We start from the raw sequence: 72,089 nt of genomic DNA, 5'->3' as shown, positions 1-72,089 counted from the left end.
AGACAGAAAAAACAAGGGGATGGGCACCACTGCATCCCACACTGGAGTGCCGGGGCTTGAGTCCCACCTCTTCTTCCCATCCAGCTTCCCGCTCATGCACACCCTGGAAACAGCAAATGATGGCTCAAGTACTTGAGTCTTTGCCACCTACACACACTGGAAATACAGATGGAGTTTCTGTCTCTGTGATTTGGCCTAGCCCAGACCTGATTATTATTGCCATAAGTGGAGTAAACCAGCAGATAAAAGATCTCTCTCTCTCTCTCCCCCTCCTTGACTTTGCCTTTCATATAAATAAATAAACTCTAAAAAGGGGTAAAGATCGAAAGATCTCAAATAAACAACTTAAATTTGCAACAAAAGGAACTAGGAAAAGAATAAACTAATCCCAAAGTTAGTAATAGGAAGGAAATAACTAAAACAAGAACAGAAAGAAACAAAATATTGAAAGACATTTAAAAATCAAGAAATTTAGTCAGTTTTTTTTGAAAAAGATAAACACAACTGCCACTTAACTAGAATAATTAAGAAGAAAGAGAAAATATTTAAATAAATAAAATTGGAAATGAAAAAGGAGACATTACAACTGATGTTACAGAAATTAAAGGATCATAACATAACTATTATAAATAATTAGTCAAAAAACTGAATGACCCCAAAAAAGGATAAATTCCCAGAAACATACAGGTTAACAAGAATAAAATACAGAGAAATAGAAAGTATGACCAGAAATATAACTGATGTGCGGGTTAGATTAATAATCAAAATCTTCCAGCAAAAAAAAAAAAAAGTCTAGGACAAAACAGCTTTACTGGTGAATTCTACCATTTGAAAAAGAATGAATGCAAATATTTCTCAAATTCTTCAGACAAACTGAAGAGACAAAAACACTTAGAAACTCATTTAAATGGCATTACTCTGGTACCAAATCCAGAAAAGGATATCACCAGGAAAAAAACCACATGCCAATTTTGATGATGAATATAGATCCAGGAATTCTCATCAAAATACAGCAAACCAAATTCAACAAGTCAAATAGATCATATACCTTGATAAGTAGGATTTATCCCTGAGAATCAAAGATGATTCAACATAGGAAAATCAATTGATATGATATGTCACATTAACATAATAAAGTACAGAAATCATGATTATCTCAATATATTCAGTATAAATGTTTGACAAAGTGTATCCCCCTTTCACAATAAAAAAAAAACTTAATGAAATAGGAATAGAAGAAAATTATCAACAAAAGAAACAACAATATGTAAAACTCAAGATGCCATCATATTCAAGGATTAAAGAGCAGGAAAACCCAACATTGATCCCTCTCACTGTTTCTATTTAACATAGAACTTGAAATTATAGTCAGAGAAATTAGGCTTTATATATATTTGAACCAAGAAGAAAAAAGCAACACTACTCCTGTTTGCTGATGATGTGATTGTGTATATGGAAAACTCTTAAGGATATCAATGAAAATGTTAAAATTAATAAATTCATAAATTTACAAGATGCAAAATCAACATATAAAAATTGGCTATTTTTCTATACACTATTCACAGAATAAAAGAATAAAATGGTAGATGCTGGGTACCGAGGGAGAGAGGAAATGGAGAGTTAGTAACAAATGAGGATTATGGCTTAAACACGACTTGGCTCCCTGATTCATGCAGATGTTTAAAACCCAAACCCTTACATCAGAGGTTAATGGATTAATGTTAATAGTTGATGGATTAAGAGAGGAACCTTGATTCAATATAGTATCTTGGCCATAGGCCTAAAGATCTTTAGGTCCTTGGGGACTTGCCCTTGGAAGGTAGTTCTTGGGAGAGCACTGGTCATATAAGCTGAGTCCAGGCCAGCTGTTCTCTCTGATTTCTAGTTTACCATGTGATTCTCTCTCTCCACACGTTCCGCCATTCACTTCTTTCATCAGATTCCAGGAAATGTGGCTCCCCAGTCTTGGACTGTGAACTTCCAAAATCATAAGCTGAAATAAGCCTTCTTCTTGAGTAGCTCCTCTCAGGTGTTTTAGTTATGGAGACAAAAAGCTGGCTCATACAGAAAATTGGAACCAAGAGTGTGTTCATTACTACAACTACACCTAAAGATGTGGAGGAGCCTTTAGTATTTGGTTCTGGACGTTGAAAGAATTGGGGGAGTAAGTATAGAAAACAGAGTAGTTCAATTCTGCCCAGGATATAGAAGACCAGAATGTTGGTAGAAATGTGGACAGTACAACTCATGCTGGTGAGGATTCAGATGGAAATGTGGATCCTATTGAGAAGTGGAATTAGAGGCCACCCTTGCTACATGGTGGCAAGCAACCTGACTGTATGGTGTCCTCCCTGCCCTGATACTTTGTGGGGGGTTGAACTCAAAGATGGAGAATTAATTTGTTTGGTTGAAGAGATTTTAAGACAGCAAACTGTTCACAGCAAACTGTTCAGGTTGCACACTGGCTGTTATATTCTGCTATTAGTATTGCAGTGAGAATCAGAAGAAAAAAAAAAAGTGGAGGAGGGAGATTTAGAAAATTCATAGCCTGGCCGGGGAAAGGAAGAAAAAGCTTGAGGACAGGAATGTGTGGTCAGGAGACTACTTGCTACAGAGGTAAGTTCAGGTAAGAGGGAACAACATATGAGAGGGAACTAGTAAACAAAACAATAGGAGGAAGATTCTGGAGGCATTTTGGAGGTCTTTGAGGCCTTCCCTCCACAATAGTCCCACAGAAGTTTAGGAGTAAAAAATTGTCTCAAAGATCTTCCAGAGCAGGATCCTTTTGGGAAGAACCACAGGACATCCTCTTCACCCAGGAGCAACTCCATATTCTGGCCAGCAAAGTGCTATGAGGCTTCTGCAGAGAATAGTCAAGTGGGGCCAGGTGCAGCTCATGCTGGCTGCAGAAATTGGTTTCGGGATTCATGTGCTGCTGGGTGTGCAGATGTGCAGAATGTAAGAGTTATGAGGTCATCATGGCTTCCACCAAGGTTCCCAAGAGAAACCTTGGAGGCAGGCAATTGCTACACAATTGGAGTCCCTGCATGGAGCATCTGATGAGGTGATATGTAGTGAATCTATGAGAGTAGAGTTAACAGGAGATCCCAGAATGGTAGAGGTGCCAGCAAGATGAACTTCCTGCTAGGGAAGGCTGCAATCAGTGTGGCAGGCTAGCTTGGAAAGATGCATCCATTCGTGTGCCCTCATAGAGTATCCACCTTAGCAAAGACAAAGAGATTTGTGGACTCATGTAGGCCTCCATCTAGATCTCAAAAGGTGTTTCAGATGAACTGGGGGTCCAGGCAGAGAACAGTCACAATGGGCAGAGTCACTGCAAACAGACTCTACCAGGGCAACGCTAAGTAGAATAGTGGGGTCAGAGTTTCGATAGTCCCCACCAGGCAATGCCTTTGTGGAGGTGTAAAAATGTAGGAACTGAAGTATGAGACATGAGCAGCAAAGCAATATGAGTGGGACTCAAGCCATTGGCCTAGACCCCAACATAGTGTGTTCAGGATGCTGGACATGGATCTTCAGGATTTAATGTTTGCCCTGCCAGCTTTTTGCTTACTTTGGTTCAGTTAATCCTTTCTGTTTCACTGGCTGACCCTTTTAGAATGGAAATATACCCTATGTCTGTGCTAGCATTTTATCTTGGAAGTATGTAATTTGTTTTTTATTGTCCAGGAGTTTACATTTGCAGGAGTTTGCCTTAAGGTTCAGATGAGACTAGAGACACAGGATTTTTTAATTAATGTTGGGTTGAGTTAAGACCTTGGGACTTTTGGGGAAGGAATAATTGTATGTTGACATTGGAAGCCAGGGGCAGAATAGTATGATTTGAATAGGATTTGGCTCTCAAAACTCAGTCTTAAATTAATGGATTAACATTAATGGTTGATGGATTAAGGGTAGATTCTTGATCTAAGTATGGTATCTGGAAGGTGGACCTAGTGAGAAATATTTTTAAAGGTTTATTAATTAATTTGTAAGTCAGAATTACACACAGAGAGGAGAGGCAGATAAAGAAAGAGAGGTCTTCCATCCATTGATTCACACCCGAATTGGCTACAACGACCGGCCAATCCAAAGCCAGGAGCCAGGAGCTTCTTCCTGGTCTCCCACATGGGTGCTGGGGCCCAAGAACTTGGGGGATCTTCTACTGCTTTCCTAGTCCATAACAGAGAGTTGGATGGGAAATGGAGCAGTCAGGACTCCAACCAGCGCCCATACGGGATGCTGGCACTGCAGGCAGTGGCTTTACCCACTACGATACATAGCCAGCCCTGGGGAAGGTTTTAGGTCACTTGGGGCTTGCCCTTGGAAGGTAGTTCTCACTAGAGAATTGATTATTTAACTGAGTTCAGCCAGCTGTTCTGTGTTGGCTCATGATATAATCCTTCCTCCCCATGTGTTCTGCTGTCCGCTGCCCTCATCAGATGCCAGACTGATGGGGCTGCCTGATTGTGGACTGAATTTTCAAAATTATAGACTAAAATAGATCTTCTTGCTTTCTAAGTAGCTCAGTTATTTTAGGTATAGTGACAAAAAGTTGGCTCATAAGATGAGTATAATATTTCAGTAGAGAAAGATAAAATTAGTTCTAGATCTGTAAAATAGTAGGCCAATAGTAAACAACAATGGACTATACGTTTTTAAAAAAGAGTTATTTATTTGAGAGGCAGAGTTAGAGAGAGAGAGAGAGAGAGAGAGAGAGAGAGAGAGAGAAATCTTCTTCCATCTGTTGTTGACTTTCCAAATGGCTGCAGCAGCCAGGGATGGACCAGACTGAAGCCAGGATCCAGGAGCTTCATCCGAGACTCCCATGTAGGTGCAGGTGCCCAAATGCTCTGGCTGTCTTTGATTGCTTTCCCAGATGCAGTATCAGGGAGCTGGATCAAAACTGGAGCAGCCAGGACTCAAACTGGCACCCATATGGGATGCCGGTATCGCATGTGGCAGGCAGCTTTACCCACTATGCCACAGTTCCAGCCCCTGGACTATACATTTATAAATGAGTTCAGAGGAAATGTCATGTTAAGTATTCTTATCACAATCAAAAAAATAGGATAAGTGAAGATAAAATCTAAACTAAAATAAAATAAATAGAAGATATAAAGACAAAACAATATAAAGGATTTTTTTATTTAAGATTTATTCATTTATTTGGAAGGTGGAGTTACACACAGAAAAGGAGAGACAGAGAAAGAGATCTTCCATTGGTTCACTTCTCAAATGACTGCCACAGCCAGGGCTGTCGAGGTCAAAGCTAGGAGCCAAAGTTTCTTCCAGGTCTCCCATGTGGGTGGCAAGGGAAAATTTTCTTTCAGGAATGAACGGAAAATCAAGACATTGTCAAATAAAGAAAAACAAGGGGCTGGTGCTGTGGTGCAGCGGGTTAAAGCCCTGGCCTAAAGCGCCTGCATCCCTTTTGGGAGCCAGTTGTAGTCCAGGTAACTCCTCTTCCGATCCAGCTCTCTGCTATGGCCTGGGATAGCAGCAGAAGATGGCCCAGGTCCTTGAACCCCTGCACCCAAGTGGGAGATCCAGAAGAAGCTCCTAGCTCCTGCCTTCGGATTGGCATAGCTCCAGCCATTGGGACCATCTGGGGAGTGAACCAGCAGATGGAAGACCCCTCTCTCTGTCTCTACCTCTCTCTGTAACTCTGTCTTTCAAATAAATAAAATAAATCTTAAAAAAAAAAAGAAAAACAAAAGGAATCTGTTACCAAGCACAACTACCTGAAAACAGTGTCAACGGATATTCTCCAGACAGAAAATGATTGAAGAAGAAATCTTATGACAATAAAAAAGAAGAGGAAAAGCAGAAAGAGTATAAATCTGAATAATACCATGAAATTCCTTCTTTTATTTGAGCTTTCTAGATTATGTTTGGCAGTGGAAGCAAAAGTCATAACATATTACACGAGTCTAAATATAGGGAGATCAATTTCAGTTCACAATTGATCATAATGAAAGGACTAAGAGTCAAAGGGAGCACATAAACAAGTCTAGTATCTGCTAACACCAACCGATAGAATAAATAAAGGGGAGAGTGATCCAACATGGGAAGTGAGATACTCAGCAGACTCATAGAATGGCGGATGTCCTAAATAGCACTCTGGCCTCAGAATCAGCCCTAAAGGCACTCGGATCTGGCTGAAAAGCCCATGAGAGTATTTCAGGCATGGAAAGCCAAGACACTCTGGCAAAAAGATCTCTGTGAGTGAGATCCCAGTGGAAAGAACAGGTCTTCAAAGAGGGAGGTGCCTTTCTCTGAAGGGAGGAGAGAACCTCCACTTTGACTATGACCGTGTCTAAACAAGATAAGAGTCGGAGAACTCAAGGGGCTTCCATAGCCTTGGAAACTCATAACTGGTGCATAGGGAGATTACTGATGCCATAAACAGGAGTGTCAATTGGTAAAGTCAACAACAGGAGTCACTGTGCACTTACTCCTCATGTAGGATCTCTGTCCTTAACGTGCTGTACACTGAGGCTTAATGCTATAACGAGTACTCAAACAGTATATTTCACTTTGTGTTTCTATGGGGGTGCAAACGACTGAAATCTTTACTTAATGTACACTAAACTGATCTTCTGTAAAAAAAAAAAAAAAAAAAAAGAAAGAAAGAAATTATCAATTCCCAACTTGACTCTCACTGGGATTAAACATGACAATAGGTCTGATCTGATTTCATCATCATTTAAAAAAAATCATCTATTATTTTTCACTTTATGTTTTTGTGTGGGAGCAAACTGTTGAAATACTTAAGGTATACTAAGCTGATCTTCTGTATATTAAGATAATCGAAAATGAATCTTGATGTGAATGGAAGGGGAGAGGGAGTGGGAAAGGGGAGGGTTGTGGGTGGGTGGGTGGGAGGGACGGTATGGGGGGGGAAGCCATTGTAACACATGAGTCGTACTTTGGAAATTTATATTCATTAAATAAAAGATAAAAAAAAAACAAAACAAAAAAAAAACAAAAACAAAAACAAAAACAAAAAAAAAATAAATAAATATAGGGAGAAGAAAATGTTAAGGTAATTATAAATGGTGGAAGTTACAAGGATCAAAAGGGAGGTAAGATTTTTTTTTCTTTTTTTACATTTCACTCAAGGTAATAAAAATCTCACACAAGGAGACTGATAAGTTATGTATGTATAATGTAACATAAAATTATATAAAATTATCTATCTCTATCATGTGTATGAGACAGAAAGGAAGACTGAAAAATCTAAAGATGAAAACAAAACAGAATTTTAAAAAGTGTTTAAGCAAACCACAGGAAAGAAAGTGATATGGATTGAAGGTTTCTGCCAAAGCTGAAGTTGAAATTTAATTATTGGAGCCAGTGTTGTGATGCAGCCATTTAAGCCACTGCATGCAATCCTGGCATTTTATATGGGCACTGTTTCAAGCCCCAGCTGCTCCACTTCTGATTCAGCTTGCTGCTAATGGGACTGGGAAAACAATGGAAGATGGCCTAAGTACTTGGGCTCCTGCCACCCACAGGGGAGATTTAGATTAAGAAATGAGCAAAGGACATGAACAGGCATTTTTTCTTTCTTTTTTTTTTTTTTAGTTTTTATTTAATGAATGCATTTTTTCATAGTTACAACTTTAGGAATATAGTGGTTCTTTCTCTCATACCCGCCCCCCCCAGCTCCCATCCCACCACCTCTCTCTCCCTCTCCCATCTCCTTCTTCATTATGGTTCATTTTTAGTATGATTTTATATACAGAGGACCAACTCCATGCATGCTTAGCATAGACTTCAACAATTTGCACCCATACGCACACACAACATATAGAGTACAATTTGGGGAGAAAATTTGCAGTTGATTCTCATATTACAACTCATTAGGGACAGAAGTCCTACATGGAGAGCAAGTGCACAGTGACAATTGTTCTTTTAACAATTAACAGTCTTTTATGACATCAGTGATCATCCGAGGCTCCTGCCATGGGCTGCCAAGGCTATGGAAGCCTTTTGTGACCATAGACTCCATCGGTATTTGGACACAGCCACAAGCAAAGTGGATGCTCTCTCCTCCCTTCAGAGAATACTGTCTCCTTCTTTGATGATCCTTTCTTTCCTCTGAGGTCTCACAGAGATCCTCTGTGTAGAATTTTTTTTTTTGTCACAGAGTGTTTGCTTTCCATAAACAGGTATTTTTCAAAGGATGCAATATGAATGGTCAGCAGACACAAGAAAAAAATCACTTGCTAATAGGTAAATGCAAATAAAAACCACAATGAAACTTAATCTGATCCAAATTAGAATGTCCATCATTTGAATATCAAAAAGCAATAAATGCTGGTAATGATGTGGAGGAAAAGGTACCCTAGTACATTGTTGGTGGAAATGTAAACTAATATGGCAATTATAGAAGACAATATGGAGATTCTAAAAATAGATCTACCATATAATCCAGCAATCCCACACCTCGAAAACACACAAAGGACATGAAGTCAACATATAAAAGAGTTATCTGTATTCCCATATTCATCACAGCTCAATTCACAATAGCTAAGATATGGAATCAAACCAGATGTCCATCAACTGATGACTGGATAAAGAAAATGTGGCATAGATACACTATGGAATAATACTCAGCCATAAAAAGAATGAAATGCTGTCTTTTGCAACAAAATAGATGCAACTGGAAATCATTAGGTCTAGTGAAATAAGCCAGTGCCAAAAGACAGATATCATATATTTTCTATATTTTCTCTGATATATGGCAGTTAATATAGAATATAGAAAAATATATAGGAATAAAATGGACATTTTGTGATATTCTTGTTGCTTTCAGCCCCTGTTTATATTGCTGTGGAACTGTGATCTTCCTATTTTTCACTTGCTGAATATTATGGTTAGTGATGAGTTAAGAGTCTATGAATATAGAGTGAATTGAAACTATGTCTTTGAAAAGCTGATGAAAAGAAGAGAGAGGAGGAAGATGGGAAGAGTGGAGTAAGGGAAGTATGGTTGTTTTCTTGGAATTACACCTGTGGAATGCATGAAATCTATTCTTAATAAAAATATTTAAGAAAAAGGAACAGAAATACCTATTATATAGTAGTAATAGAATATGATAACAACTGATGTTGAATTGATATCCTAGATTTCATTTATTGCATATTACCCATCACTTCCAAATTGTTAATAGTTTTTTTTTCTTCTTTTTTTTTTTTTTTGTTTAAGAAAATTAGGTGGGCTTTTGAGTGTGCATGTGTTTTAGTCAAATGAATTAATTGTATTGCCAATTTAATTGGATTTACTTTTACTTTCTGGTTTTATATATTCTATTTATCATATTATAATATTTATAAAAAGAAAATGACATTTTAATTTGGGCACTTTGTATATCTCATGTAAGTGCTCTACATGCTATCAACTTATGACCAGAAGAGCTATTTATAAATACTAAGGGTCTGAATAAAAAAAACTGAGAACAGATCTGAGAAACATTTGGAAGGTGAAATTAAAGTCAGTTCCCAGTTCTTTGAATGAAGAGTATAGCAGTTTAGATGCTAATCCCCTGAGGCTGGAACAACTAATAAATGCTGACAGCATACAATAGACACAGAACAGTTATACCAAATATTTCATTTGTCTGATAGATTCTGGCTGTTCAAGGCCCTTTCTGTGGGAGAGTCTTACTTTCCAACCTGTTGATGTCAGCTTTGGCTGTGGACTTGCTTTGGTGACTGAACTCTGAGCAGAAATGTGGTGTCTCAGTTCAGAGCAGAAGCTTTGTAGCCCAGGCCGGATCTGTCATTTTCTCCTTTTCCTTTGACCCGAGACAGCTGGTCCCAGGCAGGAGCGCTTCTTTCAGCCTGGACCTCAAAACGTCACAAAGTATAATCTCAGTCAATTCCATGTAATACGGAACTAAAACTTAGCTTCCCAATGTGGGGATGATTGGGGGGTCATTTTTTGTTCTGTAGCGTAATTTAGACTCAGCTGAGTGCTAAATACCAATAAGTCCTCTTATTAGGCTCTCAGGGAACATTAATTTTTATTAGCTTTAGATCCCACTTCTTCTAAACTGAAGCCTTGCATGGCTATTGTGACACATATGTACTAAGGGAATAGGATTTTAAATATTTGAAATTGAGAAAACCCAGGAAATTGTGGCTAATTGCTGAATTCACTTAAAGGGTATGGGTATGTGTGTGGGTGGGAGGATGAATATATAATTTTTTCAATGTATTAATATATTTGTTATATGAAAACATTTCACTGTGTCTGCAAAGAACAGTAATATTTGTAAAAAAAATACTAGGCACAATTTATGCCAACTTGTCTTAACAATTATTTTTAAACTACAATTATTTCTTCCCACTGATCACAAGGTTCCCATTCCTCCTCCAAAATAGACTAAATTCATATTTCAAAATAAAAACACAGCTATTTGGAGGGAGAATAAAGAATAAAAATCCTCTGAATACTGATCTGATCTTTTAAAATTTATTATTTATTAAGATTCATCTCTTTATTTGAAAAGCAGAGTGACAGAAAGAGGGCACACAGACACATAGAGAGAGGAGATCTTTGATCTGCTTGTTCAGTTCCAAATAGCCACAATAGCTAGTACTGGACTAGGACAAAGTCAGTAGCCAAGTGTCAGGGATTCTTGTACTTGGGCTATGATCTGCTGCTTCCTAGGCACATTAACAGGGAGCTGGATTGGAAGCAGAGTAGCTGGTACTGGAACCAGCTCACTCATATGGGATGCAGCTCCCAGAGCTGCAGTTTAACCCATTGCAAAACAATGCTTATCCAAAAGACTGATTTAATGTTTTTTTAAAAAATTTTGGAAGTCAGGGTTACAGAGATAGAGCAGGAGAGAGAGAGAGAGAGAGAGAGAGAGAGAGAGAGAAACGCTCTTCCATCTACTGATTCATTCCCCAGTTGGCCACAACAGGCAGGGCTGGCTGGGCCAGGCTGAAGCCAGGAGCCAGGAGCCAGGAGCTTCTTCTGGGTCCCCTATGTGGGTGGCAGGTGATCAAACCCTTGGGCCATCTTTTGGTGCTTTCCCCAGCCCCTTAGCAAGGAGCTGGATGGGAAATGGAGCAACTGGGACATGAACTGGCACCTATAAGGGATGCAGGTGTCACATGTGGTTTACCCTCCTGCCACAGAGCCTACTCTAACTGATCCAATCTTAATTAGGTCAAACATTGTGGAGATTTTCAAAAATTAACATTCTATTTATTAAAATAAAAATAAGCCCATGACACTGATTATTAAAGAATAATATTTTAAAGTAGGCATGCATGTTAAACTTCCCTTCTCCCTTCCTCCTTCTCTCCTTTATATACATATATTTATATTCAAACATGTGTGATTCTACTTATAGCAGGCAGTGTGCTAGGAGCCAGGGATTAATCAGAGAATCGGAAAGAATCTGTCCCTGTTACTAGTGAATTACAATGTGCTTAGTAAGTAGGACACATTCCTTTCTCACCTAAACAAGTCACAAAATTTTCAGTAAATGTCAATCTTCACTAATTGGAGAAAAACAAAGCAGGTTACTAAATAATGTCTACCCTCAAGTGTTGCTAGTCTGTGAGATACCACTAAGAAAGGGAAGGTTGTTTGTGTTATTCTCCAATGTATGTGTACCTCTGGTAAAAGGAAAGATCTCCTTGATGTGCAGTAGTGTAAGAGGCCTGTTAACAATAATTATAATAATAACAATAAGCCATTATTCAGCTGAGAGGCAGAGTGGTATGTTCGAGAAAACACTGGGCTTGTGGAAATACAGTATGAGGGTCTCAGTGGAAGTCAAATAGCCTTGGGCAAGAAATTTGTTCTATCTCAGCTTAAGGCTCTGATTGTGCAAAGTGGATACAAAGATACTGGCTTCATCTTCTCATAGCATTAATAGGAGAATCAAATAAATTCAAGCATCCTTACTGCAAATACCTCTTACCCTACTTGAAACCCTGTTATTTCCTTTTATTTTTATTTCTTGCAAGTGTTGCTCTATGAAAAGAAGCATAAATCCAGTCTGCCTCCTCCCAGAGCACTCAATCACACCACAGCATTAGGTCAGTTATATAAATAGATATTAAGTGATATCATTATATTAACAAATGTAAGATTCCACTAAGTTATATAAATAGATATTAAGTGACACCAATCACTAAGTTACTCATTAATTTATCCATTCTGCAAGTATTTATTAAATATCCCTTGCAGTCCATCCTCTGTATCCATGAGCTCCATGTCAGCAGATTTAATCAACCATGGGTCAAAAATAGTTGACAAAAGAATTGTACTGGTCATTATTCTTTAAACAACACAGTATAACAACTATTTACATAGTACTTAGATTGTATTGGGTCCTGTAAATAATACAGAGATGACTTAAAGTATATGGGATGTTGTGCATAGATTATATGTTAATACTGTGTAGTTATATACAAGGGATTTGAGCATTTGCAGACTTTGGTATCCACAGGAGGTCTTGAACCAATCCCCTAGATAACTGGGGACAATTGTATTTTTGAGGCTTTGTATCTGGTGATCTAAGAGTTACAAAAGTGAATGGCACAATTCACCTTGACATTAGAGAAAGTCTAGTTTTAATAATTCATCCAAAGGTGATAATTTTACATTACTGAGGAGATTTAAGGGAAACTCATGGTAGTTTTATAACAAGTAACAAGCAGAAAAATAAACTATCAATCAAGAGAGATTGGCTAAGTAAATTCTAACATACTTCTAGCTAAAAACAATATGCACTCATAAAAAAGTGCTATATAGTAGTACACAAGGTAGTTAAATGAAGAAAAAAATACAAAGATAACGTGCTCTGTTAAATTTGTATGCATCAATTTATGTGTCTATATGAAAAAATTGGAAACTTTTTTAATTTTTACTTTGTTTTTATGTTCATTTATGGTATCACTCATTTACAATAAATAAGCATGGTCTCCACAAAAAAGAATAGGGCAACTCTCAAAGAATTGAATTGAAATGAATGGAACAGGCTCAGTCTTCAAAGATTTCATAATAAAAACTAGAAGAAATGGCATGTATCAAATATAGTTACAATGAAATGGGAGAAGGAGTAGAAGGTGGGATGGGAGTGGGGGTGGGAGGGCGGGTATGAGGGGAAGAACCACTATATTCCAAAAAGCTGTACCTATGAAATTCATATCTACTAAATAAAAGCTTTCAAAAACAAATTAATTACAAAAGTTACTAAAGGGTGAGTATAATGTATAAAGCAGGTAGGCATGGAGTACATTGGAGCTAAGGGAGAAAGAGATGAGTAAGAACACTGGGGTAGGCAGAGATGGAGAAAGGACATTTTTGGGAGAAAGATCAAATAGAATGGGGATCTATGAAGGAAAGGTGCTCTAACTTGTTTAGTGTGCCATAAACTGGAAAGACTGCAACCAAATGTGACAGTTCAAGGCCTGATCAGATTAAGAAGTTGGGCATTTTCTGAACTGACAGTGGGAAATGGTGTGATTTTTGGAAAGGGAGAATGACACACTGACAGCACAGTGGAATGATTTTGCCTTACATAGGTGCCCTCATGTGTTGTGTGGCTGTGCCTCTCTTAGGCTCAGGCCTGAAGACCCCAGACTGAGCACATTTCCAGGACCAGCATGAGTTTCTAACCCAGGTCTGAAGGGAAGGGATCAAAAAAAAAAGGGGCATGATACCTGACGGTGAGAACAGTGTGCGAGCTTCAGTGAGCAAGCCTGGGTATTCAGTACAACTGTGCAAGGCTCCTCACATTATGGGATGCAGCCAAGGGCAGGGGAGACGAGAAGGAAGGGTTGAGGACCACAGGAAAGAGACTGATACCAGGGGATGACAGCTGGTAGGATGTTTTCTTTGCACTGATGTTCTGGTGAACAATGGTGAGGAGTTTGAGAGATTCTAAATTTGAAGCTGGTCTTGTGAGTTTTCTTCAAGGTAGGAAGCACTGGTTTTACCAATACAAAGGGCGACACTTGTGAGATGGCTAAACTGCTGCTTGGGACATCTGTGTCCCTTATCAGATTGCTAGTTTGAGTCCTGGTCTCTCTGTGCTTCTGATCCAGTTTCCTGACGGTGCACCTAGAAGTCAGTGGATGATGGCCCAAATATTTGGAGGAAGAGTCACATAGAGATCCTGGCTCCTGGCTTTTGCCAGACCCAGCCCTGGCTTTTATGGGCATTTGGGGAGTGAGCCAGTGGATGGAAGATTCTTTCTCTCTCTGTCCGTCTCTCTGTGTGTCACTTGGCTTTTCAAATAATAAATAATTAAGTCTTTAAAATGCTTTGTAACTTGACTTATAAAAGTAGTATTTCGATATATAGCATGAGAGCTACTCTTGTGGTGTGGAGCCCTGCAAATATTAATGGCAAGACTTGTGCCTGACCCCTGTAGATGTTCAATAAGCTTTTGTGAATTAACATGTGGCAACAGAAAACATGACGGCTCAAAATGAGGTAAGGTTACAGAAAGTAGACCAAACTGGGCAGAATTTCCAGGAGGTAAAATCTTCTGCTATGATTCCAATTTAACAACAGCATAAACTCAGTTATTTGAAAGAGAGTTTGGAAACAACATTTGAGTTATACTTATAAATACCTTTCAGTGTATTTAGAAATTTAAATTGAATAAAGGCCTCCATAGTAACAGAAGTATCCTTTTTCTTTGCTCTAAAAGCAGAGGTGTAAAGATTTATTTTCAGTTAACCACCATTTATTCTTGGACAGTCTTAGAAACTTGCCAGAAGCCCTGACACCAAAAACCTTGAACCAAGCTGGCCCGAATCACTGACTCATTGTTTGTGACCTGGGCAAGACATTTGACTTTTCTGCCCTTCGGCTCACTCAGCTGGAAACAGGGTAAAGTAGGAGTGTGCTGAAAACCCGCTTAATCTAAGTAAGCTTCCATGGAGAATACATTACAGAAGAGAAAAAAGCACTCGATGCACTGTCAGTGCACTTTCTGCAGCTATCACAGAATACCACACACTGGGCAGTATGTAATAATAGGCGTTTGTGTGGATCACAGGCCCAGGAGGTGAGAGGCTCAGGAGCATGAGACCAGAGTTCTGGGATGGTCCTTATCCCATGGTGGAAAGGCAGACCAGCATGCATGAGACAGAGAAAAATGGAGCAAAATCCATCTTTTTTATTAGGTAGCCACTTCCTTGGAAACTCATTCATCCCCATGACAACTGCTGTAATCCATTCAGGAGCCCTCATGACCAAATCATCTCTTACAGGTCCTACCTCTTGGGGCAGACATTTGGCACAGCTGTTAAGACACTGCCTAGGATGTCCGCATCCCATATTGCAATGCCTGGGTTTCAGTCTTGGCTCTGCTTCTGCTTCCAGCTTTCTGCTAATGTGTTTTCCAGAAGGATGCAGGGTAATAGCTTAACTAACTCAGTCCCTGCCACACATGTGGGAGGCGCTGGTTGAGCTCCCAGCTCCTGACTTCATCTCGGCCTACCCTTGGCTGTTGCATGTATTTGGGGAGTGAAGCAGTGGATGGGAAATTTCTGTCTCTCTCTAAAATAAATAAACAAAAAAAATTTTAAACAGATAAATTTGCATATGTTAATACTGTTAACAATGGTAATTAACTTTTAACATTAGTTGTGTAGAAGACATTCAAAACTTAGTAAAATCTTTCAAGTAGTATTTGCTATTTGAGGGGAGTGTGTGTGTGTGTGCTTGTAAGAGAGAGACAGAGGCAGAGAGAGAGAGACAAAGAGATATCACTTCCAACTGATTCACTCCCCAAAAAGTCCAAATGGCCAGGACTAAGCCAGGCTGACAGAGAGCCAGGAACTCAGCTCAGATCTCTCACATGGGTGCCAGGACTATTTAAGCCATAGCCACTGCCTCCCACAGTCTGCATTAGCAGGAAGCCAGTCAGTTAACTGGAGCTGGGAATCAGGTTAGGCACTCTGAGGTGGATGCAGGTGTCTTGACCAGTGTCTTCATTGTAAGGCCAAACTCCCACCTCAGGAGTATTTCAAATGCAGATTTTAAGCTTTTTCAAACACGGAGCTTCTATTTACTCACCACAGGAACTTCCAAAGGAAGATTTTACTACCACATCCAATTTCCATAGAGAGAAACAAGGCTTAGGGAGATAAGGCAATTTCCCCAAGAACCTGCAGTGTGTGAGTGTGTGTGGGGAATGAGGGAGAAAGAAGGAAGGTGCCCAAATAGAAAGTTCCAGTTGAGACCTTTCATTTTTATACTTAGTATTTCTTTACCTGTGACAGAAATCACTCAATTAATGTCCCAGTAGATTATATAAGCCTCATGTCATACGGTCATTAAAGAAAGACATTCTTTGGAACTCATAATCATATTTTGTAAAAAAAAAAAGTATTGCTATTCTTTTGTTATCAAAGTAAGACAAGAATGCAATTTTTAAACAGGCAGTATAAAAAGTTCAAAAACATTTTTTTCAGCTACAAAGTCTCCAGTAGAAGTTAATCAGTCAACATAAGAACCACATCCAGGTAGGCATATTCCTGGGACCCACAACTACAACTTCTCATGTAATAGGTCTGGGGTTGGACATGGAATCTATTTTCTTTTTCTTCTTTATTTGAGGAAGTAAAGAGAGAGAGCCCCTATCTACTAGTTCACGTCCCAAAGGCCCACAGTGAAGCCAGGGTGCAGGAACTCAATCCAGGTGCCTTCCTTGGGTGACAGGGACTCCAGTACTTCAGCTATCACCTACTGCCTCCCACAGTCTGCATTAACAGGAAGCTAGAATTGTGAGCAGAGCTAGGGCTCACGCAATATGGAACCCTTTGCAATGCCTACCCAGGAATCTTTATTTTTCCCTCACACTCTGGAAAAACGACTTTACTTTTTTTTCACCTCTGATTCTTAAAGACACCTAGCTTTTCAATACAAACGATGAAGCTACTTAATTAGGAGGCTGACAGATTTGGTGTGAACAAACAGCAGGCGATGTCTGCAAGACTGGAGACAGGAACAGAATCAAACAGGACCTGCTTCTCTGCTAAAGTGTAACCTTTGGATGGGACAATTGCATGCCGATCTCTGACACACTGGTCTGGTGAACTTTGAAACTTTAAATGCTAGAAAGAAAACGCATGGAAAAGAACATTTCTATTATTCAGGGATTGTAATTTATGTGGTAAGTGTCACAATTGCTCACTTCCATTCTCAAGTTATCAGGCTGAGGCTTTAAGGGCAGGCAGGATGTGACTAATGCCTGAAGTGCCACTAAATGGTGATTTTAGGACAGATAACTGTGGCCCTAGCGCACAGGTGCCATTGAAAATGGTAATTCTACTAATTAGGTCTTGCAGCTAACACCTCTCTTGAATAAAGGTAGGGAGTTTCAGTTTCCTGAGCTGGCCCAGGTTCCCAGTCTCCTACCATCTAAGGATTTCTACAACCAGTATTTAAAGGCAGACTTTTTAACTTGAAAGTTTGGAACATAACTTGGATTTTTCTTGCTCTCCTAAAAACATAGAATCAGGTGTTACTACTTGGAGAAGGAAAATGTAGTGAGTTCTTTGGGGAAAAAAATCTTATATTCTCAGTTTCTTAGCTTTCTCCAAAATACCTGATATTCTTTTAACTTATTTTCTGATTCTGAAGTTTATGCATTAAAAGAAAATGATTATAAATCATGAGAAAGCATAAAGTTCCTCCATTTTGCTCCTTCGGTCTTCTTAAGTAAGAAATTTTCTAATCTCACACTTTCCAAAAATCCCATAATATTCTTTTTCTGAAATAATTTTTAATCTGCTCATAAACAAGTTTAGGAGAAAGAAGTCTGGTAACAGATGAAACTTTTTGAGAGCATATTCATTATTCCTGAAACAGAGCCAGGCCCAGCCCAAGTTTATCAAAAACTCCTTTACCTAGAGAAGTTTGACAACTCAACACTGTAATAAGAAATAAACCCACTTTCCAGAAATTAAGCACATGCCTTTTTTTTTTTTTTTTTTGACAGGCAGAGTGGACAGTGAGAGAGAGAGAGAGAGACAGAGAGAAAGGTCTTCCTTTTCCGTTGGTTCACCCCTCAATGGCTGCTGCGGCCAGCGCTGCAGCCAGGGCACCGCGCTGATCTGAAGCCAGGAGCCAGGTGCTTCCTCCTGGTCTCCCATGGGGTGCAGGGCCCAAGCACTTGGGCCATCCTCCACTGCACTCCCTGGCCACAGCAGAGAGCTGGACTGGAAGAGGAGCAACAGGGACAGAATCTGGTGCCCCAACCGGTACTAGTACCCAGGGTGCTGGCACCGCAGGTGGAGGATTAGCCTATTGAGCTGTGGCGCTGGCCCAAGCACATGCCTTTTTAAGGTTTTAGAAAGCCAGAAATTTTGTTAAGCTTTTCAGGAATAAGATAGAATGCAACACAAAAATTTTTACTTGTTTTATTATTACATATTGACAAACATAGCTGTGCATATTTATGAGTTACAAAGTGATGTTATATTTTTTTAAACAGTGTAGTATTACCAAATCCAACTAGCCTAACCACCTATCAACTCAAACACTTGACTCCTTCCCTTAGGAGAATGTGAGAGACCCATCCTACTGGTGACATTGAGATGTACAGTAGTACATCTAGTACTCTACTAGCAAGAGGGCATTCTGTAGATACTTGCTCTGTTTCCACAAGCAAGATTATTAGCACTTTCTTGTGGACAAACACAGGCATTTCAGAATAATCCCTTTTCTTTACAATTAAGAGCATTAAAATATCAAAGAACAATTACAGATCTTCCTCTTAGTATCACTTTCTGCTTTTGTGATTTATCAGATAATTAGGTACAAATTTCTGTTGACAAAGATTGAAGGCATAAAATCAAGAAAACTTTTTACCTTTTCCATAATCTACATCCAAAAATATGTGATGAACATGTCATTTAGACTATGTACAACAATTCCCTTTCCCTATTGGTTGACAGGGATTCAAATATCTTGGAAATCATCTGTTCCCACCCAGGGTGTGCATTAGCAGGAAGCTGGATCAGAAGTGCAGTAGCTGGGAATTTAATCAGGCACTCAAATATGAGATGTGGTATTAAAAGTGTTAACCTGTGCCAAACACCTATCCTTCAGATACTTTTTAATAACTATCTTTTAGGTTTTAGCCTAAGTCATATAATATTTTAAGCTAATCTCCTCAACTGTGAAAAAGGCTACTGAGAGATGTTTATAAAAACTATCTAATGGATTTTAAATTTTTGTCCTCTTTCCTTTCATTTTTTAACAAAGCTCAAAAAAAGAAATAAAAAAGCTTAAATGATATTTTGTCTAATTTGAAATGCTTAGATTGATAAATTACTACTCTGACATAATAAAATCCTTAAAAATTATGATGAGAGATAAAATTATCCACCTGTACTTAGATCAGTGAATCAGTTAGCATTTTGATCTCTTTCTATCGTTGAAGGCGCTGTTCTATCTTCAAATCTAGTCACTATCATTAACATAGTCATAGCCTCTTCAAAATTTTCTCTGAGTTGATTCTAACTCCATAGAGCAGCACAGGATTGGAATTGATGCTAACAGTCAAGTTGTTCAATTTCTATGTGATGGTGAAATTATTTTGTATCATCCAAATTGAGAACTAGAAAATAAAATTCTTGTTCAATTCTTTTCCATCTTTGCAGGGCCTAGACACCTAAGAAACTCCATCATTTGTGGATCTCAGGATCATAGAGAATAAGAGAAATTTCATATGTATAGTCAATACTTACCAAAGTTTGCCAATGTCTGTCATATCCTCTGAATCTTATGTGTTATATTAAGCATCGTATTTCCTACAGCCATGCTTCATACAAGACATCTGTGAGAAAGGAGTTAAAACCAGAGAAGACGTAGGCTCACTAGAAATCATTAGCCCAGAGTAAGAGAACTTTTATGGAACCCTCCTCACAAAATACTCTAAAGGACTAGTTAATTCCTGCTAACTGCTCGATATGTGTGCATTAAGTTATAAAAGTAAACTGTACATTATCCAAAATAACTTGTTATGTACATGTATAGCATGAAGTAAGCAACCACCAATCTTCAGCGTGTGCTATGCTGGTTAATGTAATCGGAACAAGTTTGTGATTCTGCCTTTGTTCCTCTCTTTTAGTCTGGATATTCAAACTGCTCAATGCCATTCTGGAGCACCTGTTCTGGGAACTGTGATGCCCATTTCCTGGTGGCCATCCTCGTGTGCCTTGAATCATCCTCTTTCTTCGCACATTCAATCCTCAGTTTGCCATCCAGGTTGACAGTTGCCATTCATGTTCCTCTTCATATTATTAGCTCTCTTCTTGATGTGCAATAGTTTGTCTATATTTTTATTAAAGTAAAACAACCAGAACTGTGCAGTGCTGCTTGTGGTATGCTTAATATGAACCAGGGAAATAGGAATGTCATTTCCTTAATGGGGTCTCTTCACATTTTTAAGACTCAAAAGTCCCATGCTGTGTTTTCTCCTTTTTCCTCTCAAATCCTCCTAGATATATTTTTATGTAACAGGTCCATAAAATTAGCTTACTAAGTCATTATTTCTTTTTCTATTTTCTAAAAGTTATTTACTTATTTGAAAAGGAGAGAGAGAGAGAGAGAGAGAGAGAGAGAGAGAAATATTTCTCCTATCTACTGGTTCTCTTGCCAAAGGCCCACAATAGCCCCAGCTGGACCAAGCTTAAGTCAGGAGCTGGGAACTCAATCCAGGTCTCCCACATGGGCAGCAGGGACCCAACTACTTGGATCATCACCTGCTGTCTCCAAGGGTGTGCATTAGCAAGAAGCTGGAATCAGGAGTAGAGACAGGACTGGATCCCAGGCATTATGGGATGAGGGCATCCCAGGAGCATTTTAATCACTACCCAGAATACCTGCCACCTAACTCACTGCTTCTTAAGTTGTTTTTACAGTTTTCACCATCAAGTTGGCCTAAATCAGTTTCAACTAGAGACTGACCAGCTAACCCAGACTTGGGCTTAAGAACTAGGATCCACAGCTGATATCAGGAACCAAAACTGTGTCCTCCTGCTCCTATGAAACAAAAAATTGGAGAATTTGTGGAAACAGAAGAGTGGGATAGCTTTAAGAAGAAAGGAGTCCAGAGTACAATGTCTCCTAACTGATTTAATCCTCATACCAATATATGGTCTAGGTATAGACCCCATCAACCAGCAGTTGCCCTATTGATGTGCTCATATATACTTTTTAAAGATTTATTTATTTATTTGAAAGGCAGAGTTACAGAGAGGCAGAGGGAGAGGGAGAGGGAGAAGAAGAGAGAGAAAGGAAAGAGAGACAGAGAGAGGTCTTCCATCTGCTCATTCATTACCCAGATGGATGCAATGGCTGGAGCTGAGTCAATATGAGGAGTTTCTTCTGGGTCTCCCACATGGGTGCAGGGGCCCAGGGACTTGGATCATCTTCTCCTGCTTTCCCAGGCCATAGCAGAGAGCTAGATTGGCAGTGGAGCATCTGGGACTAGAACTGGTGCCTATATGGGATGCTAGCACCGTAGGTGGTGGCTTTACCTGCTACGACACAGTGCCAGCCCCAGTGTGTCCATATCCGGACATCTCTTTCCTGATATCCTAAAACTTTCCTTGCCTCCCACCCCCTTTTAGGGGGTCAGATTCAAGTACTGCTTCTGACTACTTGCTATGGCTGTTTTGTAATATGCTTTTTCTCCAAAATCACCATGGCTTCAGTGTTTGGCATAATGTGCATGGACAAATGAAGTCTTGGTTCTGTAATGCCAGCATTTCCCAAACTGTGGTTTTTGATGTTTGTGGTTCCCAGGAACTTTTCAGGTGATCAAAACTATTTTTCTAATCATATTAAGACATTAGACATTCATCTTTAATTTTGTTGACATTTATATTGATAGTGTGATAGTGGAAAAGTTGCTCGTGCCTAAGCTTGAAAGTTGATGGCACCAACTATTCATGGGGAAAGAAAAAACAAGTTTCATTGATAGAACAGGTTTGATAAAACAGAAAAAATATTAATTTCATTGCATCTCAACTGTTGAGTATATGGATTTTAAATATTCTGCACGAAGAAACAGAAAATACAAACTAAAGAATTCTGCTGCTCACCCAGTTTGCATTTTTTTTCAGATTTATTTATTTAAAAGGCAGGGTTACAGAGAGGCAGAGAGAGAGAGAAAAAGAGAAAGAGAGAGAGGCAGAGAGAGAATCTTCCATCCACTGGTTCACTCCCCAAATGGCCTCAATGGTTGGAGCCGTGCTGATTCAAAGCCAGGAGCCAGGGACTTCTTCTTCTGGGACTCCCATGCGGATGCAGGGGCCCAGGGACTTGGGCCATCTTCCACTGCCTTCCTAGGCCATAGCAGAGAGCTGGATCAGGAATGAAGCAGCTGAGACTCGAACTGGTGCCCATATGGGATGCCAGCACTGCAGGTGGCAGCTTTACCCCACTACACCACAATGCCAGCCCATCAGTTAGCATTGTTGTCTGGAGAAGTTTCCCTGTGATTGAATTGTGAGTGCTCACTGCTTTCATGGCACATCACTGCTACTGGAAAGAACAACTAACAGGCAGACTACTGTCATTCAGACTTTGGCATTAGAAAGGCAGTTTTATTTGGAAAGTCCATAAAATTCAGCGAACTGGTTATTTTAAAAATAGTCAATATATAACATTTCAAACTCATGAATAGTTATAAAAGATGCACTTAAAATATCTTAAAAGATAGGCCAAAAGATTTCAGCATTATATTACAAAAAGTCCACTCATATTGTTTCAGATTCAACTGCAAATTGCCAGATTCTGATGTAGTATCAAAGAATCTCTAAAAAGACTATGACTTATTTGCATGAGGCCAGGTTTTTTTTTTTTTTTCCATATACTTCAGTCATAACAACAATTGGATGCAGAGGCGACTACAAGAATCCAGCTGTATTCTACAAGCCAAATAGTAAATTTTCAAAAACGGAAAACAATGCTACTTTTCCCTTTATTTTTTTTTGTTTTGACAAAGATATATTTACAAAAATGTTTACAACTGGGTTTATTATTTTAAATGAATTAAGAAACTTAGAAATTAATAAAATCAGCTTTAATTTTTTTAAAAAAGATTTGTTTATTTATTTGAAAGGCAGAGAGGCAGAGGCAGAGACAGAGAGAGAGAGAGGTCTTCCATCTACCGGTTCACTCCCCAGACAGCTGCAACAGCCAGAGCTGCACTGATCTGAAGCCAGGAGCCAGGAGCTTCCTCTGGGTCTCCCAAGGAGGGCAGAGACCCAAGGCCCAGGACCATCCCCCACTGCCTTCCCAGGCCGCAGCAGAGAAGTGGAGCAGCCAGGACTTGAACCAGTGCCCACATAGGATGCCAGCACTACAGGCGGCAGCTTTACCTGCTACGCCACAGCAACAGCCCCAGCTTTAACTTCTAATCTGATAAAATATTGCTAGGTGGAATCCATATAAAAACATTTTTGAAGTCTTCAATAATTTTTAAGAATATACAGAAGTCCTTACTAAAAATTTCATAATCATTATTGCACAGCATTATGAAGGCACTAAATCCAAATTTCAATATTTTGTTTCTCACACAGATGAACATCTGTGTTGTGTAGGGCAGGAGATCAGCAATCACATCATGCTAACATGCGTGAACTCAACAGAAAACTCGTCTGAAGTTGTTTGTGCTGTTGTCTCGTAAACCTGAAAAATAACAGACATGGGCTAGATAAGGTACACCTTCAGATGTCAAACCTGTAACAGACGGATCATCTTCTGTTCCAAACAGCTCATGCGGAAAAAGTTAAAATTTAAATTAATTATCTAATGTTATTCAGTAAGGATTGGGCTACAGGTTGTCTGTGAATCTGGATTTCAAATCTGATTTGCTGCTAAGGAATCAGTGCTAGGTGGCTGGTACAGCTGCAATTCTGACTTTGCTGCAATTCAGAAAAGACATTGGGTTAAATGTAAAGATTTGATACAGGTGCACACAGAATAATTTGATTTGAGAGGGTCAATGAGGGGACAGCAGAAAACTAAGGTAGGTCAAATAAGAGAGCATAGAAGAAAACTGGTTAATGCTTACTTACCATGAACAATGTAAGGCGTGCCCTTGAATTTCCACAATGTTGCAAGCATTATGCTAAGCTCTTAACATACCTGAACACATTACAGCATCATAGCAACTATGTGAAGTAGATATTTTGTCCACTTATTAACCAAGTAATGAAGGCCCAGAAATGTGAGTTTCCAGGATTCACAAACATCAAATGTCAAACATGACGTTTGAACTTAATGTCTCTCTTACTCAGGATTCTCTTTCTCTTTCAGGAACTTCCACCTCTGGCTTTAGTTGTGCTAGCCTTGGGGCCAGCATTTAACCTAGCTGTCATGACAAATGGTTAAGACACCTGTGTCCCATATTGTAGTACCTGGATTTGATATGGGTTCTGGCTCCTGATTCCAGGTTTCTGCTATTGTGCACCCTAGAAAGCAGAGGTGGTGGATCAAGTAGTTAGAACCCTGCTACCCACATAGAAGACCTGGATGGGGCTCCTGGTTTCCAGCTTTGGCTTGGCTGATCACAAAGCGATTGCAAGCATTTGGAGAGTGAACCAGTGGATGGAAGGATGGAATCTCTCTCTCTCTTTCTCTCTCTCTTTCTCCTTCCTCCCCTTCTCCCTCTGTCTCTCTCACTCCCTTTCAAAAAAATTTTTTTAAAAAGAACTGAATGGATGTATAATCAACTCTTAACTCATATGCATCCATCCTCAGAGAACATTTTATTTATACACACAAGGGGAGAACTGTGACCTTTTTTTCCTTCACAAAGAACCCAGTATTATCAAATGTTCTCACTGCTTGAACTGTAAGATTTAAGTGCTAAGTATTGATAGCGGTCCTGAAAAACGTAATATTCACCCAAGTTTGGAGCTGGGAGATTAATGGTCCTCCTGAGGTCTCACAGTTAGGCACTTGGCATTCACAACTTCCACTCTGCTCCTAAATCAGCTTATTCCACATGATATGTCAGGGTACAGAAGTTAGACAATGTATGCTAAATTATAGTTCAGTCTTTGAAAACCAGCAAAAAAAAAAAAAAAAAAAAAAAAGCCTAAAAATCTGGAACGACGATTGTGATTGAGTTGAAATTGTACTCTCAGATTTAAGCCCCGTCTCTGCAGAGCTGAACCACCGAAGCAGAGTTCAAAGGCGGAAGCCAGGAAGGTTTGGTGGGGGAAATGAGTAAGTGGGTCTCTGCCCAGCCGCGTGAAGTCGTCCGGCCAAGGTGTAACCGCCTAGTGCGGGCGGGACGGGACGGAGCAGCGGAACCAGAGGGCTTCGCTGGTCAGCCCCTGCGGTCGCGGTGGGCTCAGGACCCGGGGCTACTGCATCTCCTCCCGCCTCCCGCTCCACTGCACCCTGAGCGACCTGTCCGAAGCATCACTCCAGGCTTACTGGACTTTCCTCATTGTTGCTCAAATAAGGCAAGGGCCGCTAATCCAGGTACAGGGATGAAAGGTCAAGAGAGAAACGAGTCCACACCTCAAAGGACTCTGGGAAGGGAAGGGAAGGGAAAGGTAATCTGTTTCTCTAACTATTTCATCACGATCTCCAAAATTCTACTTGTAACCCCACTCTCATTTTTTCCTAAACAGTGCCACCTACTGTCCATTTTAAGTCATTAGCAAGCCTGAGGGCCAGGATCAGAAAGAATGGGGGCGGGGCAGAGAGAGAGAAGGACCGCTCCCCAGCTCTGTGGTATTGGAAGAACAGCGGGAAAAGATGATCCAGAAGCAAGAACAAGTCTTTTCGCTCGTTATCTTTGTAGAAGAGCTGTGGGAAGCAGAAGGCCCTTACACCATTTCTTTGGAGATAGCTTTTTTTAAACTTAAGGTCTTTCAGAAGTATATTATCATCTTCTATTTTTAATGTGCCCTGTTTGCCCAAGTTTTCACATTAGGGGAGCAGGTTGAGGAAAAATAAAAAGGCCGCACAATGATACTTTTCTTTATTTGTCTTTCACGGCAGACACTTCTGTACCTGGAGAGCTTCAGTACTTGCCCTCAGCTTCAAACTGTGGAGTTGGCTGGAGAAAGGATTAAAACTCGGTTGACACCAGACACCAAGGGGTTAGAGTGCCAGGTGTCGTCGTCAGTGGGCTACAGGTGTACAGGCACATGCACACACCTGTGATTCTGGGTGCACACACACAGGTTCTACACATACACACACACACACACACAGCTCCAGGTACAAATACACACACACATCCCACACAAGCTCCAGGTACACACACATGCACACTCCAGGTAGACACTCACACACACACACACACACACACACACATGGGCTCCAGGTACAAGTATACTACACACACATCCCACACAAGCTCCAGGTACAAATACACACACACAAACTTCAGGTATACATACACACACAACCTCCAGGAACACATACATGGGTTTCAGGTACATATGTACATATACACACATCCATACACATGCACACTCCAGGTAGACACACACACTCCACACAGGCACACACGTCTTCTGGGTACGTACATACACACATCCCACACAGATAAAAATATACACACACATGCTTCAGGTACATACACACACACACCCCACACAAGCTTCAGGTACTCACACACACACCACCCAAGCTCCAGACACACAGTCACACACACATGAGCTCCAGGTACCTATATACACAAAGACTCCAGATATAAACACACAGTTCACATTAGCTCAAGATATACACAACACACCACACAAGCTTCAGGTACACACACACAGGTACACACACACACTACACAAGCTCCAGATACAGTCACACACACACTACACAAACTCCAGATACAACCACACACACACGGGCTCCAGGTACCTACATACACACGCACATGCACACACACTACATAGGCTTCAGGTACATACACACAGACAAGTTCCAAGTATACCCACGTGTGCACTCTAGGTACACACAAGCACGCACACACACACACACCACAAGCTTCAGGTACACACACACACACACGGGCTCAGGTACCCACACACACATACACACACTCCACATAGGCTTCAGGTACACACACAGACAAGTTCCAAGTATACCCACGTGTACACTCCAGGTACACACACACACACACACACACAGAACCCCAGCTGTACCTCCCCTCCCTCCCCACTGCCATTAGCCAGGGGCACCATTTGGCCCTAAAACAAATTACTCAAACACACCGGGGAGCCGCCGGCCTAGAGGGCAGCCCAGGGAGCCTCGCAGGAGGCGATGGAGGGCTACAAAGCGCTGTCCCCCGGCTCCGCGGCAGGAGGCGAGCGGGGAATCAGGTGGCGGCCAGCCGGAGCGCGCGGCGTTGCTCTGCACACGTTAACAATCAAGTTAATTGAATTCATTGGCGTTTAGAACCGGCCTCCAGCTCAGAGCGGGCTTTGAATGGCCAATTTCTCCCTCCCTCGCGCCCTCCCGCCGGCCGCGCGCCCGCCCTCCCATTTCCCTCCCCTCGCGGCTCCCCAGTCCACACCTCCCTCCTCCACCCCTCGGCCCCCGCTGCCTTCGCCGTCCTATTAAAACACCCACCAGCTCACTTGTTAAGACCCCCGTGAGTTGGAGGAGGCAGCAAGGCAACAACAGCGGGGAAGGAGAAGTCAAGACGTCTGGAAAGAATTACCCCGTCCTGGCTTCGAGCAGCCCCATTGAGCCAGGGACCCAAACCAGCCCCAGCCAGACTCCTCTCCCGATTCTACGCTTCCTCGTTTCTGCGGAGCCTGCACCCGGCTTTTTTTTTTTTTTTTTTTTTTTTAATACAAAAAAAGGAAATTTTCCGTTATCAGAGGGAAAGGGACTGGAGTAACAACAAAAAGTTAATTTATTTTTTTTAAAGTAGAGGTCATTTTCTTTTTAAGAATTAGAAGACTGAAGTGAAACGGAGATAATAAAGAAAAATATTAGTGAAAATTCCTTTTCACAGCGGGGGAGAACCAAACCTTTAAGTCTTCCCCCATCCTTTTTTAAATGTTGTTTTTAACTTTCTTATTTTTTTTGGCCGGGCGTCTCAAATTCATCTGACCTCTTATTACCTCAGTTTTGGAAACTGCCTGCCACCGACCCTCCGGGACCACACAGACAGGCTGAGGCCGAATTTATGACCGAGAGCTGTACAAGGTAGGTTTCCCCCCGGCGGCGCGGTGTACCGAGCGGGGAAGGTCCTCAAACGGGACAGGGAGAGCCGGGGAATCATTCGCCCAAGAGTTAACAAAATGAGGCCACCTTCGACAGGGGAGTGTGAGAGCTGAGGATTTTCCAGGAGACTGGGAGCCAGGGACTCTTTCAGACCCCTCGGAGGCTTAGCCACGCATCGCGGGCTTTGCCCATCCCCGCGCCTCTCGCCCGAAATCCGCTGCCTTCCCGGGGACCAGGTGCTCGCTCTGCTGGGAAGGCTGCACACCCGAGGTGTACTTTTCCATCCCGCATCCTCCCGGGCGGCAGGGGGGCTCCTGGGTTGGACAACAAGGCTTGCTCCAGTGCAAAGAGACTCCGTTCTGCACAGTTGCCCCCTTTCCTCTCTTCTCCTTTTTCCCACACGCTGGGTGGGGAGGCGAACCCCAGGATAACCTGGAGCGTTTCACTGTTCGCTTCTCTTGCTTGGTCTGCAAAGGGTTAAGCGACCCGGTCCTCAAGCTCCGAAAAACCCGGACCCCGGGGGAAGGAGAGGTCCTCCGCCACCTCCGAGCAGCTACCGGTCTCGCTCGGCCACTCCCCCTTCCCCGGGCCTCCCCTCCTTTGCACTTCCCGCACCCCATTAAAGTGTCAGGCTGGCTCTGTCTGGGCTAAGCTCGGCTCCGCAAGCCTCTCGCCGGCCAGGGGTCCCCGACGCCCGCGGTGCAGCTGGCGGGCCGAGAGGGAGGAGGGCGCACATCCCCGGGTTCCGCTCCGGCGCGCCCGGGGGCTTGGGTGTGCGTGGGGACCGCGCGGCGCGCTCCGGCGGCCGAGCTGCCCGGGAGCCAGTTCCAACGTGGCACGGCGCACGCTGGCGCGGCTCCTTCCGCGGCGCCGGGCCCACGGTCCCGCGGATGAGTGGGGGGCTGCGTCCCGAGCGCGCAGCCTGGGCTGGGGGCGGAGGTGGGAGGGAGGCCGGGGTCTGAGGCGGGCCGGACCGTCCACACCTCGGGCGGATTGCGTCCCGCTGGTTCCCGCCCAGCGCGCGCGCCGGGGCTCAGACCTGGGTCCCTGCGACCAGGCGGGCGGGTCTGAAAGGAGGGTCTGTGTGAGGGTGAGAGCCAGGAGGCCCGAGAGGCTTTTTCTCTGGCTAAGGAAATGCAGCCGAGGGGAAGCGGTGCTGAAAGGATAATTAAGGCTGGAAAGAGGGGCTGGGCGCGGAGAGGCGGTGTCTGCGGAGGAGGGTCCGGTTACACAGCCTCGGGTGCCAGTTTCCACCAGCGCCTGTGCCTCCACCCGCGCTGAGTACCTGGACTGCGGACCGGCGCGCCTCCGGGGCGGGCCAGCAAGCCAGCCGCGCTCCCACAGGGACCTGGAGAAGCCCTGGCGGCTCCTCCCTAGCGCAGTCCCCACCCTTTAGGACCGTTGCTGCCGAGCGGATCTCCAGAACGGCTGCCCAGAAAGGCTGCGCTCCCGCTCACCACGTGGCTGGGCTGGGCTTGCCTTTGACGTCACACCCGAGGGGGCGTGACGCCATAGGTTGGGGAGCCCCCATTGGCCGCGCAGGGCTTCCCCGAATTGGAGGCCTGAGGATATACAGACTGTGAGCTCAGTGTCTAGCAGAGGCGCTTTGCCAGAGCAGGGAGGCGCTGGGCAGAGGCGGGATGACTCCGCGAAGCGGGCTGCGATTTCCCGCTGCGCCGAAGGCCAGGTGATCTTGGAACTTTGGAGGTGTTAAGTCGGGCTCTGATTTTAAGATCATTTTAATAAGTTAGTAACGGTTAACATTTTCAAGTGGATGGTAGCAGATTTAAAATGAACATACATAATTTCTGTAACTTTAGAGCTAAAACAACCTATTTGTAGATGAAATTTTAATTGTGCTGAAGAATTGGGCTGAAAATAACTTAAACTTAAAACTATTTCTTCTTTCCATTCTAGTACGTGAAGGTTGATTCATTCACTAATAAGTTTACACACACAGCTGAGGTGTCCTTTTCTGAATATCTATGGTACTCTACCAAAGGTTTTCCTGGTAGTTTGGACATTCCTCTACATTTTCTGTGAAAGCTGAATGCTTTAACGTACCTCCTGTGGAATGTGTATAAAGGTGTGTATGCGTTTGCAGCTGTCGGACAGACATTCCTGAAAACTACATGTAAAAATAATGCATGGCGTTTAAAGAAAATTTCACCCAAGTGAACGTATCGTTTTAAACTTATTTATTTATTTATGAGAGAGAAAGGGAAAGAGAAAACACACTAGCTGTCATTCACCCCTGCTGCTTGAAATGCCCCCTGTGGCTGGGGCTGGAGTGAGGCAATTTCAGCCTGTGCTGGGAGCCGGGAACTCAATCCATGTGTCCCATGTGGGTGGCAAGAACTCAGTCGCTTGAGCCACCACTACCACTGTCTCCGAGGTATTCTGAAATGGGACAGAGGTGACTTAAATAGTGTCTTCACCAGTAGGCCAAATGCTTACCTTTAATTGCATTTTCTGCAAGCTTTTTGAAGTTTCCATGTAATTCTGAATTCCGGGTGGACATTTCTACATTAAAACATCGAAACTAGAATATCATTCCTCCTATTCTCTTTTTCTTAGGTTTTTCCAGAATCAGATGAATAAAAAAATGTATTATAGATGTTTTGAAAGATGTTTATTTCCTGAGTTGCATGTATTGTGTGTAGAATTGAATCCTTACATTACCAAAGAAATTATACAGCCTATAAAAATACATTGATGACTTGAAGAAAATTTGAATGTCACTCTCCAGAAAGAAAGGATGATAAGGAGCTTCCTGGAAAATAGGAATTGTGTAGCAAATGAGTAAGAAGCTGTTACTAGAAAGTAAGTTAGCTTGAAGTTAATAATTTTGGCTAGGTCTACAGAATATAGCACCACTAAATTGAATACCATAAATATTTTTCCACACCTGATGGAAAGGATTTATTTTAAAATATTTTCTTGAATTTTTAAACATATATCTTTCACTGATGCAATTATTTTCTATTACTTGCACTGTGGAAGAAAGCCCTTTGTCCCTGAATCCAAGTGGAGTTCCCAGCTGGCAGACTTTCCTGAGAGCTAACATTTTAAATCTAAGAACACGTGGCTTGTTACATTGTTAGCTTCCTGACTCTGGCATGAAGTGCAAGTGATGACTTCACACAATAGGAGGACTGAGCATAAACCCCTTGTTTTCACCTGGATTCTTTTCACCTGTGCTATATCCCTCTATATAACCAGGCTATATCCCTCTACCAGGTTACAAGGACAGCCCTGGTGGCAGCGGGAATGTCAGCTGAGTAGGGCACTGCTCCCTCTGTAGAAAAAATATTTATGCCCCTGCCAAGTTGGTTTTTAATCCCTCCTCCTCCAGCAGTATTTGATACAGAATAAGTATCATCCCACTATGTATAGTTTTAAATTATTTTATTTTGTGTTATCTATATGAAGCTTACTTATATACTGCCTTGTCCACAATCTAGGGAAATGTTACTAATAAGTGTACTAAGGTCACACTGCTAAATATTTTATTTAAATTAAGGTTTATTAATGAATACCTATTAATTGAATATATACTGCATAAAACTAATGAAATGAATTAAAAATCTATTTAAGGAGTCTCTAAACAATGATAATATGAGGCAAAATATGATGTGGCCTCTGAGAAATGATACCTATCATTTCTAACATGTCTAGTTTGTTTCAGGCACCGGTTTAGAAGCATTACATACACTGCATCTATATCCTCACCTGCAAAGAAAGCTTTACAAAAAATTTGTCTCACAAAAATTAAGAACTCCATAAGTATTAGTAAAATTGTAGATGGAATGTAATCAAATAATTTGTGAATATTATGCCCTTGGGAAAGATCAAGAGAGATTTCATGAAGAGACTTGGCATTTTTGCTACTTTTGGCTACCTAGGATTTTGACTTATTTTTGACCTCTGTAAACAGTTCCCAAGAGCCAAGGCAGGTATTCCCAGAATTGGGATCCCATGGCAAGTCTTTCTTTCTTATTTTTTTTTTTTTTAATTTTATCCTTCCCTGCAAACTAGGTTTGAGATGAAGTTCAGGAACTAATAGAGCAACTGGGAGAATTGATGCCCTGGCAGTAACTGGTTAATACTGATGTGCAAAGGAAGAGAAATTTGAAACCTGAAACTCCAGACACCACTGGGGTGGAAAGCTTTTAAAAGACCTGTATCCTAACCTTGCCGGCTTGGCTCCAGGGTCTCTACTAGGATAAGTGCCATGGGACTGGGGGAAAAAAGGCAAACTTCAAAGCTGGCAAGGGAAAAGAGGTCAGGGGGTTCCTGCTCAGTGTTTTGGAGGGTTATGTGTGCTAATGTGAAGATTATTGGGGGATTTAAAGTAGTCGTCTATATCAGGTTTCTAATTGAGGACAGTAGCAGAGGAAATACATAACGATCCAATTGAGGTCATAGAGTCTTTTTTTTAAGATTTATTTTATTTATTTGAAAGGCACACTTACAGAGAGAAAGAGACATCTTCAATCCTCTGGTTCACTCCCCAAATGTTTGCAATGGCTGGGGCTGGGCCAGGAAGAAGCCAGGAGCCAGGAGCTTCTGGGTCCCCGAATGGAGTACAGGGCCCCAAGGACTTGGGCCTTTCCCAGGTGCATTAGTAGGGGGCTATATTGGAAATGGAGCAGTTGGAACCAGAACAGATGTCCATGTAGAATGCCTGCATTGCAGAGAGTGGCTTTACTGGCTACAGCACAATGCCAGCCCCAGTTACTGAGCCTTAAACTGGCAACTGCCAATCTTTGTTGCATGTTAGAATCTCCTGAGGAGATTTTACAACTTGTCATGCCTTGGCCACACTCCCTATCTGGTAACTCAGAATGTTACTGGAGCCACATAGCAGTGGTTTTCAGATTCTCTGGTAGTTTGGATATACAGCAAATTTTGGGAATCACAACTTTTTGCTCAAAATACCTTTCTAGTTCACTGTTAGTAATCGGATGATTACTATATGAGTATGTCTTACCAGAAACAAACAGGTATCCAAACTCCTGGAGAGTATCACCAGCCCGTATTAATATTACCAGTTTTGTTCTACATATTACAATATAAATTATGGGAAAAAATTTCTAGGTTCCAGAAGTAGGTCTGCTATTTATTATTGCTGTTTATTATATTTGATTCTGAGCAGTGCCTTCTTTAAGGAAACATTCTTTAAATGTCTAATCATCCTTTGTTCCATGTTTAAATATTGCCTACAAGTTAAAAAGAAGATAATGAAGAAAAGAGGCAAGTGCACTTTTATCACTTGTTATTGTTCCTTTGAGTTAAAACAATGGCTTGTGACAATAATGATAACAACAACCACTGATTACACACATGCAGTATGTCGTGTACTGTGCCATATATTCACGTATACCACCCTTCGGAAATGAGTACTTGCTCTCTTCTGTTCTCATCAGTGACTGTGATAAAGAGCATGGTGCTGGGACACTTCATGTAACCCACATTCATCCATCTCATAGATATGCAACTATGTGAGTGCTATGAATATTAAAGTTAAAAAATCACAATCCTGTTCCTAAAAATCTGAAGTTCAAAGATATTAATTAATTACATATCTAAGGACAAATGATTTATTTGGACCACCCTCAAGTGGTTGTCTGAGATCAGATAGCCAATAGGAAGCAGAGTTTAGACTTGAATCCATTTCTCTGATTCCCAGTCCTCTTGTTTTCACCTCACCATAGTTACTACGTGCTAACTTAGGACAATGGGTTTAAGGGAAGGAGTCAGGCTAATTAGGTAGTTACTGGCAGAAAACTAACATCAATGAAATCTAGTAACTGATCATTTCTTTTTAGATACTTAAGTGAATTCCTTCTTATAATATTATTTTTTTAATTAATCAATATGATTAGCTCCAAACTGATGATGGTAAGTATTATGTGAGCTGTTTGAGATCATCCAACCACTAAAGGAAGGGTCAGAATTCTACTCCAACCTGGGCTTGTTCTGGGGGCCAGATTCTCTGAAGTAGATAGTAAATGGCAGAGCTATGATTTGAATGCTGGTGTGTCTGAATTTTGCAAATTGGTTGACATCACAGTCTCTCCCATTGAAGAGACAGCACACAGACACACACACACACAAATCATTAGAACCAACATACAAAATACTGTATGGATTAATAGACCATATACTCCAAGAATACTATAGTTTTGATTGATAAAAATCTCTTTATCCCTCTTGCCCCAAACATGACCCTTGAACTCATAAAATTGCTCATATTATAATTCACAATTGCTGAAAATGCTCTTAGGAATAACTTGCCTTTTCTCTTTGTTATCCAATGGTCTTCTAGAGCTGGTCTGGAACTCCTCATAGTGATTAGTTTTAGACATCTGGGCAAGAAATTAGGGAGCCAGAAAAAAAATCACAAAGGAGAAGCTGTTGGATTGGTGGTTGCTTGCTTAGCTCTCAGCATCCATTCACTGCCCCGTTCCAAGAGAGGGGAGGAGCCTGTGCCTATCAATCAGCCTGACTGCCTGAGTCCAAGTGGATTTCTTAATTTATTCAATATATATATATATGCATTTTTAAAAGATTTATTTATTTACTTGAAAGTCAGAGTTACACAGAGAGAAGGAGAGAGAGAGCGAGAGCGAGAGAGAGAGAGAGAGAGAGAGAGAGGTCTTCCATCCACTGGGTCACTCCCCAGATGACCACAATAGCTGGAGCTGAGCCAATCTGAAGCCAGGAGCCAGGAGCTTCCTCCGGGTCTCCCATGCCAGTGCAGGGGCCCAAGGACTTGGGCCATCTTCTACTGCTTTTCCAGGCCATAGCAGAGAGCTGGATCAGAATTGGAGCAGCCCAGACTTGAACTGGTGCCCATATGGGATGCTGGCACTGCAGGAAGCAGTTTCACCTGCCATACCACAGCACCAGCCCCTCAAAATATATTTATTGAATATCTGTTATGTGCCAAGCCCTGTTGTTGGTACAGAGCACATCAAGTCATTGAGACACACAAGGTCCAGTAGTCATGTAGAATACTTAAGTGCTACTTAGAAAAGCAAGCAAGGCACAGGGAGGAAGTATGATGGGATGAAGAGAGGACAGAAGGGAGATGTTACTTTAGAAAGGAATGGGTGCTCAGACCCCTCTCAGAAGAGGTCTTCTGACCTTATCTCTAGCCTTTCCCGGATGCTGACTCACTGAGTTTGAATCTCCATTAGCTTCTCCAAGATCCAAAATGGAAGAACCACTTTATGAAAACAATGGGAACTCAGTTCTTGCCTCTGCAATATGGCAGCGAGAGCAGCTATTATTCTCTCTTCATTCAACATTTTGCTCTCTGTTTAATATAAGGTCAAGGGGGAGGAAAAGACTTTCTTGCACAATGAACTAAAGAATCCCATGTAGTATATGAGCTGACAGCAAGACTTAATTTCTGCCCCACAATGCAGTTGAAACAATGGATCATTTCTTATGGTGAAACTTGATTTTGGTTGTCCTTAGGAGCAGAGTTGCCATTGCAAAGGTAAAATCAACAGCTTCTTTTGACAAAACTCTGTAGATATTCCTATAGGCTGTACCCATATGGAACAGTATATGAGCCAGTAATCTCCGAAAATTGGCTGCCTTTTTCTCTATACCTGAGTGAGTGCCATTTTCCATATTAGCAAGGACACAATTTCAAAGTTTTTCCAAATCTTATATTCTACACTATAGTTCTATTATCCAGAAACAAAAGGATGCTTCCCATTTCATCATAAGGATTGAAGTCTATACAACAATTCTCTTTCTCTGACTTTCAAGTAGATGAAAAACAAACATTTATCAATAATAATTATCTGGTATTAGGCTATTATATGGCTCATACTCCTGGTTTTATGACTTTCAGTGAGTTACCTAAATATTCAAATTCCAAAGGCTTAAATTCCTTTTTTTAAAAGATTTTATTTATTTCAGAGGCAGAGTTATAGACAGAGAATAGAGACAGAGAAAGGTCTTCCATCTGCAGGTTCACTCCCCAAATGGTCAGAAAAGCCAGAGCTGAGCCGATCCAAAGCCAGGAGCAAGGAGCTTCTTCTGGGTCTCCCATGTGGGTGCAGGGGCCCAAGAACTTGGGCCATCTTCTACTGATTTCCCATGCCATAGCAGAGAGCTGGATTGGAAGATGAGCAGCTGAGACATGAACCAGTGCCCATATGAGATACCAATGCTGCAAGTGGAGGCTTAGCCTATTACACCACAGCACCAGCCCCCAAATGCTTAAATTCTTGGCATATGCATATTATGAGATTAATAATATATTTGCCAACTAAAGTCATTAAGATTAAATAAGACCATGCTATTAAACAACAAAAAAAAAACTTACCTCACTGCCTGAGACCTCATAAATAATGCATGAATATGAGCTTTCATTGTAACAATGAAAATGATGACTAAAGCTACATTCATTCATTTGTTCAACAAATATTTACTGAATAATAGCTATAAACCAGGCAATGCTTTATGTCCTGGGTGACACTGGTGCGAACAGAGTAAACATACATTTTATATGTGTGTGTATATATATTTATATAGTATATATAGATATCTATTGAATTTGTGGAGCTTACATTACAGTCTATTAAGCCATTCCTTAACACTTGGTTTGGCTTAGAATGCTGTGGCAAATAGTAGTAAATACTTGATATCAAGCCCAATAGCAATTTAAAAGTCAATTACTGGACTAACGCCTGACATGGGCAAAATAAATACAAGTTTTATATTTTAAAATATTTATAGAGTGTAAGTTTCTAGGTTGTTCTTCTATATAGCAGTAAGCTCTTGTGATCTAAGCTTGAACTAACCCTATTTTCCAATTTCTCCATAAAGCCATGTGTCTGACAAGGAGAGTATGCTTATGAAACAGTTTTCGATTTGGGGATTGTTTCTGAAAGTCTAACACATATGGTGCCCATATCTATGAAATTGCCCAGGGGAAATTATAAAGAACACATCCTGTGTGTCACTCCCTGAGATCAATGTATTCCCTCAGCAAAGATGGCTCCAAAATGTGCCTTTTGCCCTTTAGCCTGTGCTGAGACACTGCATGTGTCATTCTAGAGAACATATCTTGCAGAACATAAAGGTTTAGTTCTAGCCTCGTTGCTGCAGTTTACTAATGACTTTTCCCAGGCTTCAAAAAGACATTTTGTAGACTCCTATGATGTAAGAGGGTGTTCCCTCTTCAGCTGTGGCCAGCAGATGCTATGTGAACACTCTATGTCCACGTGTGCTGATAAAAGCAAGGAAAATGTGAATAATGGAAAAGTATGGCAGGCAGTTCTTTTGCTGGCTTTTGTGATTTTAAATACAGGCTAAACACACAGTTAAGCTTCTCCCTGGCAAAGTGTTTTAGTCCCCTTGAAATTTTTCACTCTTGTGAGAATGACTCACATCTTGGAAATGAGGAGTTCCAAGTCTGGTGCTCCAAGCACCTTTAGGCATTGGTTAACTTACCCTTTGGGAGTTTTTAGCATCCCGTCAGCTGTGTTAATTAATGAGGGATGATGTGCTTGCTTGCCTTTCGCTGAAAACTCAGCGTTTCACCATTCCACAGCAGTCTGAGTTTTCCATGTGTGTTATGGTTACTTTTATCAAGCTCCGTGTTACCCTCTATGGGGTCCCACATGGCTGCTAAAAGCAGAGCACAAATCTTTCGTTTGTCTTTTTTTTAGCTCCCTAATTAACTGATGTCTTAAACAGCATTGCATTTCTAGTTTTTAAAAACACTTACACAGTGCTAGTACATTATTCTCCTCACCATAGCCATCTGAAGGGTCTTTAATAGCTATGGTCATCTCCATTCAGCAAAGAAAAATGACATCCAAGTGCTAGAATCCTGGTCTCCAGACTGCTTTGCATCATCAAGGTTGTTTTAATTAGTATGAACTAAAATGAAAACTAGAGTAAACAAACAAGCAAAAATCCCAAAATTATTTCTAGCTAACATAAGAGTCCAAGGCAAATATTCCTGATTGTGTGGTTGTTTCTTTCCATGGGGTAATTAAGGGGTCAACTTCCCTCTATCTTGGGACTCTACAATGCGCTAGAAACTTGTTAACATGTGGGTCAAACCTGTGGAAGGAAAAGAGAAATTGGCAAGTTATCCTCTCTCTCTTCAAAGACTCTACTGAAAGTAGGGCTGTGCAGGTTTCCCAAGGCTGAAATGCCATGGCTGTACCATGTAGTCTGTGCTCAGAAAGGAGCAGCCACATTAAAGTGACTCAGAAGTACAGTGCACATTCCCTCAGGACCACCTCAGTCGGTGGTTACAGGGCACAGAATGTGAATGTGAATGTGTGAACAATACCCCCTGGAGCTGAGCAAGTGGGGCCATATGGCCATTCACCACCACCACCACCAATCATAGGTTTTATGTGGACATTCAGTTTTAAGTTTTGATGTGGATTAGGAAAATATAAACAGAGTATCAAGTAAGATGGTTTGCAGAGATGATTGCTTGGCCTAAGTTTCCATTTAGGTTAAAGTTATTCAGCTTTCAAAATTAGTTGAATTAAGAAAAAGATTTAGTATCAATTATATGTAAATAAAACAAAATTCCCAAGTTGATATGAATGACCGTATGTGGGAATATTGTGTTTTTACCAGTTATGTCCCTGATGATATTATTCTTGGAAGAGGAGAAAAATAAAATTTCAAGGGAAAAAAATAAAATTAAAAAAGGTCTACCAAGTGATCTTTCAATATTCAGCATTGAAAATAATTTAAGAAAAACAGAAAAATAGTTCTTCTATTTTTGATTTATTTAAACTTTTATTCCAGAGACAGACATTCGAGTATGAGGGCAAAACTGGTTGTTAAGAGTTGCAAGTTGTTTCAGGTCTAATGCTTTTAATAGCATGGAAACTCACCTGTCAAATTTTAACATATTGTCATTTCTAACTTATTAATTATTTCCAAAGAAATTCTTATGTGATTATTATGTTCCAAAAAAGTTCCTGGTCCCCAAGATCTAAACATCCAGTGATGGAGGATAGAAGAGACAGATGTCTGAACACAGGACTACAATTAAGAATGACAGGGGCTTGGACAGATACCTGTATAGTATACCTATGCATAGAAAATTTTTAATATCAGTGAGGACTTTGGAAGTAATCAGTACTCAAGTTCTTTCACCTAACCAGTTAAAAAACTTAAAGCTCAGAAAGGTAAAGTCACTCACTTATCATCGTACAGTTAATTGCTGAGTTAGTCCTGGAACCCAATATCCTGCAATTCAACTTCAGCCGGCACATGGAAGGAACATAAATGGAGAGATTTGCAATAGAGATGAGATGAAATTAAGTGTAAGAGATTTAGTAGAATCTCCTGTGGATTTTTCTCTGGTCAGTATTGAGGAAGGAAGGTAAAACACCATAGAAGAAAGATTACTCTGGGATTTAGGAAATGTAGGTTCTATGCCTAGCTGTGATCACATACAGAGAATGCAGCCTTAGACAAATGCTCTAACGTACTAACAACAAAGCATCCAGGTTTTTTAAAAAATACATTATAGGGTTCAATAGTACCCTCTACTGACATATCATGATCCTTGAAATAGCCCTCTGAACTGTGCTGGAAGGCTGTGCTTATCCCTACTTTGCAGATGAAGAAATTAATGTAGACAGCACATGGTAAGTGGTAAGTGATGTGAGAAACTTAATATTATCACTCCTAAATGCTTCCCCGAAGTTTCTAGCCCAAAGCTCTGCCCAGGATGCCATTTATATAACAAGTGTGGCACAAGAGTGGTTAACCAGGAATATCATTTGATTCTGTTACAGATGCATTGTGAGAGGTTTATATGTATCCTGAGAATAATTGGAACCACACTGTTTGGAGTCTCTCTCCTTCTGGGAATCACAGCTGCTTATATTGTTGGATACCAGTTTATCCAAACGGATAATTACTATTTCTCTTTTGGACTGTATGGTGCCTTTTTAGCATCACACCTCATCATCCAAAGCCTGTTTGCCTTTTTGGAGCACCGAAAAATGAAAAAATCCCTAGAAACCCCCATTAAGTTGAACAAAACAGTTGCTCTTTGCATCGCTGCCTATCAAGAAGACCCAGACTACTTAAGGAAATGTTTACAATCTGTGAAAAGGCTGACCTACCCTGGGATTAAAGTTGTCATGGTCATTGATGGGAACTCAGAAGATGATGTTTACATGATGGACATCTTCAGTGAAGTCATGGGCAGGGAAACATCAGCCACTTACATCTGGAAGAACAACTTTCATGAAAAGGGGCCTGGGGAGACTGATGAGTCACATAAAGAAAGCTCACAACATGTAACCCAACTGGTCTTGTCGAACAAAAGTGTTTGCATCATGCAGAAATGGGGTGGAAAGAGAGAAGTCATGTACACAGCCTTCAGAGCACTGGGACGAAGCGTGGATTATGTACAGGTAGGTCTCCAAATTCCTGCCAGGGCAAACATACATTTAAATAAAGCAGCTTTTGTATCTCTCCAGTCATATGCTATAGCCCATCCTTGTCCCTACTGAACACAGTACTTCTTTCAGTTCATCTGAAAACAGCATGACTGTTGAAAGCATATTTTGGAAGAGAGAGAGAAAAAAATCTTGTAAAACTGTTAAGACTATCTATGAAAATGCTTAACTCGTGTTGTGTTATTGGTTAGAGATCAAGATTATTTTGACAGGAGACCCTGCCTTCCCTTCCCTCCCCCTCCTTTACCTTCTCTGCCCTCATGGTTTTGCCAAGTCAAATCCAACGTCATTTTCCACACTCAGAATCTCCAGCTTTGTAAGAAAATAGTGTCTGCTTGAGCTGAAGGGTCTTGAGAAAATCTGCAGACTGAAGGGAGGACTATAAAATGTTTTCCACAGAGACTGGGCAAAATGGAAGTGGTGAGAACATTTTTGACTTAAAAGAGCAAGGAATTAAACATTCAGAGAGAAAAAGAAAAGGAAAATGAAAAAGAAAAAAATTGAACAAAACCAAAGTAATGTTTATTTCACTCTCCAAACAGCATTACCTCACTCATTGCAACTTGACCTTTGAAAGCATTTGTGATGGTGTTTGCTTGCATGAAAATTAGACAGGCTGTGTCTCTCATTAGTTCACTGACAGCTCACCATGGGGTTTTTCCTTTCTTACTACTCATTGAAGTTTTCTTCTTTAGAACATCAAGAGGGACCATGTGAGTTTTCTAGTTTTAATTTTCTACAGATACTTTAGATTTTTGCCATAATGGTATCAAGAAAGGAGAACATTCTGGTTTAAGAAATCCAGGGAAAAACTCATTATTTCCTCTTAAAAGTGAAATCCTAGTTTTCAGAAGACCCATTCTGTTCTCCAGGGGTCATTATTGTCATAAAGTCATGTCTAGTGGGTGTCAATGTTAGTAGATGGGAATGGACATTGGCTTTTGAGTCAATTGACTGAAGTTCTATTTTTTTAAATAAACATTTATTTTGATTATTTGAAAGACAGAGTTATATAGAGAGGGAGAAAAAGAGAGAGAGAGGTCTTCCATCCACTGGTTCATTCCCCAGATGGTCCCAATGGCTGGAGCCATTCGATCCGAAGCCAGGAGGCTGGAGCTTCTTCTGGGTCTCCCACATGGGTGCAAGGCCTCAAGGGCTTGGACCATGATCTACTGTTTTCCCAGGCCATGGCAGAGAGCTGGATCGGAAGTGGAGCAGCCAAGAGTCGAACCAGCGCCCATATGGGATGCTGGCACTACAGGCTGGGGCTTTAACTCACTGCATCACAGTGCTGGCTCTTTGATTAAGGTTCTAATCACAGAAATTAATTGCTTGTTGGTCTGGAGCAAGAGCAGCTCCCTGAGTTTTAGTTTTCTGAGTATAATAAACCTTTTTTATAAGTGGTTTGAGATAATTATTTCAAATAATATATCTAAAATGCTTAGCAAAAGTTACAGTATTGTTGAGATAATGAAAGCTTTTGCTATTAATATTGTTTATTGCATGGTCATCTCATCCTTACTCAAAATTTATAGCATCTTCAATTGCCACCATAGTATTAATTTAAATTACTCTGAAGAATTTTGAGACATTTCTTCATTGATACCAATCTACATATTAACTTCACATCTAGGAAGCTGACAGAGTTTCTCTTTTAACTTCCTCCTAATTTTTGAATGGTAGAACTTTCACAGTTAAGATTCTTTCAGTAATCTGAGGACTGGGTGTATTTACGTGGTACAAACTGGGCCTGGATGAGAGGATGATAGGACATTTTTAAAGAAAGGGATGTCTGGGGAATTTATAGAAGATATGAATAATGAAGTCTTGGGCCTAAAATGAGAAAATATCTATTTTGATATTTTGCCTTTATATCTGGTTAAAACAATGGTTACCTTTGTAATTTCTAATCAATGTATCACTGAGTGGGTTTTTCTTTTTTCTTCTTTTTCTTTTTAACTTGCTCCTCTCAAACTCCTTTTTCACATCATTCTCATTTTGAATTTTGTTTGTATCCTTGACAACTACACAGTTCCTATCCAGGAAAAATAGTACAAACTAGAGTGGGCTTGCTGGAGCCCTGATCAGGCTTAAAAACTTAACTTCCTCCAGGTGGAAGCTTGCAGATAGACTGACCTGAGTAGCTGCTGTTAACTAGGTCCTAATGCCTCCTGGGACTTTCAGTCAGTTCCAAGCATTCAAACAAGGGAGAAAAACTCTTAGCATTTTGGAACTGGTAATTCCATCTTGCCATTGTTCATCCATGTTTAACATATCAAAATGGCAATTGCATTAAGTTCCAACTTTCCACTCCACACTCTCATCTTCTATTCTGGCTGACCAAGGATTCAAGAGCTACAAAGCAGAAGGCATAGAAAGTCAAGGGTGTTGACTACTAAGCATTCCAAGTGATCCGACTTGATTTGCAGGCTGGATGGGGAAGGAAGAAGCAAAATTCAGGTGGTTATACTCAAGAGAAAATAGAGGCTGTAGAAGAAATTGATGATTTTTTCTCATACTTACTGGAGAATACTGCTTAACTGTGGTGAGAGATGGCCAAAAATACTGATTCCCAATTGCAGCTGGGTTCTCAATCCTCATCAGCACTTTCTTCCCCCTTGATCTTGAATGTCTTGCTTGTTGCTCTCATGACCTATTATTTCATATCTTCACCACCCTCCCAGCAACCTATCCAAACTCCTCCCTGCTTAACTACTAACAGATGACCTTGCCTCCTGCTGAAGACAAAATCGAAATACTGGTTCTGAGTGCTCTTAAAATCATCTTTACTCTCTTTTGCTTGCACTGTTTGAAAGATACCTAAACTCGTTTTCTGTCTCAGGGTTATTTTTCCTACCTATGCTCCTGGGCACCACTGGGTCTGCCCCTCTGCTGTCCTGTGGAACAGGCTGTATCAGTTACCACCTCTCCTTCTGTCTCTTTTAGCTTTCATCTCTAGTTTTCCCTACCAACTATGACCTTGACCTGGTAACCATTCGAATAGCCAGTGCTGATATGGAACACTGAGTGAAGCTCCAGTCTGGTGGAAAGCTAGTGTGGGAGTACATGTGTCTGACCATGTTGGTGGCTGCTTTTAGAGAGAGAGAAGATAGAAAAGCAGCATAAGAAAAGTAAGAAAGTGAGCAAAGAGGATGAAGGGAGTGAAAAATTAAAAAAATGGAGAATAAGGCAGATTTTTAAGATTCAGAATCAGTTTGTTTTCTAGAGAAATTTTGTTTTTCACAGAAGGACAAGATTCTCAGCTGTATGGGTCTATCTTAACATAGGGCAACAAATTTTGCTCACTTTTTTTCAAAATGATTTTTATATTTGCATTTTATTTACTAAAGATATGCATGTTTAAAAATATAAAAGGTACAATAAGCAAAATTAAAATGACCTAAAACAAGTGCATGACAAAGAGTTGAGTACCTTCCAATGTACCTTTTTATCTTTTTCTCATTTTTAAAGTCTTGCATTGTATTTATTTTTTGTATAATGTTATTTTGTTTTTATATGGCATTGTCAAGAGACAAAATACTTTTTTGATATCCAGGTTATATACTTGATTTACCCATATTTCTTGTCATTGAACATGCGTGTTACAACTTAAGTGGGATCAATCTATGTAACAAAGGGAAAAAATACCACTGATATATGCATTATCCAGATAGAAAATATACAATAAATATGAACATTTTTATTTGTTTTTAATATTTATTTATTTGAAAGTCAGAGTTACAGAGGGACAGAGATAGAAAGAAGAGATCTTTCATCCACTGATTTACTCCCCAGATGGCTACAATGGCTGGGGCTGGGCCAGGCCAAAGCAAGGGGCCAGCAGCATCATTCACACATCCCTCAAGGTGGTAGAGGCCCAAGTGCTTGGGTCATCTTCCACTGATTTTTCCAGTGCATTAGCAGAGAGCTGGATTGTAAGTGGAACAGCCAGGATTCAAACTGTCACCCATATGGGATGTTGCCCTCACAACTTTAGTGCTGTGCCTCAATGCCGGCTCCTAAATATGAACATTTTTTCTAAAAGAGAAGATTATTGGAGGTAATTTGATTTTTAGTGCAATCTAGCAGTATCCTAGGTATACCGGTTTTTTCATGAGTGGAGAAAAATAAGGATATAGCATTCATAATAGCACAGTTGCCTCTCATTACTTAATGATTCTATGTAACTTATCTAACTAGTAAAATTTGCCTGTCACCCCCAAATCAATACTTGCTGTACATCGGTGGTCATTTACATGCATATGGCAAAAAGAATTGAGTCATCCAATACTCATGTTCCAGCTGAGGTCAAACAAGGTGATGTTTTGCTTTCTTTCTTCAGTTTTTATCCTGTAAACAGTTTTCCTCTCATGGTCTAGTTAGTGCTCTGTTTTTCACACTTTCATGCCCTTTGCTGGTGATGTAGCTGTTTACAGGCCGCCAAGCGTGGTGCTGCAGTTGCACTAGCATTCCTCTGCACGAGAAGGCTGTGCTCTGACTCGTGAGGTGAGTCTGCCTGAGGTGTAAGCTATCAACCTGTTGGGCATGAGTTCAGTGTAAATGAGTCAACAATATGTGTTAAATAAGGTATATTGAAACAGAAGCACAAGTGAAACAGGATTCTGCATTGATTAGTAGATGACAATGTGGGGACCAGAGACCTGAGAAACTTCTGTTTGTATTAGAAATTGCATTTTTCAATGTTCACTAATCCAGTATTCATGGAAATTTTATAGGTCATAATCCATACCATGAGTGTATGTGGAGTTGGACTAATTCTTGTTGTACACATACAGGAAGCCTAAGCAACTGAAGTCTTCTGGAGACCAGTGTTGAGAATAGCATGCTTCTTTGTATAGTTCATTTTGTAGGATAAGGTTAAGCACACACTGAAACAGAAATGAGGCAGTCTGAATTCTGGACCCTGTCTACTGGCCGTGGGCTGGCCCCAATTGGTTCTGTGATGAAACTGATAAAACAGGATCTCTAAGATCCCTCCCAGCTCAAGATGCACAACCCAGTACTGTTTTAATCCCTCTGACATCTTAGTTCTTTCTAGCAACATACTGGAGTGAGATCAAAATAAAACAAATATCAGAATTTTCTTTTCATTTGTCATTGCAATTATGTTTCTCATGATCACTTTTAAACTGCCCTTTCCTCAAATACTGGTCCTTGATTATAAACCCTGGCTTAAAGCCGACATTGTGCACTTTTATGATCTCCTCTTTTAGAATGAGAATTCCAAGCCTGGGTGGCTTAGGCACCAAAGGTAAAATTTGGTTTGCCACTTCTTGAGCTGGATGATCAATTTTGCTATGCATCTTTTATGACTTTTATCCATTTCCACTGTTTCCTAAAAGGAAAGGAGAATAAGCAAATGACTCCATTTTCTCATTTTACTGTTTGGAAGAGAGTATAAGTTGACAGAGATAGAAATTATTTTATAGCTGCTTGGATAATTAATTCTACAAAGAAAGGCTTATATCTTCCTAATCCCTTTTAAGAAAGGCAACAAAGGAGAGCCCATCTGCATAGATAACCTCTAAGGTAGAGGCTTTTGGCTGGTTTTCGCTGGTTTGAGATCCAGTGCCTTAAAGCTAATTGCTGTAAGCTGGCACCCTCCCCACCCCCTAACACCTTTCCCAAAAGAAAGTTGATCTTTTCTTTGAGGAATTTGTTTTCTTCTGGAGTGCTTTTCCTCACTAATTTCAAAGTCCAACTCTACAATCCTTAGTTTTTATCATTTTGTAGATGCTTCTTAATCTGGAGCTAATGAACTGAAATGTATGCTTACACAGAAATTACATTTATCCATGAATCCATATAGGCAGAAAATCAAGATTTCTTAAAAATAAAATATCATGCTGTATTGATAAATTCCTAGAAATCACTTGTAATATAATTAGTGACTGTACACTATATGCTTTTTATTATTTTTTGGTTCTATGAGAAATTTTAAATTATTTGCAGCATCCTATTTGTGAAGAAGTTATTGTCTGCTCTCATTCTTTGATTTCTTGTATTTTCTACATGAGTCTAGTTCCATAAAAATTACCAGTCATTTGTACTCCTTTTCACTGGACAATGCAATTCTCAGGGTCTAGAGAAAAAAAAAAGTTTGCTATTTACATTTATATACTTTGCAAAAGCCAAATATTATGTTCCTGTTTTAAGTAGTAGCACATGCAGCAACTTCTGTGCTAATGAAGATGTGCCAAGTCAAGACGCAACAAACACTTCTGTAATTTCAGTGGGTCCAGGGTCCACCCTTTGCTACATGATGAGATTTTACACATTGTACCACAAGGGTACATTCCAGGTCACGAATGAATCATAGTCAGCTGCAAAATTCTCTCTATCTAATTATTTCTTTTCCTTTCCTTACTTAAGAAAACACTACTCTTGAGAATTTTGCATTGTCGGCTCAAGTATTAAACTTGTTTAACTTAAATTTGTTCAGTATTGGATGAGGCATTGGTTTCCCTCTCTCTGAATGAGTCATACCTTATTTAAAGTAATTATAAGAAGGATCATTTCTATCTTGGGACTTGCATCCTAACTTTATGCCTCTGGTTTTAATTTATCATTTCTTAATATATATGAATTTCATTTACTGAGCATATACTATGACCTAGCCATTGTTAAGTGCTATGAATGCATTATCTCATTAACCATTACAACAGACTTCTGTGACAGATATGATTGTCCAGAATTTTCACCAGAGGGACGGGAGCTTAAGGAGATGAAGTAAAGACTCCAAGCGAAGGAGTTAGTCCAAGTTTATGTAAGTGGTAAATGGTGGGCTGAGATCCAGATGGATTTGTTTTCAAAGTCACGTATAACTCACTCCTTTTCTTTCAGAAGCATGTTTTCTCTGGTTCTGTGCTGTTAGAGGTTCAGGGAGAATGGCCCCATCTTGTGTTTCCTAGTAAAATAATGTCCCTGATTCCAGGTTAAAATGAAAGGTCAGGGTTAAGGTAAAGGGTCAAGGTTAAGAAAGGATTGAGGGTAAAGATAACAGCAACAGAAAGAGTTGTGATTTATTATCAACCGGTTTCCTCACTGAAGGCTCTGGAGCAATTAGAGTTCTTCTTACTGTATTAGTTCTCAGTTCCCTTTGAAGTGGTACAGGAGGCCAGAGGGATGTTCTTTAGTCAATCTGAAGGGAAAGAGCATAAAAAAGTAAAAGATGGAGATCTGGCATTTTAGACATGGGGCTTAGAATTTGAAAGGCATTTGGTAGAACAAACAATATTTCTAAAGGATATTTTTATTTGGATTGTTGTGAAGTGGATTGTTTGACCTCAGTGAGTTAATCTGGAATGGAGATGAATGCTGTCAATGTTTATCTGTTGAGCCATCTATTTGTGATTGTGTTTGCCATGATCCTGCCGGAATGGATTTACTGAAAGAGCATAAAAAATTAAGGATTATTACAGTGCACTAATGACAAACTTCTTTGCTTCTATAGGAAGTCTACCTAATGTGTCGTGATGGTGTTAAAAGTCTTGTTCAAGGTTGAACAAATTATAAGTAATAGATCCGAAAACTTTAATTTAGCTTTGTTGACCCTGTGGACATTTGTTCTTAGAACAGGCAAAATATCGACCAAAGAAAATCTAATTTAGTAATATTCTGTACTTTATACAGTTACTCTGTGGAAATGGGGCAGCTAAAAAACTAACAGAATTAAAATTGGAGGCTTAAAACATACTTAGCCTTAATTTTGCTGTTATTTTATGAAATCAGAACCCTTTTCCATAACGAATTATTTTGAATCCAGAGTTGGCAAATTTTTCTTGTAATGGGATAGATGGTAACTATTCAGCTTTGTGGACCACACAGTTTCCTGCTGAAACTAATGGACTCTGCTGTTGGAGTGGGGAAGCAGCCATAGATAATTTGTAAATGAACACATTCCACATTCCAGGATGGCCACATTCCAGTAAAACTTTATTTATGGACACTGAAATGGTAACTACCCTGAGCTGATGGTTACCCAATATATACATGAGTCAAAGTATCACGCTGTGCCTCGGAAATATGCATATATAATATGTCAATAAAAATAAAATTAAAAATGAAATTTGAATTTCCTATAATTTTCATGCATTATGTAATGTTTCTTTTGATTTTTTTCAGTGATTTAAACATATAAAACCATTCTTAGCCTGTTGTCCAAATCAAGACAAGTGGCAGGCTGGGCATGACCTGTAGGCCTTGATTTACTAAACTTTGTTTTAGATGAGAAGGAAAACATGAGTGTTAACTCTTGGCTGGAAGAGGGAAGCGTGTCTTCTGCCTGTTAGTAGATGATTTTGTGGTTAAGGCTGAGGTGGCTGATCTCTCCTAACCGTGTCACTGTGTCTTGACATTTCCACTCATTTCCTCAAAAGTTGATAACCTTGCTTCATTTCAATATCTCCCGGTGAGAATTTTTATAATTAGTAGTCATATGGCTTCAACAAATTACAGTGATAGACTCATTATGGCCAAAAACCCATTTTGATCTGTTTTGTTTCCTGTATGGAAATCACATCTGGTAGTTTTTCCTTATGTGGGGTTAAGCTCTGCATGTAGTGGTGAATGTCTCACAGATTCTAGCACAGTACTAAGTAGCCAACATTCATGAAATGACATATTTGTTATTATTTGGTGAGGAGACAACTAGAAATCTGGTCCTACTGTATAGAGTTTAAGAAGGGCTAAAGGTCTGACCTTTATACCTTAAGAAATGAAAGTCATTGTGTCTGGAAGTGCACAACCTTTCATACACTGTCAAAGACCACAGCTTTCTACTTATACCATTCTACCACCAAACAGCATCCAGAAATTGCTTTAAAACTCTTAAATTCCGCTACAACAAACTTCTTCCCAAGAGATTTCAGAGAAGTTTCCCCTGTGACACAATTAGACTCCCCATGCAAACAGTCTCTCTCAGAGAATTTCTGGCAGTTAGCTGTTGGAAACAGGGAGGGGCAGGGACCAATTTAAATATGCACAACCTCAGAAGTCTGGTTCAAGTTTAGTCATTTCAAAGAGGCAGTTCCCCTGGTTTTCTTGTGCTCACAAGCAGGCGGGAGTTATTTGAACATTAATTCTGGATTGCTCCCTTCCTGTTGTTTTTAAAAGTCTTTTTTTAGCTTTCTGGTTTTACCTTTCCCAGCTTGAGTCAATAGAGGTGGGTGTGACCATGAACCAAAGATGCTGGATTCTAAAGGTGGGTTGGACTTTGCCTTCACCTTTCTCTACCCTCATGACAGGCCTCCTGCCCAACTTGTAACCAGGTACAAACCAGTGATAGACAAAGAATGAGAGACACAAAACATTGCTTTTAGATAAATTTTTATAGGCCCCCAAGGCAAGAGATATTTGGATTCAAATACGAGCATTAGTAAAATCCCATTTTCTGCAGTGAAATAATAACGTCCAGCTTCTGTCTATATTCTTTTTTCCTTAAATAGAAGAAGCTATGTTGAACTCAATAGAAAGTAAAAAAAAAATGGATTTTTTTTAATTTAGAAAATGGATACTTCTAAATAAACAATAGAATCAAAAATTCAGAAACTAATCCCCAAATTGTTATAATTCATTAAATTAGAGAACTGAAGGTGGGGAGTGGTGGTAGTTGATAAATTTACTTTTTATGACTGGGTGCTCCATAGTCTCTTTAAGTTATAAGTTCCACCAGTGCATTAAAATTGCTATTTTCACCAGCATTCTTAAAATAGAAATTTCTCAGAAATAAAAGGCTATTACTGAAATTGAGACAAATATCTTTTGAAAAATATTGAGATTCCTTAGCTAATGGTGCAAAGTATTCATTCTATGTGTATCTAAAGTGCACTTCAACTCTGAGATTTATGCTTCTACAAATTGATTAGTTTTTGTTTGCTTTGCGTTAAAAACTGGTAAGTCAAGTTCTAACTATTTTTACATAGTGTTTTGGAGAACTGTTGAGGTAGTTACTTTTGATATAAATAAATAGGCTATTTCTTGATTCAGTTCAACCAATATAGCTGGGCTTGATGGCAGAATAGTGGAAACTGCAGGTAATACCCAGTCTCTGCTAGTTCTAGCATTCACTAACTAGATGGATTTGTCAAACTAGTTAATTATGTGTTAATTCTGGTACAGTTATATCTGCTCTGGTCTTGCTGCATTCATCAGAAGTAGTATGGGGACATTTTTTTCCTTATCATGGGATGGGAGTTCCACCCAAAGGTATTACTTACCTGGCATCTACGAGCTGTCTCACTCTTTTCCTTACTGAGGGAAGAGGATTGATTTAATCTGACTCAGCATTGAAGGTGCAGTAGGTAGCAGTTGCCTTTTTCATCTGAGGGTGGGCTTTTCTTAAAGAGTAGGCATTCGCCATACCTTCTGAAGTGGCATAGACTTTGCAGAGAAAGGATGGGCCCATTTAGATGTTGTCTGGAATTGAACAATTCTAATACCTGCGAACAAAAGAAGTCTGCTTCTCCGCAGATATAAGTCTTATTCTCCGTAACAACTTCATGATTATACATATGATATTTGGTTTTTATCATCTGCTTTAGTCTTTTGTTTAATAATTCCATGGATCAAAAATCAGGGGCTAGAATGAAAAGTAACTATATTTATAACTCTGCTCCATTTGATCTCCCATAGAAATATCTATCAGGAATACACAGGGTATAGACTAATTTCAATAATTTTAAAAGATTTATTTATTTATTTGAGATACAGAGCTACAGACAAAGGGAAAGACAGAGAGAAGGGTCCTCCATTTGTTGGTCCACTCTCCATATGGCTGCAATGGCCAGAGCTGGGTGGATACAAAGCCAGGGGCCAGGAGCCTCCTCTGGGTTTCCCACATGGGTGCAGGGGCCCAAGCACTTGGGCCATCTACCACTGCCTTTCCAGGCCATCAGCAGGGAGCTGAATCAGAAGAGGAGCAGCGGGTACACAAACTGCCACCTACATGAGATGCTGGCACCACAGGTGGAGGTTTAACTTAACTACATCATAGCACCAATCCAGATAATTTTCTTGAAGTAAGTTGTAGTTGGTTTGGCTTCAGAATTGCTTTTGTTGGCACCCAAAAAAGGTTGTTTTTAGGAACAGCAATTGGTATTTCCGGAATAGCTTAAGGTGACTTACAACTGCTTTTAAATCCAAAGGGCTAGATGAACACTTAATATTCCCCAAATTATGTCTTGTTTCAGAACCACCAATCATCTATAGGAGAATTGCTCTTAAAAGCCTTATCCAAAGCAAAGGAAAAGACAAATATGTCATTCTTCCAGGATTCAGGTGTTACCTAAATCATGAGATTTCCATTGCCAAAACTCATCATCCTACAAGACACACCTAGCACATCCTTTTAGCTGTTCTATCCAGCAATGTCATTAACTTAAATAAGCAGCTTGCTGTTGGTAATCTGCCATGATCTCCCTGTCCTCTGATATCTATGTATTCTTGCTTCCTGATGCCCTATGACAATGACAGAAGGATATCACAGAATGTATGTACAATTGAGTGTAAGGATTGTGCTCATGGTTCTTCCTTTTCTTTAAATAATTTTCTTCTTTTTTACTTTCAGGTTTGTGATTCAGATACCATGCTTGATCCTGCTTCATCTGTGGAGATGGTGAAAGTTTTAGAAGAAGATCCCATGGTGGGAGGTGTGGGGGGAGATGTCCAGGTACATATGGCTTCATTTTTTTTAGTTGTTGCCTAACACATTGCATAGTACTTTTACTCATTGATTCGTTGACTACTGATTACACACCAACTCTGTGCCAAGTATTTTTGTTGGTAGTAGAGGTATATTAGAATATATCTCATTTCCCACCTCTATTGGGATAATTCAGTATTTCTTTGCTTTGTTCTGAGGTATAATCCATGTTTATAATAGATGATTAGTTAGATGAAACATATAACGGTATTCAGTGTACTAAACTATGATGTTGGAATTTAGTTATAAGAGTAAAGAAATGAAAGTATGGTAGAGAATAGGTGATGTACCTTTTACTATATATTTAAAATCTGCTCAATATGTGATTGACCAAAGAATCCAAAATAGAAAACAAAGGAAGAAAAGAGAAATGACAACTCAAATTTATACTGGTAAGGAAAGCAAAAGAACAGTAAGTCGGCTTTCAAATATGGATAATCCCATTTTTTTAATCAATGGAGAAATAGTTAATGAAACAAATATTAACAAAAGTAATTTGAAGTATATAGGATGGAAGAATGAGTATGTGAAAATATGTAAAGATTAACATAAGAGTCCCATGAAACATGAGTTTAGATTTTCACAAAAAGTGAGAAGATATAGGAAGTTAGCTTCAAAGTTTAGTTATTGTATTGCTGTACAGCCCATTTTGTGTACACATGTTGGTAGTGAGGGCAAATAAATTGCATTAGAAAGACAGAGAAATAGTCTGGCAATAAAAAGGTAGCATGCAAAATCCAGAAGATAACTCAACAAAGTCTAGATAGAGGAGATCATTTAGAAATATCTCCAAGAAGAAGTTCACAATTTTCAATGATCTTTATGTAAAGCATCATTACAGGATTTTAATTTTGCAGGGAAGCCAGAGCAAGCTCTTTTGTCACTGGCATTGCCAAAACAAGTACAAAGAGAGGAGAAGGAAATTTAACAACTAGGGAATGGACAAGTTGATACTCAACTGAGCTGAAGGGACTTGGACTTAAAAATCTTCAAATCTTAGATGAAAGGAAAAAGTGCATGGGAAAGAATTCATGGACTAAGAACTAAAGCCTAAACAATCTCGACATTATAGCACAAAAGCAAGACTAAGTATAAAAAACACAGCAAAAAAATGGAGAGAGAATGATGAACTAGGAAAAAATACATACCATTGTAGAATTCCAATCACACACACACACACTAAAACACACATCAGACTTATCAAATACATCTAGTAATACAGGACCAGAGAAAAGAAACAAAATATGATGACAGAAAGATAAAGCAATTCAAAATATGGAGATAAAATAACAAATCTCACTACAGCTAGGAATGTGAGGATGATGTAGGTTTTGCTGGTATTTTCAGGTAAAGCTTACCTTTTTTTCCCCCCTTCTTGCAGATTTTAAACAAGTACGACTCCTGGATCTCCTTCCTCAGCAGTGTGAGATACTGGATGGCTTTTAATATAGAAAGGGCCTGCCAGTCTTATTTTGGGTGTGTCCAGTGCATTAGTGGACCTCTTGGAATGTACAGGAACTCCTTGCTGCATGAGTTTGTGGAAGACTGGTACAATCAGGAATTTATGGGCAACCAGTGTAGTTTTGGTGATGATAGGCATCTGACAAACCGAGTGCTGAGTCTGGGCTACGCAACAAAATACACAGCTCGATCCAAGTGCCTTACTGAAACCCCTATAGAATATCTCCGGTGGTTAAACCAGCAGACCCGTTGGAGCAAGTCCTACTTCCGAGAGTGGCTGTACAATGCAATGTGGTTTCATAAACATCACTTGTGGATGACCTATGAAGCGGTTATCACTGGATTCTTCCCCTTCTTTCTCATTGCCACAGTAATCCAGCTCTTCTACCGGGGTAAAATCTGGAACATCCTCCTCTTCTTGTTAACTGTCCAGCTAGTAGGTCTCATAAAATCATCTTTTGCCAGTTGCCTTAGAGGAAATATCGTCATGGTCTTTATGTCTCTCTACTCAGTGCTGTACATGTCAAGTTTACTTCCGGCCAAGATGTTTGCAATTGCAACAATAAACAAAGCTGGGTGGGGCACTTCTGGAAGGAAAACCATTGTTGTTAATTTCATAGGACTCATTCCAGTATCAGTTTGGTTTACAATTCTGCTGGGTGGTGTCATTTTCACCATTTATAAGGAATCTAAAAAGCCATTTTCAGAATCCAAACAGACAGTTCTAATTGTTGGAACGTTGCTCTATGCATGCTACTGGGTCATGCTTTTGACGCTGTATGTGGTCCTCATCAATAAGTGTGGCCGGCGGAAGAAGGGACAACAGTATGACATGGTGCTTGATGTATGATCTAACATTGATTGGCGTTTGCAGTCACACACAACACCTTAGTTCCTCGAGGGGCTGTACAGTATTGTGGCATCAGATAATGCCACCACAGGAGACATATCACTGCTGCTGGGACTTGAACAAAGACATTTCTATGGGTTTATTTTGATTTTGCCAAAGTAAAACAATACATCAACAAGAAGAAACTCAGATTTAATCTGTTATTTCTATGAAAATGGGAGGAATTCTTTGTTTATGCACTTTTTCCCTACTGTGCATCCGCCTGACAGTATTTTGCCCTAAATACCTCACTAGCCATGCTTTATGTGGGTTATCAATGAAGAAAAGGATTTTGGAAACTCAAGGAAAAGTTCTTTCAACCTATACAGCCTAACTTATGAACGGTTATGATAGCTAGTTTTTAAGGAGGGATTTTTCTCTATAACTCTACCAAATGAAATGCCAAAGGAAATTATAAAGGCCGTTGGCTGTGCTGTATTTTGATATAATTGTACTGTGTTTTAAAATTTTGTATGTCAATTTTTAAAACAAATTTTGCATACTCTATATTTTACTTCTCTGCGAAAATACACCTGTTCTTCCTTTTTTTTTTAAATAAAAAAGATTCTGAAAAAATCATACTTAAAAATCCTGCCCAAAATGTGAAGCTTGGTTGACTGATTTTCATAATAGAAAGAATAAATTGTTTCTCTCTCTCTCTCTACCTTTTAAAATGGAATAGTGTATTTCTGTGAAAAAATATTTAAACTTTCAGTGTTTTAATTTTTAATTTTCATTTCTTTTTGAAAAAACCAATGTACCTGTCACAATTTGGGACTAAAAATACATACTTATGTATGTGCAAAAGGAAAATCAAGGCCAAAGTGGTAGAAAAGTGCAATTTTTTCATAAGTTGGAAAAAAGAGAATGCTAGTCCTGAAAAGAAAACACTGGGCACCCAGCACTGGAAAAAACATGGATGATCTTTGGAGATTCTGGTAGTGTTTTCCCAGACCGAGTAAAGTGGGAAATAGAAAAATTATCTGTATAATTCGGATAAATACAATGCAGTTCATCTTAAGTTTTGTTCTGTGGCAAGAATTCACTGAAGCCCATCTATCTCTATGTTGAACACATTTCACCTGTTTTCACCAGTCATTTTGTTTAGCTTGATAGTTTACTTTACCTATTAATATGTTGTTTACATGGGTGAGTTGGTTAAATTATAATAAAGATAAAGAGTCAAAATTGACAGTTTTAAGCTCTAAGTGTTCTCCTTTACTTTCTAGGGATTTTTTAAAATCCTGAATTATACAGATAATTGCTTTATCTCTCTTATTCTTGGCCTCCACAAAGATGTCTACACAGTGGAAATGATATCAAGGTTAAGTAAGTATGTCAAGAATTGGCACATAGAAAACTGGATGAACCAGGTGCTCTGAACTTTACTTACTATGGGACCTCAATTATCCAATTTGACTTTGTAAACATTCAATCTTGCCTTATAGCTGGTGCTGTGTAGACCTGTGTTACAAAGCATCATCAGAATGCATGAATAATTTCAAAGCCTTGTTCTGAAGCAGAGACGTGTAGAGAAATGTTAAAATGTGGGCTTCCTGCCCTTCTGCTTCCTTTCCATGTAGACATCTATGTTATATCTATCCTGCCTAAGAAAAAGCTGCACATTCTACCTTCAGATTACAAAAGGTACATAAGATTCTTAAACTCAGACTCTCACGGATCAGAGAGCTTGTGGGAAACAAACATACCATGCCAATAAATGAGACTAAAACTTGACTTTGACTTTTTAACTATTTATGTTCTAAGTTAAGCTTTGATAACATTCAAATGTCAAATTCTCTCATTCTTATAAAAAGTTGAATTAATTGCCTGTATTTATTTTAGCAATTATTCAATGTACTTCCAGTATAGGATGTATAGTATAATTGATTTTTTTGTAAATAAAATATTTTTGATAAAATTATTGCCTTTTTTTCTAAGGGAAGGGGGAACTTTGTTTTACTGACTATAATGGGTAATATAGGGGAAAAGCTTCATGGTTGGTTAAAGATGAGGAGTCATCTAATGTTACCTTATGTAGAAATCTCCAAAATTGGTGTGATATGGAAATCTGGGAAGTTAGAGAGGAAAGAAGGAAGGGAGGGAGAGAGGTCTGTTCAACGTGATCTTTTTCTCTAATACTCTTTCTTCCTTTTCCCTTCAAAGCATCCCAAATTTAAATGAAAGTTTTATTATCATAGATTTTATCATAGTATGAAGAAAATCACAGATATGTAGGAAAATTTTAAGCACATTTATTATAGCATTGTTTATCAATAATAACCAAACATTAAGATAAGCTCATATCAAATGCTGAGAGCAGTAACTAAATAAATTATGCCATATCCAGATAATGGTATAATCTGCCATTAATTACAGTGTTCTCAGAGATTCTATGAAGATGTTGAAGAAATTTCACATTTTGTATAGTAAAATTCCCAATTTTGTAAAAACAACACTTAAACATGGTTATCTCTAATACTAGGAATATGACCAATTTATATTCTATATATGTTTTTCTATCTTCCAAATACCATAAATGTGTATTGTTTTTATCATAAGAAAAAGGACAATAACTATTTTTTTAAAGTGGGTTGGGACATCTAATAGCATTTTCTGATTTGAGGATCTTTGATAGTAATTATCCCATTTTACTGCTTACCTTTCAAATTCATTTTATTTCCCAAATCCTTTTTTCATTAAGTTTGTAAGAATCTTCATTATTTTAATACAGTTACATTATTAAATAATAGCCACTGAGCATTACTGTCATAGGAAACAGCAGAAATATTGATATTGATCTGAGCATGTTTTTAATAAACTGACTCTCTTCTCCCAGGCACTTAATTATATTCATCATATTCCTCCCAATCTGCCCATTGTTTCCTCTATTCAATAAAAGCACCACTTCCTGCTAGCTACCTAAGCACTTTCTTCAGCTACATTTTTATAAGAAACCTGTAACCCAATGGTCATTATAATCATTTGGTCCCGCCTTTGCCCTGGTGCTCAAAGTCACCTCATCCTTGTTAAGATGTTCTTTCTTCTCTCATTTCTGTTTTAGCCACTGGATTCTGGACATTTTTATTAAAAATATGTCTCCTTTAATGTGTGTCCTTTAGTACAGGATAAGTTTTATGGTGGGAAGAACCGTGTGAGATTATATCACCATTGCATCAGCTGATCTTAGTACATAGTTTGTCATGGGTTACGAACTCAATATAAATCTATGGACTGAATAAACAGGTGAGGGAAACAGACACAGGGTCAGAATTATGCTAAATCCCAAGCCTTTTATTTATAAAACCTTATTCATCCTAAATAGACATGACTTTAAATGAATTTATGTAATTTATGATATAAAGAAAAGAGAGTCAGTGAAGGACTTAGCAATGTAGGAAAAGGAAGATCTATGGGCAAGAGACTGTTCTTTAATGTGAGAAATGTGGAATTATAGAACTCACTAGAATTCCTATATGGAGGATGCACAATATGAAAGAGATGTCTCTCCAAATCATATTTTTATTGAAGCAACTTCAATGCTAAATGTCACATTTCTTATTTTGGCTCACAGTTTATGTTTTTCAATAATGTAATTTTGAGTGAATATTGTTGACACATGTTTCTCCACTCATTAAACAGACATTTCTCATACAAATTTTTCTTTTTTTTAAATTTTTATTTCACTTACATAAGAGGCATAGAGCTAGATACAGATGCCGGAGAGACACAGAGAGAGAGAGAGAGAGAGAGAGACAGAGAGAATGAACCTATCCACTGGTTCTTCGTAAAATGCCTGTAATGATAGGGATTGGGGCCAGGCTCAAAAGCAGAGCTGGGAAGTCCATCCAGAATTCCCATGTGAGTGGCAGGAACCCACACTAGAGTCATCACTGCTGATTCCTAGGGTGCACATTGACAGGGAACGAGAATCAGTACTGAACCCAGGTACTCCTGCATGGAACATGGGCATCCTAACTGATGTCTCAACAGCAAGGCCAAATGGCCACCCTTAATGTGTGTTTCATTTCAAACATAGAACATTTGCATTTATACATGCTTACTAATTATATTGCTGGACATTTGAACCTTTCCTATATGAGAGGGATTCAAAAAGTGCACGGAAAGATGGGATTAAAAGGTGTTGGTTTTTGGAGCCAAACATTTGAAATGCATGCATTTTTTTATAATGCACATTTACACGAACTTTTGGAAGTCCCTTATATAAACACATCATTTACGGCTCAGCTCTGTATCTTCTCTAGGAATCATAATTCCCTTGCCACACATGTCTTACATAGTGTGTTCTACTACCGTTAACCATCTTTTTTTCCACACCTGACATTTTGGTTCCATCATCTTGTTCTGAATTCTGAGCTTCCCAACACCTGTCATAGGGTCTCTCAAAGAGCAGGACATTGATAAATGTGGGCAGGGGATGTCAAAGGTTGTATTGAAGAAAAAACCTATTAACAGTATAGGTCTACGCATATAAATATATATGCTTACTTTATATGACCATATTCATTCATATATTCACTTAGTTTGCAACATATTTTTAAAAGTTTATTTATTTTAAAAGTCAACTGACAGAGAGAGAGAGAGAGAGAGAGAGATCTTCGGTCCACTGGTTAACTCCTCAAATGGCTATAGTGGCTAGGCTAAAGCCAGAAGTAATGAACTCCTCCCACAGGGGTCGCCAGGGTCCAACTGCTTTGGTCATTTTCTGCTGCCTTCTTAGGCACATTAGCAGTAAGCTGGATGGGAAGTGGAGTATCCAGGACTTGAACTAGCACCCTGATATGGGATGCTGGCATTCTAAGTGGTGGCTTAATTCTCTGTGCCCTTCAACAAATATCTATTAATTGTCTACAGTGTTCCATGCTTTGCATCCAAAAAGGAATTCCTACTGATACAAAAAGTGCTCTGAGATGTTAAATGATCATCCAGTGAAAAAAAGGGGGTTCTATTTGTAAGCTCAGGCATGTTTAGGAAACCCTGAGTGTGTCAGATTTCTGCCCTGTAGACATTCTCTGAAACCTTTAATGTGCTGATGAGATTTACGAATCCTTAAGAGAGACCTGCCACATGTAGAAATCCCCTGCACTTAAATGACTGTGATACCATTTCCATGGGGATGTTTGTTAACATCTGGATTAACATAATTTTTCTGCAGAACACAGTTTAGGTACCACTGGTATATAGTTCTTGACATCATAAGTTGGATTTGTTTTTACTCAAGATCTGGAAACACCACTCAGAGCTTAACTTCCTTATTACTTGAGTAATCAGTTCCAGGTGTGAAGACCACAGGAGTAAGAGGGAGAAGCCTTCAGGTTCATTTGGCGTAGCCTATGACCTACATAAAGCAGCTTCTTCTCAAGATTTCAGTCCACACATCTGGTGTCATAAAGCCCTCCACATTGTAACTTAGGCAAACCTAAGTGACTTGTTTCAGCTCTGCTGTTCTGGGCAACAATGTAAGACTGATTCTAGGAAGACATACAATTAGTGGTTTAGGTTTTATTTGACATGATTTTGGTGATGTATGAGACTGCTGATTGAAAAGAAACACAGTTGCTTTATAAACTAAGGGAAAGTTTGCCTTTTCTCTCTTGGATTGAATTAATTGTTGAGTCAGAGTCAAACACAATCTCGTTTTAATCAGGGCAGGATAGAATCACAGGTCACACACTGTCAGAAGGAACAGAAGCATTGCTACATTTCAAAAATCAACATACGCCTCTCCAGCCAACACAGAATGTGTCTCTGTTCAATTAAAAAGAAAAATGAAAGTGTTAAAGAAGTAAATATCTTGGAAGAACAATCTTTGACAACCAAAGCTGAATGTGGCCATCCCATAAAGTCATTAGTAGAATTATTCTAAGGCAACTTAAAGGTTACTTAGTCCAACTCAAATGCCTCAAATCTTTGTAGAGATGAGGGAAGACAGAAAGACAGGGAAGGACAGTATTTCTTACCTGAACTCCATATTTCTTATCTGAAATGATTAAACTGTGACTTAGTTGATTTTAGCTCCTAGCTCAAGGCTTTAAAGCTGGTTACAAGTCCCTGGGTTAGCATCTGGGTCTCTTTTGTTTAGATAAGTATCTTGGGTTTATTTTATAGTGCAGAAAACCTCAAATTTGCAATTTCTGGGCAGCTTCTCTTCTTTTAAACCTGATATATTGAGATTATGTTTAAATTCACCCACTCGAATGGGATTGTAAATTATAGGCTTTCAGGTTTATGAGTCTTTGATATTTAGATTTTAAATACAAAATCACTCTGGGGTTATCTAGCACAGAACCTGGGAATTTCAGCTCCATTAAGAATTATCATAACATATCAAAAATGGAGATAAAAATGGTCTTGCTCCAAACCAAATTGTCACCATATTTCCCATTTTGGATGTGCATAAGGCCAGACAAGCTTGGAGAGCTGAGTTGTTATGTACAAGGGTTTTGGCTGCAGATTGACTTGCATTTAAACTCCTTCTTTTCTATATATCAGCTGAACAGGTTAGAAAATTTCACCAGTTCTTCTAGCTCTATTTTCTTCATCTAAATAATAGAGGTAAAACTGTGTATCTCTTAGAGTTATTATGCAATTAAGTTATTTTATGAAAACTACCTAGGGACAAAAACTTGTCACATAATAGAAGTTTAATAAAATTTTTCTTTCATCCTTCCTAGCATATAAACAAGTAACTTTGTTAATGTTCTTTCCTTCCTGTAATATCTGTTCTTAGCTAAACATTGAACCAAGTGCTGGCATTTGTAACTCAAACACCAAGGAATTTTACCTTTCAAAATGTATCTTGAGTTATCCATTTGTTGCCTTTTCTACAGCTGTAAGGTTTTCTATAAGGCTAAGTAGTCATGCTCTCCTTCAGATACAGAGCTGGTAAACTCTTAAATTGTTTAATGTGTGCTAATGTCCAGAGGAAGACTTAGTATGGACAATTTTTAAAATAAAGTTGTGGATTTTTTTTAAAGATTTATTTACTTAGTTGAAAGTCAGAGAGAGAGAGAGAGAAAGCGAGATCTTCCATCTACTGGTCTACTTGCCAGGTGGCTGCAACAGCCGAGGCAGGACTAGGCTGAAGACAGGAACCATGAGCTTCAGCTAGGTCTTCCACATGTGTGGCAGGGGCCCAAACATTTGAGCCATCTTCCACTGACTTTCCCATGCTCTTAATAGGGAACCAGATTGGAAATGGAGCAGCCGGGACACAAATCAGCATCCATAAAGGATGCAGGCATCACAGGTGGCAGCTTTACTCCTTATGCTATGATGCCAATCCCAGTATAGACAGTTTTGCATCTGACAAAACAAATGCTTTGAGATGTCTAGAGTACAGTGGATGGGTCAGTATGAAGAGCATGACACTGACGTCAGGTGGATCTGAGTCCCTGTTTTCTGGTTGACTCTTCATGGATGATCTCACATCTTCATCTGTAAATGTGGAAAAACTCCCCTGCTACATTAGTGGGATGCTATGAAGATTAAAGGTAACAAGGCTGGTGCTGCGGCTCAACAGGCTAATCCTCCACCTAGTGGCGCTGGCACGCCGGGTTCTAGTCCTGGTCGGGGCGCCGGATTCTGTCCCGGTTGCCCCTCTTCCAGGCCAGCTCTCTGCTGTGGCCAGGGAGTGCAGTGGAGGATGGCCCAAGTGCTTGGGCCCTGCACCCATAGGAGACCAGGATAAGCACCTGGCTCCTGGCTTCAGATCAGCACGATGTGCCGGCCGCAGCGGCCATTGGAGGGTGGTGAACCAACGGAAAAGGAAGACCTTTCTCTCCGTCTCTCTCTCTCACTGTCCACTCTGCCTGTCAAAAAAAAAAAAAAAAAAAAAAAAACACAAACATATTCCTATAAGATACACTCAAGGAAATACTTTAGAAATGTATGGCTTAGTTATTTATAGATTGGGGAACTAGAACTTTTTTCCCTTTTAAAACAAGTTTTAATCAATACTGTATGAATGTGTGTGTAAGCTCACAATCATGGTTTTTAAATTTTTAACTCTCTTTGGTATGTGGTAATATTTTTCATGTCCTAGTATCTGGAGAAGATAATGTAAGGAAGGAAAATATACTAATTCCCCACATACTGAAAACTGCAGTTATTGCTTGAGCAATTTTTTGCCCCACCCAGGAAAAATCCCACCCTCCATAGCTAAGAATCAAGGGATTGGATGGTGATTTGTGGCCAGCAATAATGTTCTCTAAATATGCTATTGGCAGGAGAAACATTGCTAGAGATTAGGGAATACAGAGAGCTGTGAACTTCCATTGATCTTCTGGGACCATAACTGAGTCTGCTCATAGTACTGTGACCCCCTTAGACAGCCAGCTTCCAGGCTGGTTAGAGCATTTCTTCTGGGCATAAAGAAGATAACTCACTGTATGGATAGAAGCCCAGACTAGACAATGTCTGCTTAAGAAAGTATCTCCATGGGAATGATACTATCTGGCGAGGGACAAATCCAATGATGCCATAGGTATTTTCCATCCTTTCCATACTTGAGTCATTTCCTTCATATACCAGATAAGGGGAAGTCAACAGAACTATGACTGTGAAAGTCCACGTGTAAAGGTTGAAATGTTTCTCCAGAGTCAATCTAATCCAGCTGAGTTTCTGGAGTTAGATAAATATGGGCCTTCACTCAACTGTAGCCTTACTCCTCTTTCTTTCTACCATTGTAAGAGAGAACATATGAGTCATTTTTTTTCTTTATTCATCCTGGAACCACTGAATTGAAAGAGGTGAGTGAATGGTAAAGTAGAAAGAGGCTCAGATTTGAAATAAGTGTTAGTTAATAAATGATTACTGTGATTCAGGAGTCCCTACTCATGTGATTTTGGTTCATTAATTTCTTTCAACTCACTCACTTTGTCTCATTATCCTCCAAGGCCCACATGAAATATCAACCTTCTCTGGAAGCATTTATGAAAGTTATTAAATAAGAGTCAAGGCTCAATCCTTTACTTCCAAATGACAATATATTTTCCAGTAATAATGTATTTAATGACATATTTAATTATGGAAAAGTTTCCTTCTTCTGCTCCCTAACAGTATGATCTGCTCATGCAGAAGTCTATGTTTTATTAATCTTTTTGAACATATTTTTCTAATATGAAATGCTAATTGACTGAGTGAAAACTTCATATTTGTTGATCAAGTGAGTGAATAAGTGATCTTGTCATTTATTATTATTAAAAATACATAACTTTCACTCAAGTCAATATTTGGTAAATATTGGTTGAATGCTTACCAAATTACAAAGCAGTTTTGAATGCATGATGCCACTGAACTCCAAACAAGCCTATGATTATTAATAACCCCGTTTGTCATATAATGGAATTGACACTCAAAAGTTGAGATTTCCCCAAAGCTCATTAATATATCAAGGCAGAATTTAAATTAGATGTAGTCTCTTCAAGTCTGATGCTCTTTCCAGTCTTCTATAACCACCTTTACAAATGCTGCTGCATTAAATTAAATCATATCTTAAACACATTTTTGCAGTATGTTAAAAGAATGGAGCCTATTTATGATACTATCTGATTTTGAATAACATAGAATCCAGCAGTATTCAACCTAGAGAATTTAACACACTGACACATCCAATATTAAAGCGGCCAAAAGCATAGAATTGGGGCTTAATATGCAAGTTAGAATCCCAAATATGCCATTTATAAGAGGAGCAACCCTGAATAGGTTCTGTAGGTTTAATGAGACTCATATTTAATTTTTTAATTCAACAGAGCAAGCATAGATAACTAACATAGAGAAGGAAAGTATTTAAGTTACTCATGGGCAAACCTCAGAGAGCCAGGCATAGAATAGAAACACGGTAGCTATAGGTAAAGGAGAATGGTTGCTCTGATGTTTACTCTGCCCTATGTCTATTTCTCACAATGAGTGAACTTAGCCGTGCTTCTGTTTTTGTGCTATTCTGTGCTCAATATTCAAATTTCCATGGTTAAGTCACTTGCCTAACCTTTGGATAAGGTAGGGCACAGTTCTTCAATGGCCATTGGGATCAATCTTATATACACTAAGGAGGATAAAATTCTGCAAAAGATAATAGCTAACCTGTCGCCTAAAAAAACCTTCAAAAATGGAAGTTCTCCAATTAATAAACATTTCTGGAAGTTCCTCATAGTCTGGAAGTTTGTCACAGGGTTAGCACGAAAGCTAAATGTGTTCAAAATTTTTACAACAGCACAGGGATTTTAGTAAACATTTTCAAATGTCTTACTCTTTCTTAGTTTTATCAACATAAATACGTTTCTCTTAAAGAAATAACCTAGGATACTTAGTTAAGGCACAATGCCCAGATTTGAAACTGGGTTATTTTGCTTATCGTCTGTCCTATTCCTGGCAAGTTAAATCACATTTTTGCTTCTCTCTCAGCATTTGCATAAAATTATCATGGAAGTACAAATTTCAAGTGTCATAAAGGTTATTTCAATTGCATATACAAGTAGTGGCCCATAATAATAACAGTTTATTACTTCTCACAACTACAAATTCAAGGATGGGCTCTCTTGGGTGGGACTTCTGATTAACATAGTAACTCCTGGGGCTGGATGGTTCAGCATATCTTCTTCACTCACACACTCTACTCCTTATCACAGCTGTTATATCTGGAACAAATCTAGTCAAGTCTTTGATCACATTGTTTTCCTAGCCAGGCATCATCATCATCATTATTTTTCTCTCCCCTCTTCATATATACTCTCTAGAAGGGGAGCCAAATATCTTTACATGAAAACATTCAGGGACTTAAATAAAGGGATGGAAAATTTTAAGAGAAGAGGCCCAGTAACTGGCAATTATCAAAATTTCTGCTTTCCCCATGCTTGCTAATAATGTCTGGTGAAATCAATTCACATGGCCAAGTTCAGAATCAAAGTGAAAGGACTACATAAACAATAATATATTGTTGATTGATTGGGATGTTCCACAGTCTTCTACTTTCATTAAACAGAATCAAATATGTAAAACACAGACAATGGTAAGTAAATTATAGATAACAAACCTTCAATTTGTAGAAGCTCAAAAAAAAGAATAGTTGTCATTTTTAGATATTTCGATTAAAATTCTAGTCAGATATGGATTATAGTGATTTCTTTTGGTTCTACTGGTGAATGCCCATACTTACAATATTCTACCTTGTTGGCAAAGAAAGAATCTATATGGTTTAGAATACATATGGAGATTTAAATGACAAGACAAAGTTTCATAAAAAACTTATTTCTGCAATAATTTTATTTCCAGAAGGAGGCAAGCTGCACTGTAGGATCAATAGTTTTCTCCATTTCATGTACTTTATATCTGTTCAAACACCTGACTGGTGATTATATTGAAACTTAAGGTTTCACTTTATAAATAACTAAAAAGTTATTTTGGGTCTGAAAAATATTAAGAGCAGGTGTTTATAATCATTTATTTGGATCATGAAAGAACTGCAGAGAACTTTGCTGAAGTGAAAATGACAAGTCTGGAAAGTTTATTCCCTTGTTGAGTGAATTTGGGCTGGGGTTATTTTATATTATCTGTCTACCACATTTTCCAAGTGTGATTATTTTCAGTATCAGATATCTTGCTATTATTTTTGACAATAATTAACTAAAATTTTGCAAAAACTTTCTCCCATTTTGTCAGTAGCCTCTTGAATTTGTTGAGTGTTTTCTTTGCAGTGCAGAAGCTTCTTAGCTTGATGTAAAAATCTTTGTCTATTTTGAATGCTCATCAGACAGTAGTGCTCTATGAATATTGTGTTCGGTATTCCTAATACAACTTATAATCAAACTTACATTGATTTCTAGTTATATGAAACAAGGCAGAAGCAGTTGCAATATAGGTGGAAATTTATTTTAAAGACATTGAGTAAGAAAGTATAATGAGCCGACCTCAGCTCAATATTCCTCCCCATCTAAGTTGAAGTAGCATATGCAGAAGGGATAGCTTCTTCCCAGGGTGACCTGAGAGAGCAGAATCCTGAAAGTGAAAAAGGAGAGAAGATAATTGCATGTGTGTATTTTTCTAAGACTCTTTTGGTAAACCTGCAACTCAATAAAAATAAAAGTCTCCCAGTGAAGCAACATGAGCATGAATATCTTTCAGTAATTATAATTCTTACATCACTCATACTTCCTGATATTTCCACACCCCTTCCTTCTATGAAGGAAGGATGCTATTCCCTATGTAGGCACCTCCTTAGAATGTTTCCTGTGCCATATGTGCTCTTGCTCTACTGAAACCGCCATCTTAACTTTCCTTCTACTTACTTTGCTCTCACTGATGCTTCCTGTAATCACCATTTGTCTGCTGGGTGCACAATAACCATGCTCTTTATTTTTGTCCTTTCTAATGATCTTCTACTCTTCCTTTTTAATAACCCAAGAATATAGGTGGAAATACAGGAAAATTCAAATTGCCTTTTATAAGATATTCTAAGACTGAAACTTCTTGCTATTGTTGATTTTTTCTTAAGCTTGGAAACAAACACTTGCCAATAGTACTGAACACTGGTAGTATATTTTACATTCAGTTCTCCAGCAAACAGACCTTGAGATGGAATGTGTGTGTGTGTGTGTGTGTGTGTGTGTGTTTGTGTGTGGTTTGCTATAAAGTCCTTTTCAGAAAAATAGCTGTAAGGCAATGAGTGAAGCAGAGAGGCAGAGAAAAAACTTGAGATAAAATGCATTGGCAATGGAGGTCTGAGCCCTCGGTGGTTTTAGATGGCCTTCCAGAGTTGTCCTAGGTCTGGACACCAGGGCTATGTCATGTACCCTGCCTTCATATTAATTAGTAATTGCATAAAAACTATTCTAGGGTGAAGAATAGGGGAAAACACTCAACCTTGGGCAATATAGTTCTCTTCAGTCTGGGGAAAATTTGTGAAAAGTAATTCAATTGTCACTGAAACACAGTCAATTCTTGGCAGTTGGGGGAAGGAGTACTGGTCCTGTGGTAGGGATATAGGCATTGCATCTTCTACACCATGCTCATTACAAGCGCAGATTCCTTGATGTTTGGGAATTTCTTAGTCTATAGATCCCAGAAAACACTCAGAAGTCTGTGCATCTTCAGGATTAACCCAGGAGGTTCTTACATAATTTTTATCTTACCTATATTTTAGTAGAATATGACATCAATAAATAAGGAATTCAACTATTTACTTGAAAGAGGCCTTCTCTTAAACATTTTCTTTCTATTCATTGTCAGAAATTTCCTGCTCATCAGCAGATCTTCTTCTTACAGAATTTCCCAGGCTGTCTCTGTAGATTTAAAATTAATAATTCAAAGTTCATAAACACAAGAACCACCTCATTGTTTCCCAAATTTCTTCTCAGTCATAATTTTCTCTACTTTTCTTGGAGGGTTATATTATGATACCAATTTTTAATCTTTCCATGAGCCCAGTACTCCCTATTCTGTAATAAAATATGATATTTTGTAACAATTCTTGGGAATAACGCTCTGGGCCTTTTGGAGGTTCTTTACCAAAAACTGTTCATTATAATTTAATGGAAATTTGGGGTGAGAGAATGTCCCCAGATCTGGTCTATAAAAATTTGCTGCTCCATGACCCTAAAATAAAGCGTGATGCCTGCTATTTTCCTCAAAGCCAAAATGTAGAGGGTTATTTGTTCCCATCAAGAACATCTCCAAGTAGGGAAGTCCAGAGTCATAACATTTTAGACGTGGGAGAGCTGAGAAAGATTGTACCAATATTGTCATTTTTGTCCTCATATCTGCTTGAATTTCATAAGTTTATAAAAGGATCCTGAGTGTTTTTTATTTGAATAAGGATGCCAGGTAAGTTTGTGCCTTGGCCTGCATATGAATACAAGTTTCTTGAATACAATTTCAAGAGTCCTTTCTACCAAGCTATGCAGAAACAAACAAGGATAACTCAACAGTGCAACAATCTAGTTTGTACATATTCATGCGTTGGGGGGTGGGAAAATTCTTTGCGGAGCATCAAAGATTAGTCAGTTCCCATCTCTCTTAGTCCAGAAGAGAAGTCAAGAGATTCCTTTCCCCAAAGAAGATAAATCATTTTTCTTTTTAAATAGAACATTTCAAAAAAATTTTTGAAAGAGTTACAGAGAGAAAGAGAGAGAGAGAGAGAAAGAGAGAGAGAGAAAGAGAGAGAATCTTCCATCCTCTGGCTCACTCTCCAGAAGGCTGCAACAGCCATGGCTGGGCCAGGTTGGAGCCAAGAGTCTCTTCCTGGTCCTCCGCATGGGTAGCCGGGGCCAAACACTTGGACCATCTTCTGTTGCTTTTTCCAAACCATTAACAGAGAACTGGATTAGAAGTGGAGTAGCCAAGACACGAATTGGTGTCCATATGGAATAATGGTGTCATAGATGGTGGCTTAATACACTATGCCACAACACTAGCGAAATAAATCCTTTTTCTAAAGAGGAATTAATTCCAGAGTGAATAGAAATAAGAACAGAATGATTTAAACCAGTCACCCACAGAATATTTCTTTTTGAATTCAATATTTTTTACAAGCTAAATTTTTCATTTTAATATAAATGTAAATGTTCCTGCTGTTGTAAGGAAAATGCAGAAAGATACTATACCTTTTAAAAAGTTTTCCTTATCCTCCATTGGTAAAAATTTAGAAAACTATAGCTCAATATCACAAATAAGAAACTGACATTAAATCCACTAATTTTATTCAGATTTCCTCAATTTTACTTATACTTTTATGTGTGTTTCTGTGCATATTTAACTGCATGAAATTTTGTCATTTGTGTAAGTGCATATGTCTATTGTCCCAGCCAAGGTGCAGAAGTTAAACCATGAGGATACCCTCTTCTGGAAATGGCCCTATTATCCACAAAACTTAAATGACCTCTACCCACAAACTTATTCACAGCAGCTACACAGGAAAAACATGAAGGGGCCCAGATCCACTTTCACAAAATAAAACAAATGGGTGAATTTGGAGATGCTAGACAATAAATCATTAGCTATCACATTAATTTATTCAGGCATAGTATCAAGTACATGGCATTAGTACTATTTACAATTGACATCAAAGTGTAGGAAAGAAAGGAGTGGCTAGAAGGAGAAGGGGATAGAAGCAGAAGGAAGGTGACAATTGAAAGGAGAGAACTGAGAGCAGGTAAGAGAAGATGCAGGGTGGGTGTGGGGGAGTACCTTCAATCCACATATTGCTTTTTACTGTTAATGAGCAAGATTTTGTGATAAAACTCCAAATAGCCTTCTTTCTTGATCTTACACATTACCATTGTGCCTCTTTTTCTCATATTTTTATGAATAATAATACTGATAGTTTAGAAATTAAAAGTATCCTATGAAATTGATGATTACTTGGGAATGAGGGAGAATTGCAAAAGCTTTGCTTTGCATGCTAGGTTTTTTAATTTTAATATTTCTTCCATGAGGTTAAGGAAGCGCTTTTGTAGAACAGAAGTCCTAAAATATCAAGTATAAGAACACAGTTTCAGGCTGGCACTGTGGCTTACTTGGCTAATCCTCCGACTGCGGCGCTGGCACCCCGGGTTCTAGTCCCAGTTGGGGTGCCAGGTACTAGTCCCAGTTGCTCCTCTTTCAGTCCAGCTCTCTGTTGTGGCCCAGAGGGCAGCGGAGGATGGCCCAAGTGTTTGGGTCCCTGCACCCGCATGGGAGACCGGGAGGAAGTACCGGCTCCTGGCTTTGGATCATCGTAGCGCCTGCTGTAGTGGCCATTAGGGGAGTGAACCAATGGAAGGAAGACCTTCCTCTCTGTCTCTCTTTCACTGTCTACAACTATCTCTCTGTCTCTCTCTCTCTCTCTCTCTCACTATCTAACTCTGCCTGGCCAAAAAAACAAAAAACAAAAAACAAAAAAACAAAAAAACAAAACCCACATTTTCAATGCCAAAAGAAACATTGGACATAGTAAGTCTAACATCCACATCTGAGGAAAACATACACACACAACGCTGGGAAGCCTACGTGAGAAAAAAAAGACTTGCAAAGGATATTTTGTAATCATGGGCTCCTATCAATTATGTAGAGCATTTGGGGAATAAAGGATCAAATGAATAAGGTAACCTATAAAATCTGTTCTTCATACCTGAAAGTCTCTTTAAATCAACTCTTATTTGTGCCAGCATATTTTACAGGTCTGAGGCATGGTTTGTAAAACTTGAATCTGAGTTGCCTTTCAGGAGCAGACCTCTAGGACAGTGTAAAAAAATCAATCCAAGTCAGGTCTCTGAATAAATTGCCACATGGGCAAGTCTTAGCCTAGGAGTTGTGAAAAGAGAGCCAGTGAAAGTGACTGAGGCAGGATTTGAGGGAGAGAAAATGCTTCCTCACTCAACAGACATGGTTTTGACTTATTCAGAGCTCAGCACTTAGGTGACGGGTATTTATCAAAGATAATTAAATAACTGTCCTTATTTCTGGAATAAAAATATATTCTCATATAAGAGTGAAATCTTGAAGTCATATTTAAGGTCTATGCCTTTCTGGAGGTTTTGAGAACACAGCATTCTGGGATACCTAATTGAGTACCTTGATTTCCTTATAACAAAAAGAAGGTTTCCTGGCAACCTGCCCCCACTGCAAAGCTTGTTCTCATACTTCCAAGTTTCCCCAGGGCTTGCCATGATGGTTTTCATTTAGGTCCAGTTAGACCCCCCAAGTAGAAATCTTGGAGATTGCTTCTGAATCACCTCTATCATGCAATACTCAGGGTGCCAGGTTTGAGAGAGAGAAAAAAAAAAACAACAGCAGAAAAAAAACAAGAAACACTCTTGAAGCCCAGAAATCCTTGGCTCAAGCCTATGCACATAATAAAAAATAACAAAAAAAGTGTGCTTATTCTTACAAAATATTGAGCCAGTGCTTTTATTTTTCATCAAACCACAGGGTCAAAACTCAGCCACAGCTGTGGCTCATGTAGCAGAGAGATAGCTGAGAGATGAGTACCTAAGTTGGAGTATGCCATTCATTGCTGAATATAGCTTTTCAAGTTAGTTCCCAGGCTGTGCAGTTCAACCACTGACTGGATCCAACAGAGAAATGGCATTCCACATTCAGTTTAGCAAATGATATCATCCCGAGTGTCCACTCTCAACCCGCACTCAGAACAGGCTGTCCTCAGGTCCAGTCTAGCAAACCCAAGAGGACAGAGAAGGCGAAGTAGAATTTTTTTCTGTCCTTTAAAACTTCATCTGAGCCCAGGTTTCAAAAGGCAAACCAGAGATTCATATATCCCTGCTCTTGACCTTCTTTGCAATTCAATCCCCAGGATTTGAAGGGTTTTAAATCAGTGTGT

The 72,089-nt window shown here is 39.4% G+C and overlaps 1 protein-coding gene across 2 annotated transcripts; it reads left to right on the top strand.

Moving 5' to 3' along the window:
• Nucleotides 1–27,486: 27,486 nt before the first annotated feature.
• Nucleotides 27,487–56,678, top strand: HAS2 (hyaluronan synthase 2). 2 transcript variants are annotated; one of them, XM_008255640.5, is made up of 4 exons: nucleotides 27,487–28,188; nucleotides 40,014–40,640; nucleotides 52,273–52,374; nucleotides 53,789–56,678. In XM_008255640.5, the coding sequence occupies exons 2-4, from the start codon at nucleotides 40,014–40,016 to the stop codon at nucleotides 54,716–54,718; spliced, it is 1,659 nt and encodes a 552-aa protein (XP_008253862.1). In that variant the 5' UTR covers nucleotides 27,487–28,188; the 3' UTR covers nucleotides 54,719–56,678. The 2 variants fall into 2 exon arrangements, with proteins under 2 accessions (XP_008253862.1, NP_001075479.1); NM_001082010.1 differs by lacking the exon at nucleotides 27,487–28,188 and having other exon boundaries at nucleotides 53,789–54,718.
• Nucleotides 56,679–72,089: the final 15,411 nt, after the last annotated feature.

Source organism: Oryctolagus cuniculus, chromosome 6 (assembly GCF_051225735.1).
Source record: "Oryctolagus cuniculus isolate XC-2025 breed Fujian yellow rabbit chromosome 6, ASM5122573v1, whole genome shotgun sequence".
In the NCBI taxonomy this organism is placed as follows: domain Eukaryota; kingdom Metazoa; phylum Chordata; class Mammalia; order Lagomorpha; family Leporidae; genus Oryctolagus; species Oryctolagus cuniculus.
This window is presented reverse-complemented; position numbering and strand designations above follow the sequence as displayed.

Excerpts from the sequence above, each read along its gene's own strand:
- HAS2 (XM_008255640.5), top strand. The coding sequence starts at position 40,014 with ATGCATTGTGAGAGGTTTATATGTATCCTGAGAATAATTGGAACCACA. Across the intron at positions 40,641-52,272 it reads GAAGCGTGGATTATGTACAG|GTTTGTGATTCAGATACCAT; the intron begins GTAGGTCTCCAA and ends TTTTACTTTCAG. Across the intron at positions 52,375-53,788 it reads GTGTGGGGGGAGATGTCCAG|ATTTTAAACAAGTACGACTC; the intron begins GTACATATGGCT and ends CCCTTCTTGCAG.